This window comes from Musa acuminata, chromosome BXJ2-2, assembly GCF_036884655.1.
Source record: "Musa acuminata AAA Group cultivar baxijiao chromosome BXJ2-2, Cavendish_Baxijiao_AAA, whole genome shotgun sequence".
Taxonomy (NCBI): Eukaryota; Viridiplantae; Streptophyta; class Magnoliopsida; order Zingiberales; family Musaceae; genus Musa; species Musa acuminata.
Window position 1 is genome coordinate 2,312,515 of NC_088339.1, and position 72,089 is coordinate 2,384,603.

Consider the following 72,089-nt stretch of genomic DNA (forward strand, 5'->3'; position numbering starts at 1 on the left):
AGATATATCTAACCATGAATAATCCAAAGTTAAATGGGTACCTAAAGCAAACTCCTCTTTCTTGTAAGTATGTCTCTATATAAGAGCTAGGAGCAAAAGATAGTACCTTGATAGTGGATACTCAAGACATATAACCGGAGATCCAACACACTTTTCAAAGTTCACTAGCCAAGACAAATGATATATCACATTCACATTGAAAATATTGGTAATAAATCAAATATCTTAATTAAAGATATTCCTTTAGTAGATGGTTTGAAACATAGATTAATAAGTATTAGTCAACTTTACGATAAAAAATACAATGTTAAATTTGAATCTTATGCTTACATCATAAAAATACCAAATGAGAATAAATTTATGATTGCTTTAAGAAGTAACAATATTTATACTATTGATATTGATAATTTTCGTGATAAAACTTATTTTTTGATTTTCAATGATAATGCATGGCTTTGGCATAGAAGACTAGGGTATGTTAGTATAAAATAAATTTTATATATTAAAGAACTTGTAAAAGGATGTATTTTTTCTTTAATATTCCTTCATCTCTAAAGCTTCTCGAGTTTTCAATAAGAGATCACTAATAATTGATGAATCTATTTATGTTATTTTTAATAAATTTCTCAAACTAAGAAAAATATTTTTGATGATGATTTTGGATTTGATAAATTAAATTTAAATGAGAAATATTCTCCCTAAAGCAACTTTGGATACATCTATTCTAAACAAACCTTATCAAAGTATATAAATACATATTAATTATTGAGTATACATCAAAAAATATTTAAACTCGTCCTTCATTAAAAAATATTTGTGTAAATGTTACTTTTTTTATCTCAAATTGAGTCTAAATGCATTAATGATTCTAATCAAGATCTTTTACTATTTGTTCTCATATGATTATTTCTTCTTACTAAAGAAGAGATTTATCCAAATGAATCATGATCTTTCACTTAATTTCTTGGTGTTTATGACTTGAGATTTATTTTTTATGAATTAAAACTTTATACTATTCGATCTCCTATAATTCTTTTTTTTTGCTATTTACTAAAGAAAATATTTATCAAAATGAATCATAATCTTTCACCTGATTTCTCAATGTTTACTACTTAAGATTTATTTTATATGAATCAAGATTCGTTACTCTTTGATCTCCTATAAAAGGAGATTTATCTAAATAAATCATGATTTTTTCAGTATGTACAACTTAAGATTTATTTTATATGACTCTTTTATATTCATGACCTGTATACCCCATGATCAATTGATCTCTCAGAATTTATCTTTGATATTAATAACCTACTTGTGATATTAAAATAGTTTTACAATTGGCATATTGATATAAACCAAAAGAAGTAGCACTATTGATATCTCTCTCCTAATTTTTTATAATAACAAAAGGGGAGAGAGAAGTAGCAACTTACAACTTTTTTTTTTTTTTGTTGAGAGGAGTAATAGTAATTTTTTTGATGACATTTGTTTGAGATGTGTAACTATTTTAACATTCTAATTATGAAATAATTAACTTCTTATTTTTTTAACAAGACAAATCAGTATTTATTTACGTTGTTTTTACCGGATTCATGCTACAGTGAGCTTGAACCCTGACCTTCTATGCACTCGTTCGATGATCGACACGTCCACCGCTGGAACCATCCAACGGTTAAAACAAGTGCGGTGAACGTTCAAGACCCTAACCCTAGCTTACTTCGTGCGCCTGGATTCCTTCTTAAAGCTTCGATCCCTTGTCGGCGTAGCTGTCCAATTTCCCTTGGCCATGGAGACGACGACCACGTTCCTCCTCGCCGCTACCGTGGTCGAGGAGGAGTTCTTTGAGGTGCTGGGCGCCCGCCACCACCATGGTCTTTCGACAGATGTAGTTCCAGGATCTGCCGGCATTATCTTTTGACGAGAAGCGGAAATGATTGAAAGAGTGAAAGCAAGTCGTAAATATCAGAGTCGAGTACTTCTTTCAAAGGAAGGAGCAAGGTATTATGCTATCAATTTATGATTCGTTGTTATTGCTTAAAGATCGATGCTTTTGTGCTTCCGAAATCGGAACCACAACGAATTGATAGTTCTGCGTTTGGCTGTTCAACAAGTCTACTGTGGAGTTCGTAAGAAATTTTGATGCTGGTGGCCAATTAGCCAGTCACACCCCTGCAGCTGTGATGGCTGTAATCTTTGTGTGAATGGTCAGTAAGCACACCTATAGCAACTTGGTGTTTGCATCATTCGAGGAAACCTGCTTGTGGTTTCTTTTAAGATGCATTCACCAACATTGCAGCCCAACACCTCCGAGGGAAATTTGGAGAAATGCCTTTCTTAGTTTAAAGAGTTAAACAACGAAGTCAAAAGGGTGTTTGATGTTTCGGAAATATAGGATGGTGACTAGAGCTGTCATTTATGCAACATGACTATTCTAGTGACCTTTTGCTTGTTCTTTTGAAAATGATGTCATTTATCTTTTTTTAATTTGATATTCATGCTTGCTTAGGTCCTCTAGTGCCCTGAAACATAGATGTCAATTATCCAATGATGGCTTTCATAACTGTGTTAAAGATGTTTCCTTAGGATGGTTCTAACATTTGCAATTGGCTTAAGACAAGACTGGAGTTGGAAGATGATAGTTTGGTTGGGTTGGAGGGACCGGAAGAATTTGACACAAGGACTAGTTAGTAAAAGGTAGGCTGGTGACTAGTTTAGTCATTCACACTTGCAACCCAACTCTTCTGTGGGAAATTTGGAGAAATGCCTTTCTTAGTTTAAAGTATTATACTAACTTAAAAGAAGGGGGGGGTTGTGGTTTGTTGATGTTTAGGAAATATAGGATGGTGATCGCAGCTATCAATTATGCAACAAGACTCTTCTAGTGACTTTTTTCTTCTTTTGAGAATGTTGTCATTTACCTTTCTTATCTTCCAGTTTGCACCATTGCAATTGAAACATGGTAGTCAATTAGCCAATGATCGACTTTCTATAGCATTAAGGTGTTCCCGTAGGACGTTCTAATATTTGTAATTGACTTAGACTATGGAGTTTGAAGATGTTAGTTTCTCATCGTTGGAGAAACTGGAAGAATTTGACACAAGGACTCGGTATATAGGCAGTCTTGGTGACTAGTTAGGCATGCACACACTTCAACGATAATATGGCTATATCAATGGCTATATAAGTTAATGATCAGTTTATTTATTTATTTCTCTGATTTTATCATCAATATCAACTTCTAATCCTAATTTTTTTATAATAAATATTTAAATAGTCACTTAGATAATCTATTCTAGTAGGGGGATCAAAACCACAAGCAACAAACTAAATCGATGGAATATCGAGAAAATAATTTTTCAATTTTGATTTTATTGTCATAAAAGTCCAACGATTTCAATAGGCATTCGGACGCTCGCCTAGGCGCTCGGGTGAGGCGAGGCGAGGCTCGAGCGTCTCGCTTCATGTCCTGGCGCATCGCTTCAAAGAGGCTCCGTCTAAGCGCTCGCCCGAGCCTAGGCGTTGGGCGCTTCGGGCGAGCGCCCGGGTTAAACTAGGCGACCGAACCATTGTTTTACGTTTGGTTTGGTCTCCGGTGCTTCAGTTTGTTCGATTGAACCAACTAAAGCACCGATATCAGCCTCCCAACATCCCTCTTGCGACTTCCCCAACCCTAACCCTGCTCGTCACTACCGCTGCCATTATCGCCTTTCTCGTTGTCGCTTTTGTTGCTCGCTGTTACCGTCGTCGCTGCTCACTGCTACTACTACTGCTGCAGCTATTCGCTGCTACCGCTGCCACTTTCACCGCTCGTCGCTCCTGCTCCCGTTGTTCGTTGCTATCGTTATCGATGCCACTATCATTGTGCGCCGCTCCCGCTCCCGTTGTCGCTTCTCGTTGTTGCCGTTGCCGCTGCCACTATCGCCACTCGCCTCGCTTGCTTTTATTGCTCACTGCTACCTTTTCTCACATTGACTCAATAGTATATTATTAACAGTATATTAACAGTATATTGTTAATCGTATACTAGTAATAATATATTAATAATAGATTATTTTTATTTTAATATTATTAATTTTTATTTATTTAAAATTATTGTTATTATTTTAAATTTTGATTATTTTTTTATTAATGTGATATCATGATTTTGTAAGATTTTTTAATTTAATATCATATTTTTATTTAAATAATTATATTTATTAATTATATCATATATTTTTATATTTTAGTGTCTCGTTTCGCTCGGGCGAGCGTCTAGCGTCTCGAGCGTTTTTGGGCCTTGGTGCCTTTTGACGCCTAGCGCTTTTTAAATCACTGTAAAAAGCATATTTAAATGATGATCATGTTGAAATGTTTTTGAAGCACCAATAATATTAGTAAAAATAATTAAAAATATATGAGCAGTAGGATAATAAACACTGAATAAAGTATAGATAGCATCAATAATAAATTTTAAAATTTCTAAAGTTTTTCATAAACATTCCAATGTTGTGGATATAAACTAACCTATCTAACATTATTTGTTATAAAAGTGCATAATAACTTTTTATAATCAAAAGATTCAATATGCAATTCATAGGTAGAATTCCATCGGGTAGGAACGTTCCTAGAAAATCTTTTTAGTCTTTTGCCATTTAATATGTAAAATATAGCTCGTTTTTTTATTGCTTGTGGATGATAAAAAAAACAATTGCTTGCTTAATTGGAGAAAGAAAAGTTTCAAGACCTTCTTGTACATATAAATTTAAAACATGGTAAGAACATCTAATATGAAAAAAACATCACCAAAAGTCAGTTTATACACTTCTTGTAATTCAAGAATAGGAATGGTATTCGTGGATGCAGTGAAAATCAAATAAAAAAAAAATAAATCAAATAATACTCTACTAAAATAATTTCTATCATTCTATAAGTGTTATCGACAAAATGTCGTTCCTCGAAAACTTCTAAAGGTAATAAATTTTTTTTGTATGGTCCAATCATTGTCAATCCAATGACAAAGTGACCCACGTAGGAGTGCATTTGTCAGTGATAAGTAAATTCTTATTAGTAGGTTGTCACATTAGTAAGTAAATTCTTATTAGTAGGTTGTCACATTAGTAAATTCTTTTCACTAAAGTCATTCTTGGTATTTCGATAGGTAAAACTTGTGGATAGTTGGTGTGCTGCTGGTAATTAATACCAGTCAGTTTCATTTTCCACTTAAATGGTACAAGTGTGTGATAAATTATATGGCAAAAGAATAGTTGTGTCTGTTGATGAAATATGCTGAGAGGTTCATTATTTGGAAACCTAAATTTTAGTGTTAAGCTGCATAATTAAAATGCCATGACAAATGTTTGATGCGGCGCGTACAATGGTACATTGCTCATAATTAAAATGCCATGACAAATGACTGATTTGTCTCTTGAGAAGTAACTTATCATCATTCAATGCCATCGAGCAGTGTAGACACGGCAGACTTTTACCTCGCGGTGACATGGTCTTTGTTGATGGTAGGTTTTGACCATCGGACATTATATAACACAAGAAACACAAAGAAGATGGATCACCGGAACAAAAATGACTTCTTGAAGGCACAATTAATCATTGTTTTTTTTTTTATTTTTGGGCTATCAAGGATGATGATTGGATCATATTTGAATAAATAGCAAGAACACATCTTCACTTTGTGTACCATCCAATTTTTATTGGTGTCTGCGAAGGAAAATTATTATTTTTGTTATGAGCCTGACATTTTTGTTAAATCGTTGATTGGAAAAGGAAAAAACTTAGTATTTTGATTTTCATTCTGATCAATATCAAAATTTTTAATATTTTTTATTTCTATTTTGTAGGAACTTTTTTGTCATATTTATAAATAAGATAAAGATGCCTATAGTATAGAAAGAAGCTTATGACCGTTTATACTTCACTCATATTTATAAAAAAAGGATATCAGTTTGACCTTCAGATGTAGTTATGATGTGTTCCATGCATCAATTTTACCCACTCTGCATGAGCCCAAACATTTTTGCTATCATAAGATATTAAACCCTCGATCAAAACAAAAAAAAACAAAAAAATCATGCATTCCGATTTTCAATTCTGATAAATATCAAATTTTTTAATATTTCTAACTAAAAATTGAACCATTTCTGTTTTCATCTTTGTAGGAACCCTTTCATCATATTTAAAAAGATGCTTATAGAAAGAAGCTTATAACAGTTTTAAACTCCACTCGTTAGAGCTCGAAAGGCAAAGCAAAATGGATACCAGTTTGACCTCCAGATGTAGCCCTGATTCTGATTAATCACACACACCACGGGATTTATTAACCTTATACTTGTTAACCAATCAGTATAACGTTCAGCGTCTTGACAGATACACTCCATGATGATTTAAAGGACCGATAATAGATAGAAGAGAAGATGCAGAAGTGATCTTTTTAAAACCCACAACCCACCTGAAAGGACACGACGCACACAGAAAGGTCGATCCGAGATTTTTTGAGCTCTCTAGTCTTTTGAAACCTATCAAAGGCTCGACGAGTACACACCATCATCGCTCAGGAAGGGGCACACAAAAGACCTATCTTTCGGCCACCATCCATATACACCATCGCTCAGGAAGGGGGGATCACACCATCGTTACCATTCATGAACGATCTCGACACAGTATGACTACCCTCGTAGAGACCATTTTCTGTAGATACAATCAATCATAGTTGCTAGTATGTAATGAAGATGCTGTAATCCATTAAAACTTTGAAGACATATCTAGATTGCATGCGTACCACCAACCAACCCGTATGCTAATACTCTGCTCCAGACGTATACCACAAGCACATGAAAGCACAAGTACTAGAATGCATGCATGCAACATGGAACACAATCGCATTTTGATGGCTTGAGACTTTCGTTAAACAAAAGTAATGAGATTATTAGATTTACAGTTAAATAAATTGAAAGATGACTCTCCAATAGACAACAAAAACATACTCTTTTCCCTCGAGAATTAAATCTTGCATCCATCTATAGATTCTTTCTTACCAAATTTATATACCATCATAAGACCATAAAATCCTATGGTCCAATTTTAACAACATTGACATGCTCGACAAATTTCATTGCAAAATGTATACATTCAAAATATTTCTGCATTAGGCTTGCAATCCAAATTGGAAGTAACCATCCCCAAAACCTTAAAGAATAGAAAACTATCGTACGAAGCAAAAGGTTAAGTCTGTTCTCGGATTGACAGTAGAGTTTCACAAGGTTTACAAAATCCCAAACTGCATGGCAAAACTTTCCATTCGTCAGACAACATAATTATCAAAACGAAAACTCCCTAAAAAACACAAAATCCTGCAAGCTCACTTCAGTTTAAACACCATCCTGGCGATCTAATCCTCTTCATTCTCCCTTTCATCTTTCACAAGCTTAATCATATCATCAATCCGCAGAATTGTTATAGCTGCTTCGGTTGCAAACTGCAGTTAAAACAAGTCAACATCAATTAAGATCCTAACCCTAAAATATTACGTGAATGTAAGCCTTTTTTTTTTTGCAAGCACTCAACATTCAGACGTATAAAAACGATAATCAACAAAATGGCAGCTTATATGCTGGTCAATAGCTCTCTCTGCCGGTATACAGAAAGAGAGGTGAGAATTATGTCTCAATCCACATCAAAAATATGGATTCAACTGGAAAATTTGTTGACGAGTATAACCATAGCAACCCCATAACCATTGCATCGACAAGTCAAATATGTTGCTTACCTGTATAATCTTCACTTTGCTCATTGCAGGCTCAATAACTCCAGCTTCAAGATTGTTACGAACTATACCTTTTGAGAGGTCCAACCCCATACTGCAGTATAACAAATAACATATAAGATTATGTGACGACAGTCTGCATACCATATTACGACATAAGTAACCAATGCAGTTTTTTCGGGCATCTTAACATCAATAAACAATTTCATATATGAATACAAGCGGAAAATGCAATAAGAATCTTTCCAAATACTAATATGTTTCTAACTGTACTATGCACACACACACAGGTCGCTGAAAAAGTTGGTGACTGATGATGGTCAGGTAAATCATCATTTGAGGTGCTAACATAACTCAAGTAGCAACGACAAAGAAATTCTAGGCACCTGGGGACAAGTTGGCAGAAGCACAGGATTAAGTTTTTAATAGCAACATCATACAAATTGTTCTCCTTGTTATGGATGGAAAAGTACCTAGTCAATGTTTTTTAGTTCACAACACAGAATTGAGCAGTTTCCATTGTCTGAAAAGAGATTCAGTTATGTTGGAGATACATTTAATTGTTACAAACAGATAATGCTCCAACAATTTTCCCCGAGACCAAGTGAATTTTAAAGCAGACAGACAATACTAGCTGAAGACATTGTGATTTACTGATTGACAAACCTAGAAAAACCAACAAAGAGCAAGCAACATATGTTTAAATTATAGTGATGAATACGGTGACCGCAAATATGACCTTGAAAGGTGCTGCTTGTCTGCCTTGGTTTGGGCAGTGTGGTGATAAGCCTGAAGTTTTGCTACTAACTCGGTGGCATCCTTTGCCGCATTCACAGAAAGCACCTGTTGTACAAATTCTGTAAATCAAGAATTTTTTATGTAATCAAACGAGAAATGTTGCAACTTAATGTTATTTACGACCTTCGGTATGACGAGAAGAGATTCTGCAAATTCTGCAATTGCCAGCTGTTCCCTAGATCCCAAAGTTGTAGCAAGATACTCCAAGTACACAGACAATGCAGCCTCGACAGCACCACCACCAGCAACAACCTATATCACCAATTTAAGCAAAGACCAAATATTAAAACAGTTCTGAAACATATAAGAAAAATTAACACTCTATAGACCTTCAGGTTGTTATAAAGAATTTCAACTAAGCTCATGAAATATATCTTAATACTTGCAAAACACAAATAAGATGGATTTTATTCTCTGCTCTATTATATTCTAAAGCAAGTATATTTGTAGGAAGAATCAAATAGGAGTTTGCAAAAAGCAATGGTAGTGCCAATTGTTAATCACTACTAACAAAGTCTCATTTAAGCAGCAGAAAGAAAACCATATATCTCGTGTGGCAAGAAAATTTCTTTTTTCACTCTGACAGGTATAACACACGTTGGAAGAACCAAATGTAGGCCTTGGGATGAACTTCATGATATCAGACCTTATACATGTACTAAAACACTAATATGTAATACAACAGGAAACATGACCACTTTGTGACCATAATCTCCCAGCAAAATTCTAACTTCATAGCAGTAATTTAAAAAGCGCTAGGTGCCAAAAGACACTAAGGTCCCAAAACGCCCGAGGCGTTAAGCGCTCATCCGAGCGAAGCGAGATGCTCCGAAATATTAAAATATAAAAAATATATAATATAATTAAAATATAATTATTTAAATAAAAATATATAATTAAATCAGTGATTTAAATAGGTGCTCGCCTAAGCGCTCGGGCGGGGTGAGGCGAGGCCCAAGTGCCTCGTGTGTGCACCAAGCGACGTGCTTCAATGAGGCGCCTCTTGGGCGCTCGCCCGAACGCAAGCACCCGACTCTATTAGGCGAACCAAACCTATTTAAGGTTGGTTCGGTTTGAAGTTTCTTACCTTAAAACCACGCTTCACGCCTGCACAACCCCGAGGAACCCTAGCGCTCCTGCCTCCACCGCCAATGCTTTTTATCGCTGCCTTCGCTGCAAACGCATCGGACCGTGCCTTCCTCTATTGTCGACGGATGAGTCCGATGGCCCTCGTAGCTTCCTTCTGCTGTCACATCCTTCCACTATCGAGGGAGAGGACCGTAGGTTCCTCCGCCATTGATGGACGCCCTCTAGAGCTTTCATTGCTGCCACTATCGCCGTTGCTATCCGCAGCTTCCGTCGTTGCCGCTGCTGCTGTCCGCAGCTTTCGTCGCTATCACTGCTACTGTCCGCAACTTCCGTCGTTGTCGCTGCTATCGTTCGCAACGTGCTGCTATCTCTGTTACTGTTAACATTTTTTTTCTCCCCCCTCTAACTTCAAGTAATATACTATTAACAATATAATAAAACCTTTGCCGCTACTATTGTTCATAGCGTTGCTGCTATCTAATATACTACTAACAGTATATTTTTAATTTAAATAATTATATTTTTAATTATATTATTATTTTTATATTTTTAATATTTCAAATAATATTTTTTCTCCTCTTCTAGCTTAAGTAATATACTGTTAATAGTATATTTTTAATTTAATATTATATTTTTTATTTAAATAATTATATTTTTAATTATATTATATATTTTTATATTTTAATATTTTAGAGCACCTCGCTTCGCTCGGGTGAGCGCTAGTGTTTTAGGGCCTTGGGGCCTAGCGCTTTTTAAATCACTATATTAAATTAAAAATATACTATTAACTCTATATTACTTAAGTTAGAGAGGGAGAAAAAAATAACAGTAATAAAGGGAGATAGCAGTAGCAACGGAGGATTAGTTTAAGATAGTTGCAGCAGCGGTGCGAACGACAACAGCGGTAGCGGCAGAGCTGCGGACAATAGCTGTGGGGCAGCAACGAAAGCTGCAGACAGCAATGGCGTAATGTCACGGCCTTAGCTGGAATTGCCTAAGGCGTGAGGCACCCTTGCGGCCAAAACGCGAACTTAGCTTGTGTTGCCTAAGTCGCGAGGCTCCCTTACGGCAAAGACGCGAACTTAGCTTGCGTTGCCTCACGCCTTAGGCAATTCTAGCTAAGGCCGTGACATTGTGGTATCAGAGCAGGCAAGCACTTCGAGCGAGCAGCGAAGGAACTTCGCCATAACAAAGCATCGTGGCGAATCAAGCAAGGCGGGGCAAGCCGGACCCTTGCCCCAAGCAGCCGTAGGTGGGCTGCATGTGCACACTCGCTCTCATGCTGTTGGAGCCGCTCAAGAGGAGCGCGGCAGCGAACATGATGAGCGAGAAGTTGGCTACTCTCCGCGAGCGGAGGAGGCGCAATCTGGAGCGCCAATTGGGAAAAAGAGTCACAAGTAGATACTCACAATAGCGGAAACCCGCTTAGATGTTCTTGAAGCGAGCGTGAAGGAACTCTACCATGGCCAACAAAGGCTTGTTGGGGTAGAGAGCTCGCAAGAGGAAGTGGAGTCCAGGATCAACAAGGTGGAGGCCCTAGTCAATCGATTGTCAGATGACACCAAAGGCTCCGTACAACACTTGCAAGAAGTTGTGGCGGAACTCACTTCGAGAGTGATCATGCTCACAAGGGCGCTGAATGCGGGAGGAAGCAACACCCGCGTTGCGTCGCCACAAAACTTAAGGGCACCCGAGCCTCATGGTTATGGAGGGGCCAAAGATGCCAAAAAGCTTGAGAAATTTCTATTCGATATGGAACAATACTTTCGAGCTACGAGGCCCGATTCTGAAGATACCAAAGTTTCTATAGCAACAATATATCTGAACGGAGATGCAAAACTTTGGTGGAGAACCCGTTGGGAGAAGATCCAACAAGGTCGGTGTCGAGTTGACACATGGGAGGACTTGAAGCGGGAGTTGAGAACTCACTTCCTACCGGAGAACACCGAGTTCGTCGCAAGAAGGAAGTTGAGACAACTCCGCCAAAATACTTCCATCCGAGACTACGTGAAGTAATTTTCTGCGCTAATGCTGGACATCCAAGACATGTCCGAGAAGGATAAGTCGTTCAGCTTCCTTGATGGTTTGAAGCCATGGGCACAACAAGAACTACATCGAAGGAATGTCATCGATTTGGTCGGGGCAATTGCTGCTGCAGAAAGGCTCACCGACTTCGTTTCCTCCGAAGACCCAGGAAGAAGGAAACAATCTTCAAGCAATCGCCCTTCAAAATATTCTCGAGGGAAGGAGCTCGGGGGCGAACAAAAGAAGAAGAGTTCCCACAAAGAGCCAAGCCCGAAAGGCAAGGCCCCGAAACCTGGCGGATGCTTCTTGTGCGGAGGGCCACACATGGTGAGGGAGTGCCCACAAAAACAGGCACTCAATGCTTTAACAGCTTCCATCCACCCTCCCAAATCGGACAAGGGCAAGGCTGTCGCTCTTAGCTCGAGTAGTTTTGAAGCCAGCAGCAACAATGAGGAGTCGCAAGGACCCCGGATGGGAGCCATGCGTTTGTTGAACGCCATGCGAGGTCAAGTGGGGGAGAACCCGAAGACAAGGCAACAAAAAGCAGGAAGTGGCGAGCTGATGTATGTAGACATCAAGCTCAATTGCCAAACAACTCGTGCAATGGTGGACACGAGCGCTACCCACAACTTTATTGCCGATCGAGAAACAAAGCGACTTGGGTTGATCTTAGAGAAGAGCCCAAGTCGAATGAAGGCGGTGAACTCAGAGGCCAGGCGAATCTCCGGATTGGCAAAGGGAGTTCCCATCAAGATCGGAACATGGAGCGGGAACACCAACATGATGGCGGTGCCACTGGACGACTTCCAAGTAATTCTTGGAATGGAGTTCATGCATGCGGCGAAGTTGGTGCCTATGTCGTTCCTAAACTCCTTGTGTATGATGAGAGGTGACGACCCTTGCGTGGTTCCTGTCTCTCGGAGAGGAACCAAGGAGCCCCAACACATATCGGCATTACAACTGAAGAAAGGGGTGCAAAAAGGTGAATTAACATTCGTGGCTACTATGAAGCTAGAACCACTCGACGAGAAGGTCATTCAAAAACCTGTTGTGGTGGCGAACGTCCTGAAAGAGTTCAATGACGTTATGTCACCCGAGTTGCCGAAGACTCTTCCACCACGCAGAGGCATGGATCACAGCATCGAGCTGGAGCCAGGAGTGAAACCTCCAGCGAGACCACCCTACCGCATGTCCCCGCTAGAGTTAGCAGAACTCAAAAAGCAGTTAGGTGAACTGCTAAGCGGTGGTCTCATCCGTAGCTCTAAAGCACCTTTCGGAGCTCTAGTTCTCTTCCAGAAGAAACAAGATGGGAGCCTCCGACTATGCGTCGATTACCGAGCCCTAAACAAAGTGACAGTGAAGAACAAGTATCCCATCCCGCTCATCGCGGACTTATTCGACCAGTTGGGCAAAGCCAAATATTTCTCAAAACTCGACCTTCGATCGGGGTATTGACAAGTGCGCATTGCTGAAGGCGACGAAGCAAAGACTACCTGTGTGACCAGGTATGGAGCGTTTGAGTTCTTGGTGATGCCTTTCGGCCTAACCAACGCTCCGACCACGTTCTGCACTCTCATGAACCAACTATTCAAGGAGTATTTGGACAAGTTCGTGGTCGTCTACTTAGACGATATCGTCGTATACAGCCAAACGCTTGAGGAGCATGTTCGGCACCTTCGGATAATTTTCAAGATTCTCAGGGAAAACACTTTGTTCGTAAAAAGGGAGAAATGCTACTTCACCCAAACGGAGATCTTATTCTTAGGGCGTCGTATCGGTGATGGTTCCATTCGCATGGACAAATCAAAAGTGCAAGCGGTTGCGAAATGGCAAACTCCAAAGAAGGTGCCAGAGTTGAGATCATTCCTTGGTTTCGTTAACTACTATCGACGCTTCATAGCGGGGTACTCGAAGCGTGCAACTCCACTGACGGAGTTACTGAAGGAGCAGCCTTGGAAGTGGTCGGACAAATGTGAAATAGCATTCCAAGATCTGAAGGCTGCTGTTATGGAAGAACCAGTGCTCAAATTGCCAGACTATGGGGAGCCTTTTGAAGTCCATACAGATGCTTCGAACTTCGCTATTGGGGGAGTACTCATGCAGGAAGGTCATCCGGTGGCCTACGAGAGTCGCAAGCTCAACGAAACCGAACGACGGTATCCAGTGCACGAGAAGGAGATGACAGCGGTGATCCACTGTCTACGAGTTTGGTGACACTACCTTCTCGGATCGTGATTTGTGCTGAGGACAGACAACATCGCTCTGAGCTATTTCCAAACACAGAAGAAACTTTTCCCAAAACAAGTACGATGGCAGGACTTCTTGGCTGAATTTGATATGGCAATGGAGTATAAGCTTGGGAAGGCAAATGTCGTGGCCGATGCATTGAGTTGGAAACTGGAGCGCGTGGATGTCGTACAATTGGAGGGCTAAGGCCAAGCAAGTCAATTGCACTCCAACTTCCTTTCCAGGATCAGGGATGGACTGTATGGTGATCCCCAGGCAGTTCTCCTGATGCAGCTCATCAAAGAAGGCAAGGCACGACGATTTTGGGTCCAAGAGGAACTCATGTACACAAAAAGGAATCGGGTTTATGTTCCTCGAGTGGACAATTTGAGGCGTGAACTCTTAAGAGAGTGTCACGATTCCCTTTGGGCTGGACACCCAGGTATTCATCGAACATGCCTCACTTGCCAACAAGACAAGGCGGAGCAACGAAAGCCGGTGGGACTTTTGGAGTCGTTGCCCATACCAGAAAGGCCGTGGGAGAACATTTCCTTAGACTTCATATCGAGCTTGCCACTAGTAGGGAGACTCGGATCGATACTCGTGGTAGTCGATCGATTTTCAAAGTATGCAACTTTCATTGCTGCTCCCCTACACTGTTCAGCAGAGGAGGCGGCTAAGCTGATGATGAAGGATGTGGTGAAGTATTGGGGAGTCCCACACAATATCATCAGTGATCAGGATGCTCGGTTCCTGGGACGATTCTGGACCGAGTTATTTAAACTGTTGGGATCCAAGTTATACTTCTCCACAAGTCTCCACCCTAGACGGATAGCCAAACTGAGAGGATAAACTCGCTCCTGGAGCAATATCTCCGGCACTACGTGAGTGCCAACCAACGAGATTGGGTGAAGCTGTTGGACATTGCCCAATTCTCCTACAACTTGCAGCGGAGCTCTGCATCCAAAAAGAGCCCATTCGAGATCATTACCAGACAACAACCGTCAACTCCTGACACCATGGCAATTGGGTATACTAGGAGTTATCCGTCAGCCTACCACTTCGCAAAGGAGTGGCACCGAAATGCAGATATTCCGCGGGCTTACATAGAGAAGGTAGTAAAAAAGATGAAGAAGTGGGCAGACTTGGGAAGGCGACCGCAAGAGTTCAAGGTTGGCGATTTGGTATTGGTAAAGCTCCAACCAGCATCACTCCAATTCTTTAGGAACAAAGTCCACAAAGGATTGGTGCACAAGTATGAAGGGCCCTTCCCAATTATCAGCAAGGTAGGCAAAGTCTCTTACAAGCTGCAACCGTCGGCGTGGTTCAAAATTCACAACGTTCTTCACGCCAGCAACCTAAAAGCCTACCACTCGGATCCACAAGATGCTTCCCGAAGTGTTCCAACTCGGATACCGCCTATCACAGCCTCCTACGAGAAGCGAGTTGAAACCATTCTAGCGGACCTCAAGATAAAGCTACCCAATGGAGCTAAGCAAACAGAGTACTTGGTGAAGTGGCGAAAGCTTCCCCGAACTGAAGCCAGTTGGGAGCCTGAAAACGCCCTACGACATGAAGAAGCAATCATCAACAACTACAAACAAGCGTCGACGAGGGCGTCGACAGTTTAAGTGGGGGAGAATGTCACGAACGATCGTTGCGCACCCATAACAACTCCGTTCAACGAACCGTTCGTCGCTCTCATCTACATGTACAGCTACTTGGCAGCCTGTTTTGCCTTGGTTTTGAGTCATTTTGCTTGTAAAAATGTAAGTTCGAACAAGTTGCAGCACTACAAAGCAATCACTCACCGAACCGAGCAAAACAGCCCCAAAACAACCCAAAACAGCTCTGTTTTCGTATACCACGGGTTGTTTTCTGTATCCCGCCTCCGCTCACCAAAACGTCAGCCATCTCAGCCCCTTTGAACCCCTCGGGTGGCACAGGGCTGGATGGGGCTTCGATATAGTGTCGGGCGTTGAACAACCTTTCGTAAGTTCGCACGTTACCTTGACGAGAACTTGTTGTCGCGCCCGGCACCCGGTGAACAGCTGTTTGTGGACTTGCAACTATTCGTTCAAACCTCTAAAGTCCTTGTTTTTCCCCTCTCCCTCTTTTCTCTTGTGCACGCGAGGTGCTCGCTGAATTGCTTGTAAAGCTTCCCCTTTTCGTGAGACGTCGGGACTTGTCCGTCGCTCGTTCTTTCGAACTAATCAACTTTCTCTTTTACAGGTCCTTCGGGACCTGCGAGAGGTTGCAAGTGGGCTGATCTTTGCGGAGCAATATCACAAGGGCGAAGCACGACTTAGGCAACGCAAGCTAAGTTCGCGTCTTTGCCGCAAGGGAGCCTCGCGACTTAGGCAACGCCAGTTAAGTTCGCATCTTGGACGCAAGGGTGCCTCACGCCTTAGGCAATTCCAGCTAAGGCCGTGATAGTAAGTTGTAAGCAGCGACAGCGACGGAAGCTCCAGAGGGCGTCCGTTGATAGCAAAGGAACCTGTGGTCCTCTCCCTCGACAGTGGAAGGAAGCAACAACAAAAGGAGGCTATGGGGGTCGTTGGACTCGTCCGTCGACAATAGAGGAAGGCTCGGCCCATTGCGCCTGCGGCAAAAGCAACAACGCTAGGGTTCCTCAGGGTCGCGTTGGCGTGAAGCGTGGCTTTTGAGGTAACAAACTATGAACCGACCCAGCCTTAAATCGGTTTAGTTCGTGTAATTGAATTGGGCGCTCGCCCGAAGTGCCCAGCGCCTGCGTTCAGGTGAGCGCCCAAGCGGCGCCTCATTGAAGCGCACCGCCTGGTGCACACCCGAGGCACTCAGGCCTCGCCTTGCCTCGTCTCGCCTCGCTTGAGTGCTTAGGCGAGCACCTGAGCGCCTATTTAAATCACTGCTTCATAGGCAAATTTCATATGTATCCAACAAGATACCTTAATTCCACATTAACCCCTTCAAAAAGGAGAATACCACACATATCATCTAAATGAAAAAATGTCACAAGAAATATGTTTCTAAAAGCAACTGTTTTATGAAGACAGTGAAGACACCATGTCATGGAATCTGGACATGAAACATATGTAATTCAAATACAAAAATAATGCTCAATTAAGCTTAAATAAGATATAATGAAGACAAAATTATAAAAATGTAAACATGTGCTAAGTGCAAATTAGAAATTTAGGATGCTGATTGCCTTTTCAAGATTGCATTCGCAACACATACAGCTGCAAAAATTGCAATTCAGAATGCTGATTGCAGATATGCTTCTCAAGATTCGCAATGTCATAGATATCCCTCCAAAACGCAAAATTACAGGGATTGCCTTTTCAAGGGTATATATAAACATTTTGAGATGGCAGGGATAACCACACAGTTGTTCCAGCTTTGAAAAAGAATAACAAGATATAAAACAAACAAAATAAAAAATGAAAGGATCTTGCTACAAAATAAGGCCAAATGTCTCTCAATCTTAAAATGGTTTCCCTTTTTTTTCTTCTTGTAAATATGTACTAAACAAGAAAAAGCCAAGATCAGTTGACTTTGGGATCTCAAGTAACCAACCATACAAAAGTCATCTCCAAGATTTGAATGTTAGGGTTTACCATATTCGACTCAAGGGTCCTCTTCACAATGCACAATGCATCGTGTAAAGCCCGATCCATCTCATCAAGCATATAGTCGTTAGCACCTCTAAGAATCAATGAGACCTGATGGAGAAAACGTTAGGTGTTAATGCACAGAAACCAGTTAGTCCAAGGATTCAAGGGAGCACGCTTGAAGTTTTTAAAATTGGCAAGAAGAAACCACTGACCGCACTAGAATTCTTTGTGCCCTTGATCAAAATTACATCATCATCAGCAATGCGCTCCTCTATAACTTCATCAGCATGTCCAAGAAGTGACAAATCAAATGTTTCTTCTCCCTCCATGTCAGCAAACGTGGTCACCTTCAAGGAGCCAAAATCAGGACTATTTAACACAACCTTGAGTTTTCTACAAATCCAAGTGATAGATGAACATGTGATGATTTTGTACAAAAACAAACAATACATAAAGCATGCAGGGCCATGTGCATGCCTGAGTGAGATCCCAGAAATATTACTAAGCATTCTCTTGTTCAAGCATAGACATAAAACACAGACACATTAGCTCAGCTAGAAATTGCCTCAAACAAGTTCCACTAAGAGTCGGATATGCTCTGTTACTCACATGGTAAGGCACATCAAGCTACCTATTCGAGGACATCAACAAACATCATTGTAAGAATACCAAAATGGAGTGGCTTGAGGGTCCATAATATCTAGCAGAATTTTGTACAAACAAATATGACAAAGCAAGGAATACTAGAGCAATTAACTCATGACAGCTAGATTAGCTGTTTAATCATCCATGAACAAAATAAAATCGTACCTTGCATTTTTCTCATTCGCCATTTCTAAGATGAATAAAATTACTGAAAACACTTCAAAATTCAATTTCAGTAAAGTGTAACAAATTTTCAAAAAATATTTGCTCAATCACTCAGGTAAACATTTAGAAGCCACTCAATTCTGGGCTGTAAGAATTAGTTGAACCAGCACTACTGAAAAAATATTGGTGGTAAGATGTTTGGTGCTTGAAATGCTGGTGCTCAAAGTTCTGGTGAATAATGTTTCTTGTCTATTCTCCAAGATATCAAATACTAAATGATTGAAACGACAGCCAGAAAGCATTTGAATAGATATCATGAGAAAACCAGTTGTCTTCATTGATGTATCTCAAATGTGTGCCAAACAGGTTATGGGTCTCTAATGTAGTGCATTCTCATCTAAATTCTTAAACATGACAGTTTTGGACATGCAAAGCACAGAAATTTAGATATTAAAAAAATGCAAAGTACAGACAGGAAATGTTATGGTTTGGCAATGCACACATGACATGTCACACCATCCACTTTAATAATCTTTGATGGTATATTACACCCAGGTAACATGTCATTAAGAACATATTTGAGAAGAATAACAAAAATCACTTCCTTTTTCAAGGAAAAAAGATATGAACATAAAAATTGATTTGGATTTTGGGAACTAGATTGCCAGCAATAATAGATAAACAACTATATGTAAGGAATAAACCAGGTAGACCCAACAATTACAATCTAAAAACAGAAATAGATACAAAATCTAATGATGTAAATAGTGAACAGCATGTGCCCAGACCATTTGGAAGTGTAGAAGTAAGAAGGAACTAGTAAGGTAACGGATTTTATTATTAGGAATCGATATTAAAACAACAAAAAATTAATCATCATTTGGATACACGTGTTTGAAAATAACAAGTGCATATGCATTAGAGAACCTCAAGCTAAAAATATATATATAAGCATAAATAGTAAACATGCCCAGGAAGATCACAGCTGCAATAATCCAGGTCATACCACAGTTGCCCCAGTTGCTTTTGCAACATGTCGCAAGTCGTCCTTGCGAACACGCCTCACAGCAATAGCTCCAGACTCAACAAAGTACTGAAAATAGCATTAAAGCAAAATGGTTCAGAATTTAAACTGGAAATACCAGAGAGAACTAATGTCTCTGAATATGAATTTTCTTAAACAAACTGTCAAAAGCTTCGAAATATAAAGAATAGCATCATACATATGCAAGGAGAAAAGTGAATCACAGTTCAAGCACATCAAAAATCAGAATCCAGAGAGATGACATTGACTTAATTAAGCAGATCCATGGATACCAATTGTGAGTACAGGAAAGACAAACAAGAACTTCAGCGAATAAGCAGAAAAACTCATTAAATAGATTAGCCAGGAATGAGATAACCAAAGGCAGTTTTACGAAAAATGGGAAAATGGCCATAAATATTATATATAAGAAACTATGAATTCTTAATGACAACTCATTAAAGCTGGTGAAGAATATAAGCACATCAAAACAAAGCTACATATATCAATTGCTAGCAGTGATCCACCAACATAGGCATTATTGATCTTTTTTGAAACATTAGTCCAGTATGATATCATGAGACTTTAACTACATTAAATGGATTTTTACAACACCACCACAAACATCTTCAATGTTTATGCATAATTTACACAAAAAGAAGATATGGCTAATTCTAAAGAAAAATTGCAAGCATAAATGGTGAACACATTACAAGACAAACAAAAGATTAAACTTAACTAAACATGAGAAATGTAAGTTAAGAAGACATGCCTTTAGCGACATATCATCGATTCCCTTGGTTGTTAGTACAACATTAGCTCCAGCTTTTAGAAGCTTCTGGATGCGCTCCTTAGTTATGTCAGCTTCCCTGGAAAAAGTTCAAGATGAAACTTACGATGACCTCAAAAAAAGAGCAAAGTAGTGCACATACAGGATCCCCACTGTGGTGCCTACCAAATTATCTAAGATGTTATCCAAAATATTATGCATACTAGTAATTTGACGGATACAACCACTTGGAGAAACAAAATACAAGGCAGAAAACTTAAGCAGAAACAAGAGCATTGTCAGTAGAGGCTTGAAGTACTGGAAAAGAAATGGAAAAAGATTTACTTAGCCAGAATAACCTAAGTTTCCATAATTGCAACAACTTCTATACCCCATATATTGCAACTGAAAATTGATGCAACTCATGTAAGTATGATGTTCTATTCAGGCCAAGCAAAAGTCAAAATGAAAATAAAATTTGTCTAGAAGTTTAAGATTTGCATAGATCTACTTAGTAAAAGCTCCTTTATATAAGTTTGTCTTGATTAACACGTTGAACTTACTAAACATGTTCAATAAAAATCCACTAAAGAATTACCTTTCACGAATTTTTTCAAGTTCTCTTGGGTCTGTGACCAAGACTTGAACACCCATCTGCATTTTTGTCTTTTGAAGGTTAAAATCAAGACAAGCAATTCTTGCAGGTGCAACCCTGATAGGCATCCCTTGAGCTGCACGGCCTGTATTTAAAGCATATCCATTCAGCAAGTAGCTATCTTTGGCACTTTTTCCATGAGCTTTCAAAATGTTTATGCTCTACAAATGAAACAGACAAAAGTATAAAATATATGTGCAAAAATAAAATTATAAACTGAAGGAAACAAGCCAACATAGAAATAGATCAAAAACTTTGTGTATTGTCTAGAGTCTCACTGAAATGCAGCTACTTTTTCAAAATAAATCACTCAGGATAATATCAAAGTACAATTCAAGTTTAGTGAAACTTAAATCTCCTTCGAATTCATCCAAACTGAATCAGAGAGATCCAACAATGTACTCTTGACTGTATCAGTTAATCCTAGTCCAAATGGACAATGGGAATAAATTTGGAAATCACTTGTGCAACAAGGAAGGATCCAACTAGACACTAACCTTTACTGGGTACTTAACTTCTCCTCTTGCATTTGTAGTCTTCACTGCTTGAACTGCATCCACAACCTAAATAACAAAGTCAAACTCATATATCAAATAGTAGTGGAGTTACATATGAAAAAGTTGAAGGAGTCGATTTTGGTGTGATCAATTCCACAAGTATACTGATTTAGCACATATCATATGGATTCACAGCACTTTAAAAATGAGGATACTTTGATAGGTAAAAATTAGCAAGCCAGGAGAATAACAAAAGCTATTAGTATGAACATATATAATCTCATAATTATTTCTATGGTAAACTCTGTTATGTTTTTTAATTTCATGATAGAGCATCTTATGGCAATGGGCTATCACTGGCTCTATGCTGAAAACCACAACATTGATAGGAACTCGATACAATCTGAACCTACATGTTGATCAAGGTCTGCTTAATATGATACAATTAATGCAGTCCACTATTTAAATAAAAACTTCGAGAAAAATACTTATACACAAAAACAAGTAAAGATTTAGATTGCAATTAATGAACAATTCACAAATAACTTATTTTTATAGATGGAAAAAAAGTTCTTTAGTTACAAAGGAGCCACCGTTTTAATATCCTTTAATATCCAATCTTTTAATATCCTTCTACTCAAGGTTCTAAATTTCGAATGATACTACCCGTAACGGTGGTACGTACCGGTCCGCCAGCAGACCGATATACCAGCCACCCGCTACCAGACGGAACGCTTGGTATAGCCCCGTATCAGACGATACGAGGCTGTATTGGGCAATATCAACCTGGCTACAGTGAGGGAAGAAGAAGCGTCGAGGAAAAAGGAAGAAGAAAGTGATAGCATTCGAAGAAGTGGGAGAAGAAGAGGGAGAATTGGGAGAACCTCAAAGTTCTCAACGTGTCCCGATCCGACACCGCCCTCCCTCGGCGATCCTAATCCAAGAGGTAACGACGAGGCGACGACTAGAGCAACGGAAGAGGCGGTCTCTTTCGTCGCCTCGTTTGCGATTCTGCGGCTTCTTCTTCGCCGAAGGCCGAAGACGTCTACGACCTTCGAAGTCTTTATCGTCTTCTTCACCGAACGCCGCAGATGAGGAGATGAAGGAGACCACGTTCTTCTCCTCGTCCGAGGCGACGAGGAGAAGAGGAGGCAACGTCGCCGAGGTAGCGTACACCTCCTTTTTAGATTTTTTATATTTATTTTTTATATTTTTATATATTATATTATTTATTTATTTAGATATACCATTCGGTATGCCTTGGCATACCGCTCAGTACTCCCGAACCATACCGTACCGAGCAAAACTCGATACACTATGGAACGAAATTTCAATCCTCGCTTATATCTCTTCTCGCACCACCAATACTATTATTTCATCTCTTCTAATGATAATAACTATTAAGTCTAACTCCAGGTACATGTTCATAACATCCTGGACAATTCTCCTTTACTTTATCATAAATCAAACTTATGCCTAATTATTCACAAATAAAATGTTTTTCTCAACTTTAGTGGTAACTCTATGCATCTATCTCAGTATTTTCATTTCAACATCATAAACATTTTATACATATTAATTCTTAAGCGTCCAACACTCAGATCTATAAAGCATAGTCGAATGCTTTATAAACCTTATTTTAGTCTAATAGACATGCAGTGATCACACAAAACTCTTGATGTCACTTTGCACCTTAAACACATGTTTATTCTGTGAGCAATATCCTTATCAATTCTCTATTTTGTTGTATAATTGATCCAAGACATCGAACTCAAATACATGTTCAAATCTTCTTTTTATATTACTAAAATTGCATCTCATATTTTTAATCTTAATTCTACTTTAATTAAAATCTTTAGTATCTAAGGTTTGTGACAACTCAAGTTTAGAATTAAGTCCATTTACCCTCAATGATTTAAATAATATCAACAAACAAAAGATAAGATGTAGGTCTATCTTATATATAAATAATAAGCCAGAACTATCAGATCCTTATCCAAATAGGCTAATTCTAATCTGGATTAGTCAATTCTGTGAACTATGATATAAAGAAGAGAAGAAATACTTGCATATCACCTTTACTGATTAGAAACAGCATGACATGGAGTTTAAACAAGGGCACTTGATGGATAAACATTTTCTAATTGTTGTGATGATCATAGGAAAGAACGAAATTTTCTGATTGTTGTGACTAAGGGCACTTGATGGAATAACATTAGTGTTAGAACAAGGGCAAAACCAAGGATTATCATTGATCTTCACCTTTTTCCACTCGTTATGAATGTACTTGCTTGGCATATTTAAGTTGAACTCCATGTGGTTATTCTTATGATGTTATTGTTTCTTGATGACAATTAATTTTGAGGTAAAATCTAACAATGAGCCATACGAATTTTAGAAATTAAGGATTTCAAAACATAAACATAAGTAACCAATATAGGCATATTAAAATCACGTCAAGCTTACCAAGTTAGAGAAGAAATCACTATCAGTTGCAATTAATTTTGACGACATGCTTGTCTTTGCACAGTTTACAAGTGAATCTTTTCCAAGTTTTTCAACCTGAGGAAACAAATAGTTTTGCAGGTAAAGGAAATTGATAATTGAAACAATCGGGTTATTGGTAATATCAATAAATGGATTTTAGTGCGTACTTTTGTAGCAAGTTTTTCTTCGACATATTTGCAAGCTTCTCTCATTGCAAGCTGCCAGCAGATAGTAAGAAATATAAATAGTTACGAACTACTTGAATTGAAATGAAAGCTAAAAATTACTCCAGACAAGCTGAATATGGATAACTGTTCATGTTACCCTGTAGCCACTAATTATAGAAGTTGGATGAATCTTGTTTCTCACAAGATCATTTGCTCTCTGCAACAAAAGAATATAATAGAGTTACTAATAGATGGCACCTCCTGATTCACAACACAACATAAATGCATGATGAACTCAACAATCACAGTTTACATGACACCTTAAGTAACTCAGCAGCCAGGATAACCACTGATGTTGTTCCATCTCCAACTTCTCGATCTTGAAGTTCAGCAAGTTCAACAAGAACCTTAAATCATCAAAACAGGAATTATAACAAGAATGTAAATCAGCAAAACTTAAAGATCTAGGAGATACAACCAAGTTCATGTATGCTACCTTGGCAGCTGGATGCTCAACTTCTAACATCTTTAGTATTGTTGCACCATCATTGGTAATTGTGACATCACCAATGTCATCAACCAGCATCTAGTAATTCACCATCCAATGCAAATTTTAATATTAAATCAACCTCTAAAATGCAGATCATGCTAATTGCATACTAGACCAGATAAGAAGCATTCATTAAAACAAAGCAAAATATATATGCCTAATTAGACTTGATGAACCTGAACCACTGCCCAAAATGTTTAATCCAATCTAATTGTAGTAGACTAATCTAGTCCTCATAAACTGATTCAAATGTCCACCCACATAGGATGTAGAACTAAACCAAGGGTTACAATCTCCCTACTTAGGCATGGGATCCTTGTCAAGGATGAACATAATTCAGACTCTAGCATAACGAAAGGCCTAGCCTAGTGATAAATCCACACCTTGATGTGCCTCTCACCGCATCCATAGGTATCCTTTCAGTTGGGCCAATCACCACAAATTTTGTCATGACCCGAACCAGGATAATTAACTCATTAACTTGATGAGCCCAAACCAATGCCCAAAATACTAAGGGTCAAATTAATAGTAGTAAAAGCATCTAGTCTTTAGAAATCAACTCAAATCTCCTCCCACATCCAATGTGAGGCTTTAGTATAGGTGTTACAGTGCAAATATATCTTTTATTCATTGCTAACTTCAGGTGCTTGAATTTATGCGAAATAACATCAATAATAATTAATTAATGTTCTCAAGATCTGTATATTAAATTCAAAGAGAATCACACCTTGTTAGGAAAGTACTTGGATGAGATAAATATGATAATCAACTTGGAGACACTTAAGTTCTATGTACAGTCGTCACCTTATATATTCTCACTCATATCATATTGGTTAATCAAAACTCAAGTAAAAAATGTCAATAACTATATTAAACCATGTGGCATTTGATTATAACAATAGCTTCTCCACTAGCTTTATTCCTAGTCTTTTTGAGATGTTCTCATTCATTAATTTTACCTTTCCATGATGATGAAGGCACTTATGTCTTAATTCATATGTCTTAATGCAATGTTTCTATTGCAATGTCCTTTAAGTTCTTCATTTGGTTGCCCAAGGAGCAGTAGTTCATAAGTTATCTTCTCTGTTCCTCATCATAAGCTTAAAAAAAAAACAGTAAACATATATAAATGAAAAGACAACTTCAAGTCATATTATAGTCTCTCAGATTCAGCAGATGTGCCTCAACAATTTATCCAAGAGAAAAAAGGGAAAAAAAAACAATAATTGAGGATGCATAGAGAAGGAAAAGAGAGAGAGAAAACCGCAATCCAACTTTGAGTGCTTGTATAGGTGTACAGTCTGCAACATGATTGATCTTAACCATTTAATTACTGATCCAAATTGCAACTTGGACCATAAAGTAAGATCGAAGATGTTCCATACTGTTATTTGTTATGGCAAAATTGCTTAGAACACAAAGGTTATTATTTTTATAAAAGTCTCTATAAATCACATACTTTAATATACACTCGAGCCAATGTTCCTCTGTTGATTTTGTGTTACATGATGATCCTTTTAGACAGAAAGGTTGATCGTAAACTCAAAACCATCCTCAGCAAGCTTTAGGAGCCGTAAGCATCATGCCAGTAAAACAGCAGAATATGCTAACTACCAACCAAGAAGAACAGGAAAACGATGACAGTAAGATCCGAAATTGCATTCACCTTATCGAGACCAACTGGTCCGAGGGACGATTTCACAATGTTAGCAACCGCTTGGCACGCCACCACTGCCCACAACAACGCAAGGCAGCAGGAAACCGGGTTAACTTTAGCATATCCGAGAGATCAGATATGGATGGAGAGGGAGAAGGAACGAACCATTCTGGGTGCGGACGTCTTGGCCAGACTGCCGTTCTCCCAAGATGTCGGGCGTCTGAGCAACGATCGCCATTGCGAACCTCGGGAGGGAGCGGAGGGGAGGCGACGGTTAAACCCTAGATCCTGCTATCAACGAGCGGAGAGAGATCGAGCGAAGGAGAAGAGCGCGAATCCGGAGAGTTCGATAGGCAGCAGCTCACTGGTGCTTACGTTCGCCGTAGGTGGGTTCGGCCTCTTAAATCCTAGGGTTGGACTCAAAATAAAAAAACCGAAGAAAAAAAGGCCTCTTAGAGAAATTAAAGATCCGTTATATACTTCATTTGTAACGCCAAACGAAATATAAAAATCCCGTTAAGGAACAAAACGTTTTGGCATCCACTCCCGTTACTAACGGTCGCATATAGCGTTATTTAGTAAAGAAGAAATCCCGTTACGAAGAGCCCTTTGTGACGATTTTGCAGTGAAAAATCATTAGAATTACAGAGAAATTTAGTCAGGTCAAATTGCATCCAATAAAATTTGGGTTGAGTTATTATTGAGATAAAATAAATATATGTCCGTCTGGACTATATACGCAAGGCCAATTGATGGATGGAATCAATAATGTGGTGAAGTGCAACGGGATAATATAGTATGATGGGATATAAAGAGAAATAAATAAATACTAACAGATCATAACACATAACGAAATTAAATAGAATCAACGTAAATAATAAAAATCATGGGATAAATTAGAGATAATTCACTATAATAATAATGAATATACAAATCTCAATCTTTTGTCCAAAACCCTAGCAACAATCACAAGAGAATAACTAGGATACAAGGATCACGTAACTGTATTCAATATTCTAAATCCTTCCTAATTCTTCTCAAGTAAACATAGTAAGAATTTACTGTATGTTTAATCTAACTTGGTATGAGAAAACTATTGGATAATTGAGAACAGTCTCTCTGTGTTATCCTTGTTTTCTTTTCTTTCTTTCTTCTTAGATTTCTATCTTTTTCTCCTCCTTTTTGTTGTTCTAAGGATCTCCCTGCCCTCATTGCTGCCCTATTTATATCTCTTTCTGTTTTTAAAATGTAGTGACCCACACCTCTCCTAATATGATTAGGATTAGATTAAATGATAAGATAAATTATGGACTATTCAAATCCTATAGGCTGAATATGTGAGCTGCCAGCCCAACATAGCAGAATAACTTTTTAACTCTTCTTTGAGCTGTAATATCTCTCATTTCTGAATTTTCGTATAAGTTTCTAGTTGTAATGTAAGTATCAATTTTAAATTTGATAAAAGAGTCAAAGTATGAATCTAAAAACTTATTCATAAGATTTGAAAGATTTGTTCAAAAAAAAAAATCTGAGGACCTATATGTAAACCCTGAGGACCTAATCGTAAATATAATCATACAAGGACTAAACTGTAAAATACACAAAATTACAAATCCATCCACAGAGAAAAAAAGAAAGAAGAAGAGAAGAAAAAGGGGGAAGAAGAAGAAGAAAAAAATTTGGGGATTTGAGGTTTCTTGCTCAAATCTTCTCATTTATGGTCAAAATTCTTAAAGATAAGTGTTCTAATCCCATCCTACAGAATTATTAGTCTTTTTTCTCATATTTATTCTGAATTATTCGAAAGATTTAACCTGATATTTCTCTTGTTAGATACAAAAATCATGGATCTGAAATTTTTTGGTAAACTGACCCCTATACATTGTTTCAGCCATAATTTTTAGCACCAAATGTGGATTTAGATAGGACTTTATTTATTTGAAAGTAGACTCTTATATCTTTCTTTTGACACTGATTTTGAAAATTTTGGACACCGAATACTCACCCAAACGTCTATTTCAAATGAGCCTATGGATGCTGCAAAACAGAGATCAAAATTTCTGACATTTTGATACTAAAATCCCTATAAGTCCCTGTTGGAAACTCTGATTTGTACCAAACTAATTTCATTTGAAACTATACTTGTAAATCTTTCTTTTGATATATAGATTAAAAAATTTAGAATTTAAATGCCTATTCTGCTATCTGTTGATTCCGCTCTATGGATTCTGTAAAACAGTGATTTAGTTTTGGACCTTTGGTCACTAAATCAATAGTAACTCCTTGTTGGAAACCTTGATTCGTATGAAACTTATTTCATCAAAAAATAGATTGATATATCTTTTGATAGTAGCTTTCTTAAGGGTATTGGAGCATAATTGATAATATGAAGTATTTGTTCAATGTGCCTCTTGAATTCTGTCAGAAATCGAGCTTTGGTCGATTTCGCGTATTCTGTTTCATTTGTTTGGAAATAGATTCCATTTAGTCCCCTTCACTCAATTGAGGCTTATGTTGGTGCTTGAATTCTGGTTTGATCTTGTCTGTAAATTATTTACATTCTTGAATCCTTTTGTGTAACGTTTATGCTATATCGCATTGACACATATAGGCACATGTATATCTCATTGATCCGTATTTGCTTTCGATATGTGCATATTCTAGTTTCATTCCTTTGGATATTGAATTCATCTAACCTTCTTATTTGAATTGAGCTACATATGATTTCTTGGAATCTTGGTATACTCTTGCTTTCATTTCATTCCAAATTTGAATACATTTGTGAGAGATTGTTGCTTGCATCGTATTGACTCGTAAAGGCATATGTACGTTTTGTTATTCCGCGTGTGCTTCCGATATATGATATTCATTGTTCATACTGCCCTTTTGTACTCTGGTGTTGTGGGATAATGTGAACCTTTGCCAGAAATGGTAAAGGGAGTTATGCATAGAGCCGACGATGCTCTGCCGGCCCCCTCTGACTTCACCTAGACGTGGGTGGATAGAGCTCCCAAACGTGGGAGACTTCTGTCTGGTGGTCATTCAGAAATGGATGAATCACATTCTGTCTGTGGTCCCACTACACCTTCTGTATGTTTGATATGATATCCAGAGCTTTGGTTATGTGTTTCTGTAAATGCTTTGGATAAGAATGATATGAATGCAACGTCAAAGACGACGTTTGAGCTTCTGTTTGGTATTTGTTATTGATATGCTCCGAAATGTTCCATACACCGTTGATATGCTCCGGAACATTTCATACGCCATTGATAAGCTCCGAAATGTTTCATTCATTGTTGATATGCTTCGAAATGTTCCATATGCCGTTGATATGCTCCAGAACATTTCATACGCCATTGATAAGCTCCGAAATGTTTCATTCATTGTTGATATGCTTCGAAATGTTCCATATGCCGTTGATATACTCCGAAACATTTCATACGCCATTAATAAGCTTCGAAATATTTCATTCATTGTTGATATGCTTCGAAATGTTCCATACGTCGTTGATATGCTCCGGAACATTTCATATGTCATTGATAAGCTCCGAAATGTTTCATTTGTTATTGATATGCTCCAAAACGTTTCATTCGTTGTTGATATGCTCCAATTACTCTATGCCCCATCTGTTATGAACCAAATATGTTTGATTGACGTGATAATTGTGATTCTGCACCTAATGATATTACGTCTATGAATTCTTATATTCTGCCTTGCATTTTGAAACTTTATCTCTTTGGAAACAGTCCTCTTTTGACATAGATATGTTAGTCACTTGCTGAGCTTTATATGCTCACCCCGTTGTTGTATACATTTTTCAGGATAGTTTGTCGCTTGCTTAAATGTTAAGTTTGGGCTGAGACAGTGGAAAGCTAAAAGATTTTAGGCAAATCTTTATTAGTATATATGTTTTTGTTGTATAAGCACACGCTGTATCTGATGAAATGTTGACGATGAATCTAAACTTGTGGATTTTGTATAAGTTTAAAGGATCTCTCATGTTTAGGATTCTGGAATGTTAAGTTTAATTTGTGTAATGATATGAACTTATGGTAAACATTGGTTTTGTGACTGCGTAGACTTCCCCACTTGTGAATTTATGTTGTGGTTGTTATTTTGATGATGTATTCAGACTTTATGAATTATCGAGCGATGTATTGTATGTTTATAAACTACATAGGGTTTATGAATTTGAGGATTATAGAGTGAAATTTTGATCTGAATGTTTTCTTAGTGACCTCAAATGTTAGTTTGGATCCTGAATTGATTTGTTTTCTTGAATTTTTAAATATCATGGATATTTTTGAGGGGTGTGACAGAGGTGGTATCAGAGCATGATTTGAGAATCACTAAGAATATTTTTTTATGTACTTGATGAAAAAGAAAAATTGAGGTTTATTGACTTTCATTTAGAGATTGATACCACCTCTAAAAAGCATGAACTATGTATTACTATGAGTAATTCGGTCAACGTGACCTACATCCACTTTCGGCTTCCTCCTCCGACGAGGTCACTAGCATCCACTAGAGGCCTTCCTTCAATAAGCGAAGGCCAACCACCTTTTACAGCTTTTCTCCTTTTGCTGGGTTTAGGAGACAACCCTTACATGTTTCACTCCTCTCTTGAATGATCTCAACACTTAGAAAGGAAGGAGGAGAACTCTAGCACTTTTACAACTCTTTAACATTTCAAAGACTCAAGAATATATCAAGATTTTGTTGCCCTTTCATGTAGAAAAGGGTGGGGTATTTATAGACCCCAATGACTTTCAAAAATAGAGCCAAGAAGTGTCTCATCCCGGATTTCTGGGGTACTGACGGTACCACTGCCATTACTAGGCATTACTACCACCTGACACATGACACTGGGCGGTACTACCACTCAGATTGGGCAGTATCACCTCCTGACAGAGCTCGGAGACCGAGCTCTAGCGATACCATTGCTTGACAAGGGTGGTACCACCACTGGCAGCAATAACTGCTGGCAATGCCATCGCCTGATAGGGGTGGTACCACTGCCTAGAATTCCTAGGAGACCGAGTTTCCCAGGTGGTGCCACCGACGGCCAAGAATTCAGGGGCTGAATAGGCTGCTCCATTTTGCCCAATTCAGCCATGTCAAGAGCCTATTTGGCCCCTAATTAAGTTAGTAAGATTACCTCCCAATCCTAACTTAATTTACACTCTAACTATGACAATTAAGACATGTTTACTACACTTCTTATTCCAGAGCGTCAATTGTTCTTCTAGCAAGCTTCCGGCGTACTTCCGACGAACATTCGATGACCTCTCGGCAATGCTCCGGCGGACTCCCGGCAAGCTCCTGGACTTTGTGACGATCTTCTTGGCGAGTTTTGACGAGCTTTTATGGTAAGATTCTGGACTACTCAGTTGGTTCCCGTAGAACTTCCGACGAACGTTCGAACTTCCGATGAACTCTCAAACTCCCAATGTGATTCCGATCTTGACTCCGACACAACACCTGCTTTATGTCTTACTACCATCGTAGTTAATCCTGTACACTTTTCTCAATATATAGATTTGATCAAACAAATTACAATTGACTTCATCATCAAAATCTGAGATTCAACAAAGATCAACCTCCTTCTTACACCCCTCTTCTCCTTTAGGAGACAACCCTTACAAGCACTCACTCCTCTCTTACAGGATTCTAAACTTAGAGTAGAGAAGAGATTTTCTAAAGAGATTGCAGCAGCATTTTCTCACTTTTGAATTCTCTGTGCTTGTGTCTTTTAACCAAGGATGAGAGGGGTATTTATAGGCTTCAAGTTGATTCAAACTTGAGCCTAAAAACATCTCATCCCGGGTTTTCCGAGCACAGGTGGTATCATCACCTGCGCTGGGTGGTACCACCGCCAGTGTCAGTCGGACATTGACACTGCGCTGGGCGGTACCATTGCCCAGTCTGGCGGTACCATCGCTTGGGGGGCTGTGTTGCTCGGTATCACTACCCAGACTGGCTGTACCACCGCCTGACATAGTCTCGAAGACTGTGCCATGACGGTGCCACTTCTTGAGGCATTGTTTGGGCCTCTCATTAGGCCCAATATAGTCCTTACATGGGCCCAATTAGCCCCTAATTGGATTGGCCCAAATTCAAACCCAATTACGTGCTAACTACGATTCCTAAGACATATTCTAAGCTAAACATGTCCATAAGTCTAGTTTCTTCCGGCGAGCTTTCGACGATCTCTTGGCAATGTTCCAGCGGACTCCCGGCAAGCTCCTGGACTTCACGACGATGTTCTTGGCAAGTTCCAATGAGCTTCTTTGGCAAGCTCCGGGACTTCTCGGTAGAACTTCCGACGAACGTCCGGACTTCCGACGAACTCTCGAACTCTCAATGAAAACGTGTCCTTGACTTCGGGACTTCATTTTGCTTCATGTCTTACTATCGTAGTTAATTCTACATATGTAAAAACTCATTTCGATCTAGACAATTGATACTAAGTATTAATCATGTTGTCCGGCATGTCATTGGTCCCTCGATGCTTCGTTCAATTCTTCGGCACATCGTCCTCTCTTGCGGCCTATTGCCCAATCGGCCAGTTGACTCTACAACTTCGATATCCTTGGCGCAATATTCTCTCTTCTTGGCCCGATGCCCAAATCTATGGCCCGAAGCCTTCTGTCGATATGTCGACCGGTCCTCCGGCCAGATGTCCAATCTTCTAACATGTTTTCCTCTAGCACAACATGATTCTTCCTGCTTTAATTGTCTAGTCCTGATCGAAGCATCCCGTGTCACTCAAAATGCAGATTAAAAACATAAACACTTATCAATTGGTTTCATCATCAAAATTCGAGATTCAATAGCCCCCGTGCTCAAATCCTTGACAAAAAAAGAGCCAGGAAAGAATTCAATAGAGGTATTATTTTGTTTACAGAATTGAGAAATGGAAATGAGGTTTCGTTTAATGTTAAGTGCACATAAAACATCATCAAGTGTAAATGTTGTGGTAAGTGAACTAAGTGTGGAGGAACCATAATGAGTAAAAGGAATTCTTTTACTGTCACTAATGATGATATCTTCATTTCCACCATGGTTATTATACATGGACAAGTTTTGAAGATCAGAGGTGATGTGATGAGAAACACTAGAGTCCACATTCTAATTAGGTTGGCTAGTAGTTGGAGTAGCCATGAAATTTGCCTGAGGTCACTGTGATGGAGCAGGGAGTCTAGGGTGAGACCGATAGACTTTTGTGGAGTGTCCGACTTTATCACATTGTTGGCAAACGATTCTTTGGTAGCTTGTGACGTTAGGACACCACAGCTGATGATTATGAAATTTGCCACCTTGATAAAGATTAGGGGAGTTTGGTTTGGGACCCATAGGATCCAGAGGCAGCATAGCCAGGCCTTTGTTAACATGCTTATTGTACCGGTTGCTCTTCATCTTGGATTTTTGACTGACATGAGCTGTAATAGGTGGTCCGGCCAATCTGTCATCACGCTTCAAGTACATCTCATAGTCTGTCAACTTGTCATAGAGTTCTTCAAATGATATTGGTGAGTAGTATACCCAAAGTGCTACTACCAGTTCTTTGTACTCACCTCTTAGGCCATTGAGGGTATGGATTATGACTTCTTCATCACTATGAGAATGATCTATCAAAGCCAAGTCACCAATGATAACTTTGATATTTTGTAGATAATCAACAATAGTACTTCCCTCTTGTTTCATTGTCATCATATTGGAGAGAAGTCCGAGCATACGAGTACGCGAGCAATTTGGTTTGCAACTTGTACCATGCTTCTGCAGTAGTCGTACATGAAGATATCAGTGGAGCAATAGATCCAAGGCAATAGCTTGGAGGATGAGACGATCTTGACGTAACCACAGGTTGTGGGCTGGATTTGACACTGGATTTGATTCTCCTGGGATGTTGACCATTGCAGATAGACATTGGAGAGAGCTATCAACGTAGCCTAGGAGATCATATCCAAATAGAAGATTAGAAAGTTGTGTTTGTCAAGATGCCTAGTTGCCATCTTTAGATAATTTGAAAGGAATGAGTGCACTAGCATTGATGGTGATAAGACCTATAGATTGAGAAGTGCTATAGTTCCCTGTAGAGATAATAAATAAGATATCTGAGGTAGACGATGAAGATATACGAGGGAGTCGTCAGCTGTGATATGCTGGAAGATGGCAAAACTGTTTGCAATGCTGCACTACTTCTTCTAGAGGTACGGTTGCACCAATGTGTGAGAGAGTTGCAGCAGTGTTAGCAGCGTTGGAGAGAGCTGCAGCTATGCTAGAGACGGCTGCAGCGATGCTGCAGAGAGTTGCAGCGATTTCTGTAATGATGCAGGACAGATTTCTGCAGCGATGCTGGGGAGAGTTGCAGCGATTTCTGCAGTGATGCAGGAGAGATTTTTGCAGCGATGCTGGAGAAATCTGCAGTGTTGGAGATAGTTGCAGTAATGCTTGTGGCAGCAATTCGCAATAGGCGACGACGGCTGTGATTGGTGCAGATCACAGCTTGCAGCCGAGTTTGGTGGCCGGAAGGGCGGTGGAGTTTTCAGCGGAAGACTTCGGTTGGCAAGGGAGCAGCAGTCAGACGGTAGAAACAGAGGCTGCGACTGTGTTTCCTTTAGGAGCGTTGCCCACGGAAGAAGTGTCGATGCAGTGGGCGTAGCGACTTAGAGGGGTTGCAGGAAGAGCAGTTCTATTCTGCTGCGAGAAGGCCTCCTTCAGGAATCTTGTATTTGTCATATGATGGTTTCTCCTTGACAAGTCTTCACTTGTGGCAATTGACTGCAGCAGCAGCGGCACCACCGTCGTTTCAATCTCTGCTACTGCGGCGGGTACGATCTGGTATTGTTTGAGATGAAGCTGTTGTGGTGCGGCTGAGGGGTGAAGACGTCACCGTAAGGAGGGATGGTCGAGCGGCCGCGGCTGCGACCCAAGGGGAGGTGGTGGACTCCGACCGGGAAGCGGTCGTGGGGCTGCAGCGGGAGGTGACCGCTAGAGTGAAGATGACCATGAAGAAGTGGTTATCGCTTTGTCGGTTTGCGGGAACCAGCATAGAGAGGAAGAAGCAGATGCGTTGCAGAGAGGAAGAAGCACCTTTGTTGCTTTAGATTAATGTTGCCGCAGGTGCGCCGAGGCAGAGGAAATGACAGGCGGTCGCCGGCTCAGGCAGGAGAACACTGGTAGCGGGGAATGAAGCTGCAATTTGGTTGACAACGAAGAGAACAGGCCACCGAGCAGACCAGCGAAACAGGGTAAGTCCGGCGTGAACAAGGGCTACGATAGAGAGATCTACTAGTAGTGATTCGGTGGTCAACGTTAGAGTCTCAGTGGAATCAGATCTGGAGATCGGATCAGCAGCGATTGCAGGGAGGTGGTTTGCTGTTGCTAGCGAGGATGATGGCGAGGATGGAGCAGCAGCGTCGGTGAGGGAAGAAGCACAGCAGCATTGGTGAGGGAAGAAGCACAGCAACGTCGGTGAGGGAAGAAGCATCAGTGTCTGCAGCGCTAGAGGCTGAGCACCTCAGCTGACGAGGTTGTGTGAGGAGTCGGATAGCGTGAAGAGAGCTTGCTCTAGGCAAGCGCTCTGATACCATGATAAAATATGAGATGTAATTACAGAGTTTATTTAGATAGTAAACTTTGATAGCTATTTATACACATTTAGCAGAGAGGATTTTTCTCAACTGCTAGAGCAAGCTCTGAACCCAATGCAAGGAACAAGGTTTACCACAGGAGGTAGCAGCAATGGCAAGGGGAAGTGTAACTGCCACCGCACTGAGGAAAGGGCCATGGATGGGCGAGGAGGACGATATCCTCCTGAGTACGTCCGCCAAAACGGCCCTTGCGACTGGACCTCTATCTGCTCCAAAGGCCTCCTCCCCCTCACCGGCAAGTCCTGGTGCCTCCGATGGGTCAACAATCTCAAGCCCGACCTCCAAACGTAATCACTCTGCATGCGCCCAATTCGAGGAAGATTCCTCCTCCTCCTCCGAGGATCAATATCAATGCAGCAGTAAGACATCCATCGTACATGGACAACGTGAGTTGGCCATGCTTGATCAACTCCCCTAACCCTTCTTGAGCTAGCCAGCCATGGTCGTGCAGTCTACCTTGCTGCACAACCCAATGCCGCCTCCGCTGCCTCTCGACCACCTCCCCCGGCCACTGCTCGGCCTCCGGCCACTCGAGCCCACCAGTTTCCCGATCGAATTCGCCGGGGAGCTACCGGTGCTCTTGGGGTTGGGAAACGAATTGCATAGCGTCGTCAAGAGAGTGGATGTGAGGCCAGGAACGCCCGACAGCTTCGTCGACGAGCTCCCCTCGGACATGTTCGACTACCCGCCGCCACCCGCGTCATGGACATCGCAATTGCTTGCAAGGATTTGAAGTGGCGGTTGGATCATGGCGTCCGTTAAGTGTTCATCATATCATGAGACTTACCACTCATCAAGTTTCTGTTGCCTCACATCAAGAATATAAGAACTGCACAAAAAGCCATTTTAATCGATCCATCGAGGGAAAGCTGTTCGACACATCATATGACAACCTACAATTGGTGAAGGTGGTCAAAAGCAATACAAAACTACGTGTGCATAATGAAAGAGTATTGCTGAAGGGTGGACAAAATCAAAGGAATTAAAACGTTAATTCTATATATAATATGAGACTTTACCTTACGAGTTTCTATCTAGCAGCATACATCCCTAAGATAGAACAAGTGTTCTCTTATTCTTTAAGGATTATTACATGATTTTATAGGGTTTAAATTATTCTCTTATCATTATTCTTTAATGATTATTGCATGGTTTATAGGGTTTAAATATAAATCTACACAAATTTGACTTTAAAAACCCTTAAAATTATTTTAAAATAGAAATTTTATTTTAATGAAGTCATTATTTATATCTTATTTGTCTACTGTAATGAATGATTGAGATAGATTAGACAAATTTCATGGTATTACACTTAAAAATCAACTACATTAGACTCTATTATATAATCAACTTGAAAAATGTAGCAATCCGACTTTAAAAATATCTAAAATCATCTAAAATACAAAAACAAATGGAATCACTATATTTATCATATTTGCTTGCTCCGATGAAAGATTGAGATGAGTTGTTATGCTCGATTACAAAATCAAAATATAAATGAACTATGTTACATTTGATTTTACAAACTGAGTGTAACACAATTGACGTATGAATGTGACACCATAAAATAACTCATGTCGGAATTCAACAATCGAAGTAAAATATGATATATAATAATAATAATAATAATAATAATAATAATAATAATAATAATAATAATAATAATAATAATAATAATAATTACTTTATTAGTTTTTTCTAATTCTTGTTGATTTTAGAGACTTTTACCATCCAATTTGATATTTTTTTATCTTAATTATATAATCAAAATGTAACAAGATTGTAACAATATACAATTTGTTCTCTTTAAAAAAAATACATATATAGTTTGTTCAACTCACTTCAACTTTCCAAAATCAAAGAAAAATATTATAAAAATAATTACACCGATGATTTTTTATTTTAGGAACTTTTTAAAAAGAATGTGGTTCATTGTATTAATTCCAAGTGGATCATTGTATTAGAAATCTATAAAATGATGTTTTTAAGATAAATCCAAAAAAATATATGCCAGAGGAAGAGAGAGAACATGTGCAATTAAAACATCAGAAAATTTATTATTATTATTATTATTATATAATATTTAGATTGAAGACTTTCATTTAATTGATTGGCCCATAAAGAAAAATATTTAATAGAGGATTTTTTTTGTTTTTTTGACAAACGATAAGTTTATCAAACCATAACTATCAATCAAGATCTTTATCTGCCAAGCTAACACCTTCTTGATGAAGTTGGAGATAATAGATAATAAGAAAATATAAAGATTTGCTAAGATAAAAAAATTATATGAGAAAGAGAGAAAATTCACGTGAGATATATTATGAAGGGAGTAAATCTCATATACTATTTATTATAGAGATGTCTGATTACCTTATCCATACCCCTTTACTGTTGCATTTTTTTATCAACAAGATTTAGAAACGACTCTTGACATGTCATAAAAGGAATATAATTTAATAGGGTTAAACGGGGGAACATAATCTGATTAGGTAGGAGGAAAGAATATAGAAAGGATTAATTAGCAGATAAAATAAATCTCGAGTCTTTTAATTGTCGACTTTATTATACGGAAAGAATCAGCAGATAAGACTTGATTGCAAAATGAATCCAGACCGTTCATAATACCAAGTGTACGATCGATGCCGTCTCCAGTACGGATCCTCTCGTCAATTTTGTGTATCTATTTATCCGCGCCGAATCCCAACCCGATCTGCTGCTTTAGGGATCGAGACCGGTGGCGGAGGACGAGGCAGAGGCCGCGGACCTTCGACCGAGCGAGAGATGACCAGAAGGTGCTCCCACTGCAGCCACGATGGGCACAACTCGAGGACGTGTCCCGACCGGGGACTGATGTTGTTTGGGGTCCGGCTCACCGGTGGGACGATCCGGAAGAGCGCCAGCATGGGGAATCTCCCTCTCGCCTCTGGATCCATCCGGAAGAGTGCCAGCATGGGGAATCTCCTCCTCGCCTCTGGATCCGGTGGCGGCGCGTCGCCCTCCGACGGGCATGAGCCGGCCGCTGCAGCCGATGGATACGCTTCGGAGGATTTGGGCCAGGGGCCGTCATCGAGCGCCCGCGAGCGCAAGAAAGGTGTGTCCTTTTCTTCTCTACGGTCCCTCTTTCTCGTGAATGGTTCGTGTTGTAGTTTTAGTCAAGATTCATTTGTTGTTGTTGAATTTGAGTCTCCAATTTCCACTGTTGTCGAAGTTAATTGTCCTTTGTACTTGTAAAAGATTGGATTTTGTAAGAATTTTACGGATGTGAATTGGAGTCACATACTTAATCTAGCGACGATACTTTTGCGGCGTTTTATCAAGGTTGAGTTTTGCAGTTCTGGACCAAGTTAAATATTAGAAAATAAACCCTGTCCAAACTAACGAATTCAGTGATTATTTTGCTGCATATTTTTTGATAGAAACATCATGGCGGCATCTACTTGTTATACTTGTGATACCCATAGTTTGTTGTTGGTGTCCAATTGTATTTATAAATCAGATAACATGATTAAATTTGTGGTTACTTGATGTTCATGCCGTTGGTTCACATATGTTTTGTGTTCACGTGGTTGGAAGCCATTAGAAAGCATGATTAATGGCTGAGAACAAGAATAGTTATCTGGAAATGTACATCAGCATCAAAATCCTGAATAAGATAAATACTGTAATATAATGATAAAACATTGGAACGATGGACACAGCGATATATGGGAACATTGGCACTGTTAGAACATGACGTATTTAATCTAGATCTTAAACAAACTCATGGTCCTGAAAGCTACTATCAGCACTGGTGATTTTCTTGAGATGTGTTTTCAGAACATGAAGTGAGTTGTTGCTGGGGAGTTAGTCATCGCTGGTGACATCTGCACTGCTAGACTGATGGTGGAGGAATGAGGTCAAGGTTGTTGTGATTTGGCTTTCTGATGACTTAGTGGTTCAGCAGCAAGATTTGGTAAATGTTAAAATAGAGAACTAGGATGGGTGCTGACGCCTTTAAATTATTTGGATTTTATATTACCACTATTAATGAAGAGAATTTTCATATATGCAAACAATTTTTAAGTTCGAGTTCCTATTCTTTTGTACTAATCAGGATAACCAACCAAAACCAATAGGGTGGTTGAAGTATTTATGTATGGGATTAGTTACATTGTTGATAGTATTGGCAAGTTCTGATGTGAAATGTCTAGTCTGAAATGGTACAATCTATAATTGATTTGATTTTGGCTGATTTGTCATCCTTAGAGTTGAAAAAAAAAAAAAGTTAGTCAGAAATAGTTTGAGGCATTTAAACTTAACTGGAATTGATAATGATGGCCAATTTGATTTCTAAAAGGAGAAGAAAATAGGACAGTAAGAAATATGGGAAGCTAAATTGTAGAAAGATAAAAAGAAACATTTAATTATGACCATGAAACAAATGAGGAAACATTGTTGCTGTTGTGTTTGTTATAAATTACAATCATCATATTTGTTTTCTGCCACTATTGTTGAAATATCCATCATCAACTGCTCTATAAGACAGGAAAGAGTATTGAGAGTAGAAATGAGAGAATAGTATTCTTAGCTTATTTTTAAAAAATAAGATCTTATCTTGTAGAGATGAGGTATCATGTAGTTTCACATGTTTTAAGTTTTACATGTTTAATTAATTATAAAATTAAAGATATTTTAGCATACAACAAATTTTTTGACATATTTTGTTATATATTTTTACTTTTCTTATATTTTTTATATTTTATCTTTTAAGATAAAATTTAACACAATCTTTTGTCAATCTTACTAATTTTGTTGATCCTGATCGTATCATCCCTAGTCGATATGATACTATCATCTTTAGTTGGTTTTGATCTTGATATCAATTTTGTGAAACATGGTCAATAGAGCTTCAAAGATACACTTTGGGCAGGGTAATAAATAAAAAGAGAAATGTTGAATATATTATATTGCACTTGTGGGTGGTTTGTGTGAAAAATAATTCAAAATATTCTACATGATATGGAGCAACAGTTACTGATAAATGTATGCCTGAAAAAAGGTGAAAATATGAGAAGGTTACTATGCTTAGATTTTTATTTTATAGGGAAGTCAAATAATTCACATGTATGTTATTTCAAGTCACCATAATTATGTCATTGGAAGTTTAGCAGAACAAGTTCTAGTTTATAGGGTAAAAAGAAAGAACAGAAACCATTATTTTATCCAATAATATCTTTGTTTATGTATTTGAGAGAGTAGTTCCTTTTTTTCCTTAGCATGGAAAAGAGCCGGCAATATTAGTGTGTAATTGGTGGTGGTCAATTCAAATTATGTTTAGATACATTGGTGTTTCGGACTTGCGAATTAAGTTCTTGAAGTTCTGAAATGTCTAATTTCTAATGTTAAAATGAGTGAAATTGACAAAAGTTTAAGTAATTTTGAGCTTGAGATTCTAAAATTTCTAAATTGGCAGTCTAAAGGATTACAAATCATGTTAGTAAGAGCCCAATGATTGCAACAAAGAACAATATTCAATGTTTATTTATGGAGTTATCAAGGGATTCAACTTAGAAGAGGGAGCAAGGAAGCGAGGAGGGAGAAAGATAGGGGAGAGATCAAATGGTGCAAAGAAATGTGTGGTTGATGTGATGTGGTGTTAAATGGTCTATATTCCCTGTAGTTGCAAGATATAGAAAAGTTTCATGATAATATTTTAAATGGACTAGAATAAGTAGGATAACTAAATCTAGATGTGATATGAATCAGACTTGGATCTTTTTTTTTTATTGAACATAACCCAAATCTGGATTCATTTGTAGGCATTCATGAACCATGATCACTGGCGAACCATTGCTGATGCAATTACAAGCTTTCTTATGCATTCGATGTCCAATATAATTCATGTATACATGAAAATTCCTGCATGTAAATTATATGTGAATTGCATAGCTTTAGGTATTACGGAGTTCAAAATAGGAGACAAGGTATAATTTCATTCCATTATTTTGAGTTCTTGTAACTCTTTGGTTTCTTATTTACTTTTTGAAATATAGGAGCCGACTTGATGTTACTTATTTGTCATAGGATCTATATTTTGAATTTTGCAAATATACCTAAAGTACTCTGAAACTTTCTTGTTTATTTGAGATGGCATCCATATTATAAGTGCACGGTTGTAGATGTCAGCTGTTTTGGATTGGTGATTGAGATTGGTGATGATGATCTGTTATTTCACTGAATGATGATTAGCCTATTTAGTTACTGTGACACCCATTTTGTAAATGTTCTTTGGAAAGGTCTTGTACTTCATATTCATCCATTATGATGCAATGTGTTCTGACTGAATTGTTTGCAGGTACTCCATGGACAGAAGAAGAGCATAGGAGGTTTCTGCTTGGCTTGAAAAAGCTTGGCAAAGGTGATTGGCGTGGGATATCCCGCAACTATGTGATATCAAGAACACCTACTCAAGTGGCTAGCCATGCTCAAAAGTACTTTATTCGCCAAACCAATATGAATAGAAGAAAGAGAAGATCAAGTCTATTTGATATGGTGCCTGATGAGGTATTTATTCTATCTCTACATGCATAATTCTTTCAGATGTGTATCCTACGCTTGCCTACTTTTTACATGAAATTATTGATTGATTATCATCTTCAAGTATCGCATGAAGTATAGACTGATAGGAATAAGCTTATGGCACCCAAATGTTTATTTTGGCTCTCTTGAAAAGGGAAAGTGAGTTTTGGCACCATGGCAGAACTGGGAACTTCCTGAGTGGTTGACTCGTCTCTCACCTCTTTTAGCTCCACATCCTTGATTATCACTGACCGTAGCCTTGGAGAGAGACTCTGAATTGGTAAAACTGGTTTTCCTCAATATTATCTTCTAAGGGGTGAAAAGGTGAATGAATTTTTGTAGGGAGGGCCAGATGGCAACTAACTTTACTAGCTTCACAGCTAGTAACTTTACACATGAATTCGATATATTAGCAAACCAAAATTTCCCCTTTTTCAAAGAGGAACTAACTTTACTAGCTTCACAGCTTTCACTGAGTGTGTTCCAAAACTAAAATATTGAAATCATTCTGGAACCAGAATGAGGAACTTTGTATCAGCTGTATAAGATCTTCTTTGTAGCATTTTAGTGCAAAGCTAGGAAGTATAATTCTCTTTTTAATTAGAACCATAGTGTATATTGAGTGGGCATAATGATAATTATCTTAATAAAGCCTGTGCAAGGCTTAGCCCTAGCATCGTTACATATCTGACCATGCATTCATACATCCTCTCTTTGCTATTAAGGAATTTGAAGTTGTGATGATAGTATTCATTAACAAAATGGCTTTTATCTTTGTCAGCCTGTTGAACCTCAATCCATTCCAGTGAATTGCCAAGAAACAGAGACTCAGAACAAAAATTTACACCAAGTAGCTCCAGTGTTGGATGAAGAGTGCAAACCGGTGGAGGACGCTAACAACAAAGTTGCTGGAGGGGCGAAAGAGCAACAACCAGAAATTGCACAATGCAGTTACCCACTGCCGCTTCCTGCTTATTTTCCACCGTTTGTGCCATTTTCATTCTGCGTATGGCCAGGTTATGCAGCAGATACTTCAGAGCGGCAAGCTTACGAGATCATTAGGCCAACTGCAATACACACAAAGAATCCCATAAAGGTCGATGATGTCGTGGGCATGTCAAAACTGAGCTTAAAAGAGCAACTGGGAGAAACAGCATCTGCGCCATTGACATTGGACTTATTGGGAGGGTCAAACAGGCAATCTGCTTTTCATTCTAATCCACCCACCAGGGCTCACTCATGATAAACTTTATGATATGATAAGCCTCGACCTTTTTCTTGTTAATAGAAAGGTGAAACTGACTGAGTCATGGACAACTCTTACAGTTCAGTTAGGTTTATGAATATGCCTCATTTTCAGTGGTAGCTTTCTCAGGAATTAAATCATCATACAATCTTTTGAAAAGCAACTCCTAATTGTCTTGCTGATTCCTTCATCCACATACCATCTCACCTTGCTGGAGTATGACATATAGCATCTGCATGTTTATTCCTGAGCCGATGTGCCTGTTCGTTGTGCCACTTCCTGCCAAAGCTTTCAGGGCAGGTAAAACGAGGCCTGCCATGAGTACTCTTTATTATTTTACCTTTTCTTTTCAACTTCCTTATCCTCCCACCCCCCCACCGCACCCCTCTTTTATCTTTTGTGGTGTCACTTGGGGCATCATTCTCTATTTGGGACGAGAGAATTGCCACTTCAAATTTAGAACTTTAAATTCTGTGACATGATGCTACTCTTTTAACTTCTGTAGAATGAAGTAATCTATGAGAGCCTTGTAAGTAATGAAGGCTCTCATATACCAGAGGTAACATTGAAGACGAGAGTTAGAAAGATGACCTAATCCAAGTGTACTGGGATTCTGTGTTTAAAAACAGAGTGCAGTTGGAATATATGATGGAAGGCAAAAACTAAAGGATTCTCTAATATCATCTGTTGGGAAGCGTTTAAACCAGAGGGAACATTGAAGATGAAAGTTAGAAAGATGACCTAATCTAACCGCTCTGTGTTTGAAAACAGAGTGCAGTCGAAATATATGATGGAAGGGCAAATACTAAAGCATTCTCTAATTCACATGATTCGCCTCTACGGATTAACCAACGCCCATTAACACTCAACCCACAATCAGATTTGGCGTCTAATGGTTGCAAGTGAATCACCATAACCAAATTCAACATAAAACAGTTATGTAACCCAAATATGTTATCCAGTAACCAAATTCAACATAAAACAGTTATTTCTAGGCTACACTCTTTTCGGTCATCATAAACCAGACTAGTAGAAAAACCTGCACATGAAATCTTGTCTCCTAGCAAAATGTTGCCGTCAGTTCTGAATGCTGCCACATAGAAATGCATACTTTGACGTAAGCAGCAATCTTGATTCCTAGCAAAATGGAGAGTGAAATCATCCTCGCCAATGATGTTTACATGTGGTCAGGAGGTCCCAGAGTTCATTTTGCAAACACTTGTTCCATTTTTATGCTTAACAATGTATTCCAGCTAACAAAATATAGAGAATTTTCCTAGATCCATCTCTATATCCTTAAAAATGTTAAAACATTGATAAAATTGCAACCGCGATAAAAAGATTGGCAATAAAAGCACCCCCAATGTTGTAATAGCGGCAACAATAACAATATGGTCTGGAGCCATAACGATCTGGGGGAAAAAAGGGGACTGTTGAAATGAGACCCAAAGTTAGATTGAAAGCTTGCAATATGCTTCAGACTTGCGTCAAGAGAACTCGGGAGTTATACTATAAGATACACCTGTTTGGCCACTCTCTGTGAGCACCCTGAAATTTTCAGTGCTGAAGGCCTGTGAAGAGTTTGATAATATGTTTCTTTGCAAATGGCAACATGCACAATATTCCACCTCAAAAACCATAGCGTCCTCTAGAAATGAAGCAACAGTAGCACCTATAGCCTCACCTGCACATGAGAAAGAAGGATGGATAAGTGCTCACACAACCAAATCTAGAAGATAGCATAGACATGAATTTGTGGTTATGTGCCACCTGCCTGCCCAGAAACACCATAACAAAAATCAATTATCTTTTATACAGTGATAACATGAAGCAAGGCAACAAAGGCAATTAAATAGGTGTTTTCAAAACCTAAGAAATTGCAGAAAGATGGAAGCAGCTTTCATTTCATCCACATGCTGCCACATCACATAATAATGCAAACACCCTACAGCAAATTTATTCATGCATTGGCAACAAAAAATAATTTCAGGAGTAAATTTGCCGACTAGACTCAAGATATGTGGATAATTTATGTTACTATATATTTAAGGATTGTATAACAGATATAAAAATGGGTTTATAATCAAGTGAAGAAGAATATGCATATTATATTTTTTTTTCGGGAAAAACACACTAACCATGTGAGACTAGCAGCAAGTTTTCATTGGGATATTTGTCACTGAGAGCCTGAATAACACTTATATATCTCTTTCTTGCTTCAAGCAGAGATTCCTCCCATTGTGGCAACTGCAGAAAAGGCAAAATTTTGCAGCTATAAGTTTCTGGAAATTCAATAGGCAAATGCATGAACAAAATATTTCTGATGAGCAATTAAAATTGTATAGGAATAAACCTCTTTGTAAATACTCTCCGCAGAATGATCCAATGTTCCAGCTGGCAACAAAGCTTCAAGCTCCGAGATATGAGGAAACCATTTATTATCTTTAGGAGCTACACTACTACGTATTGCTTGTGAGTTTAGCATCTCACATAATCCAAACTCAATAGAGACCTGCAGAATGGACAATCAAAGTTCAAGATAAAACAAGAAAATGAACAAGGCAAGAACTTACAGCAGGTAAAATTTTATATGATTTCAGACATAAGAGACGTATATTCTGCTCAATAGGATCAAATGAGACCAGATTTTCATGTAGAAAGATCAGGATGTTGGAATTGGACAGGCTGAAATATCTCGGGCAATCGGAGCTGAAACATCTTCCACTTCCCCCCATTTTTTTTCAATTTATTCATCTTCTCTTCTATTCTCTGTCTCGATTTAGTTTCTTTGTCAATGTTTCCCTTTATGTGCTGTTCTTTCCATACCATCTATATTGCTTTTGTGATTAAAGCAGAAATTAGACCATTAGAATTTGCATCAAATCATATTCAGATTTCTTTAGATCTGAAGTCATGCCTACCCAATAGTACATGATGTTACATTGATATAAGTCTGACTGAAAGTTCTATCATAACAAACAGAATATGTCTATCTGCAAGTGGAATTTATAACAACCTTTATGAATGCTCTCTTTGTGCAAGTTAATTCGACTGGTCTCTCCTTTCTGAAAGGCTTCTATGTTCTTAATGATGGCTCAAGCATCCACTGAATCATGGGCAAACCAAATAAAGTTTACAAATAACTTGGTGATGAGGAACAAATAAATTTGAAGAACTTCAAATGCATTCCTAATTTTTTTCTAACAAGATAAGATGAGGACCCCAAAATATTGGACCAATTATCTCATGAATATCACAACAAAAACCCTAAATCAGTTATTAGGGAAAATTATTTTTTGAAAATTTAAAACTAATAACTTATTATTGTTGAATCCCTGATTTTAATGATAAAATCAATTGATAAGTTTGTGGTCTAATCAACGTTTTGAGAAAAGTGATTCAAGACTAACTTCGATCATGGAAAGGCAAAACGATTGAAGAAGAAGAATCAGATGTTGGGCTGGAATCAGAGATTAGGGATCGGGCCTGAAGAATCGGACATTGCACCAAGATCGGATGTTGTGAGAGTCAACATGCCGATGGATCGGGTAATACGCCGAAGGTTCGGACGATGCGCTAGAAGTTCGGATAAACCAATGACATGCCGAACAACATAGAATTCTTGTCTTGTAGTCGTTTACATCTTGATCATCGTAGTTTAGGTCAAATTTGAGTTAGTTTTGGGTGTAACCATGCTAACTCAATTAGGGGACCCATTAGCCCTGAATCGAGGCTGATTTGGGCCCATTAGAAGGCCCATTTAGTAACCCAAAGTTAGGTCAGGCGGTGCCGGTGGAACCACCTATGAGCAGGAATATACGAAGTGTACGTTTTCCGAAAGACCCGGTGGTGGTACCGCCCAGACTGGCGATAGTACTGTCAGTACACGGTCTCCAATGTTGTCAAGCAGTAGTACCGTCAGATTGGGCGGTGGTACCGCTAGTAGTTAATGCTGTAGGTGGTGGTACCGCCTAGCACTGGCGGTAGTACCGCCAGGACCTCGAAATCTCGAGGATAAGACTTTTTGGCTCTATTTTCGAAGTCATTTGGGGCTTATAAATACCCCACTCATTCTTGCTTAAGCAAGAAAAGTGAACAAAACGGCTTGTGATTCTGAGTTGTAAGTCTCGAAAAGTATTAAGTGTCCCCCTCCTCTTTAAAGTTTTGAGCTCATTCTAAGAGAAGTGTGAGACTTGTAAAAATTCTCTCCTAAACTTGTGAAAAGGAGAAAGAGTTGTAAAGAGGGTAGTTGATTTTCGCCCATTGAAAGAATATTGTTAGTGAACGCCGATGGCCTCGACGGAAGAGGAATCGAGAGTGAACGTAGGTCACGACAATCAAATCACTATAAATTTGATGTGCATTTCCTTCATGCTTTTCATTGCCAGTACTTATTTATTTAATTATCTACTACTCTCACTTGCTCTCTAAGTTTATACGCATTTCCAATATGGTTTTATCATTCGAAATTTTCAAAATCGCAACTTTACGAAAGCATTAATTCACTCCCCCTCTTAGTGTTGTTACGGTCTTAACAGTTGGTATCAGAGCTAAGTTTCTCTCGGTTGGTTTAACACCCAAGAGAGATCAAATGGCTTTTGTCAGCAATCAAGAGAGTCACTCTATCACTCGTCCTCTCATATTCAATGGGACGGACTACACATATTAAAAAACACGAATGAGGATTTTTCTGATTTCTATAGACTTTAATTTATGGAATATTGTCGAATATGGTTTTCAAAAATCCTCTAGACCAATGAATGAATGGAATGTTCTAGAGAAAAAATCATTTTCCTTAAATGCTAAAGCTATGAATGCTTTATTTTGTGCTTTAGACAAAAATGAGTTTAATCATGTTTTTATATGCAAAACTACACATGATATTTGGCTCACACTCGAAGTTACATATGAAGGCACAAGTAGAGTTAAAGAGTCTAAGATTAACCTTTTGGTGCATAATTATAAATTATTTCGAATGAACCCAAATAAAACAATTGGTAACATGTACACTCATTTTACGGATATTGTTAATGGTTTGAAAGCACTTGGTAAAAATTTTACTAATCTTGAACTTGTTAATAAAATTTTACAATCTCTTCCAAAAAATTGGAATCCAAAAGTAACTGCTATTCAAGAAGCAAAAGATTTGAACTATTTTTCGCTTGAAGAACTCATATGGTCATTAATGACCTATGATGAACATGAGAACAACCTTCCAAGGAACATGAAGGATATGACACTTAGAATCAAAGAAAACCACTAAAGCGAAAGCTCAAGTGATGATGATGACTTGGCACTCCTTACAAGAAAATTTAAAAATTTATAAAAAGAAACAAAACAAATCTTGTAAAACAAGATACTAAGAACAAAAACGAACTAAAAAAAGATACAATAATCTTCTATGAATACAAGAAGTCGGGGCACTTCAAAAGTGAATGCCCACAACTGAAGAAGAAAATGCTAGCACAAAAGAAGAAGAAAGCACTCAAGGCAACTTGGGACGAATCAAGTGCATCAGAAGATGAGGAGCAAACCAATGAAGATGAGGTGACAAACTATGTTTTAATGGCTCTCAATGATGTGGTATGTGACTCAACCGAAACCTATTTGTCTTATGATGAATTACTTAATATTTTTTATGATTTATATGATGATTTTAAATTAGTTGGTAAAAAATATAAATTGCTAAAAAAGGATCATGCTTCTCTCTCTAGTAAATTTGAAAAATTAAAAAATGAGCATGATAATTGCATGTTAACCTCTTGTACTAAATGTGAAGAGTTAGACTTAGTCAAAAAGGAAAATGTGATATTATAACAAACTTTAGAAAATTTAAAATTGAAAACAAATCATTAAACATAATCCTTTTTAACAAAGGTCATGTACATAGAAAAGAAGGAATCGACTTTATGAGTAATAACACTCAACAAAAGCCAACTATATTTGTTAAAGGACCCACATTGCATGTTTCCCCCAAAATTAAATATAATTTTTATGGTAGATATGGTCATTATGCCTATAAATGTTCATTTAAAAAATATAACTTACATAAATTAGTTTGGATTCCTAAAGGAACCATAAATAACTTAATGCCAATAGTTAAGATAAGTAGATCTTTTCATGAGGGACCCAAAGTCAAATGGGTACCTAAAGCAAATCCCCTTTCTTGTAAATATATCTACAATCAAAAGCTAAGAGCAAGAGATGATATCTTGATAGTGAATGCTCAAAGCACATGACCGAAGATCTAATATATTTCTCTAAGCTCACTACCTAAGACGAAGGATATGTCACCTTCGGAGACAACAATAAAGAAAAAAATATTGGCAAAGGAAATATAGGTAATAAATCAAACTTCTTGATTGAAGACGTTTTATTAGTAGATGGTTTAAAATGCAACTTACTAAGCATTAGTCAATTTTGTAATAAGGGTTATAATATCAAATTTGAATCTAATGCTTATATTATAGAGATACTATATAAAAATAGATCTATGATTGTCTTAAGGACTAATAATGTGTATACTATTGATCTTGATGATTTTTGTGATAAAACTTATTTTTCGATTTTAAACGATGATACATGACTTTGGCATAGAAGATTAGGTCATGCAAGTATGAAACTAATTTCACAAATTACAACTAAAGAACTTATAAGAGATATACTTAGAATTAAATTTGTCAAAGATAAAATTTGTGATGCATGCGAACTAATAACAAATAAAGAATAACTTTAAGTCTAAAAATAAAGTACCTCTAGACCACTACAATTAATCTATATAGATTTATTTGAACCAATTGATATCACGAGTCTAGGAGGCAGTAAATATGCTTTTGTAATTGTTGATGATTATAGTAGATATACTTGGACATACTTCTTAGTATATAAAAGCGATTGCTTTAAATTTTTTTAAAGTTTTACAAACTAGTTCAAAATGAAAAGGGTTTTATGATTTCCACTATTCGAAGTGATCATGGTAGTAAATTTAAAAATCATGATTTTTAAGATTTTTATGATTTATATGGGTATGACCACAATTTCTCTACTACAAGAAATCCACAAGAGAATAAAGTTGTTGAGAGAAAAAATAGGAGTTTACAAGAGAGGGTAAGAATCATGCTAAATGAACCTACCCAAATATTTTTGGGTCAAAACCATTAACACGATATGCTATGTCATGAACAGAGTTCTCGTAAGACCATTACTATCTAAAACTCCTTATGAATTATGGAACAATAAAAAACCCATTTCTTATGTTAAAGTTTTTGGTTATAAATATTTTATTTTAAATGAAAAGGATACCTTAGGAAAATTTGATACAAAATACGATGAAGACATTTTTCTTGGATATTCCTCTATTTCTAAAGCTTATTGTGTCTTTAATAAAAGAACCTTGGTTATTGAGGAATCTATTCATGTTTTTTTAATGAGTTTTTCGAATTTAAGAAAAATGATCTTGATGATGATTTTGATTTTGATTTTGAATTTGATATTTTGAATTTAAATGAAAATTCTCCTCTCCCAAGCAACTTGGATGCATTTACTTCCAAAGAATCCTTACCCAAGGAATGGAAGTATGTAGATGCTTATCCTAAGGAGCTAATCATTGGAGATACATCAAAAAGTGTTCAAACTTGTTCTTCATTTAAAATTTGTTATGCTGATGCTGTCCTTTTATCTTAAATTAAACCTAAATGCATTGACGATGCTCTAAAAGATGATTCATGGGTTTTTATAATGCATGAAGAGTTAAATCAATTTTAAGAGAAATACGGTGTGGACGCTTGTTCCTAGACCTAGTGACCATCTTGTAATTGGCACTAAATGGATCTTTAGGAATGAACTTGGTATCGTGGTTCGAAACAAGACTAGATTAGTGGCCAAAGGTTTCAACCAAGAAGAAAGTATCGACTATGAAGAAACCTTCACTCCGGTGGCAAGACTTGAAGCCATAAGGATAATCCTTGCCTATGCATGTTGTAATAATTTTAAGTTATTTCAAATGGATGTTAAAAGTGTTTTCCTTAATGGCTTTATTTCCAAAGAAGTTTATGTTGAACAACCACCTGAATCTGAGAATGTTCTTTTTTCTAAGAATGACTTTTGAAAGGCAAGATCGATACCACATTATTTATTAAATATTTTAAAAAAAATTTTATTGTTCAAATTTATGTTGATGATATTATTTTTTATTCTATATATGAGTCTTTGTGTGAATCTTTTGCCAAAAGTATGAGTTAAGAATTCGAAATGAGTTTAATGGGTGAATTGACATTTTCTTAGGATTGCAAATTAAACAACTAAGTGATGGAACTTTTGTTAGTTAAACTAAGTATGCTTTAGATCTATTAAAACGATTTCATATGGATAGTGCTAAGACTATTAACACACGAGCATCTCTACAAAATTAAATATAGACAATGAAGGAGAATGTTTTGATCAAAAGACTTGTAGAGGTATGATAGGTAGTTTACTATACCTCACAGCAACTAGACCTGATATTATGTTTAGTGTTGGACTTTATGCTAGATTTCAATCTAATCCTAAACAATCTCATTACAAAGCAATTAAAAGGATATTTAGATACTTAAAAGGAACTCCTAATCTAGGATTATGGTATCAAAAATCTAAAAATCTTGAATTAATTGCCTATGTTGATGTTGATTTTGCTGGATATATAATAGATAAAAAAAGCACATCTGGAATATGTCAACTCTTAAGTCATGCCCTTGTTTTTTGGTCTTCTAAGAAACAAAATTCTATTACATTATCTACAACCGAGGCTAAATATATAACAATAGGTGCATGTTGTGCATAAGTTATTTAGATGAAAAACACTTTAGAAGACTATGAACTTTACTTGAAAAACATTCCTATAAAATGTGATAATACTAATACAATATGTTTAATAAAGAATCTTATTCAACACTCTAGAACTAAACACATTGATATTAGACATCATTTTCTTAGAGATCATGTAAATAATCATGATATATCTTTAGATTTTATTGACACAAAACATCAATTAGTAGATATTTTTATGAAACCATTGAATGAGGAACAATTCGATTTTATTATAAGAGAATTAGGCATGTTAAATCTTCCAAATGCATGAATTCTTCTTATATATTTTTCGGATCATTATCTTGATTTATCAGTTTTCATGACTTGAGTTTTCTTTTTGAATCAAGATCGTTTCCTATTATTCATTCTTCTTGCTATTTACAAACGAAGAGATTTGTCAAAAATGACTCATTGTATTCATGACTTAATCTTTCACTTTTTTTTAATGATTGAAATATATGCACTATTGAATCCTTCCCTTCTCCTTTCTTTTTTTTATACTGACAAGGAGGAGAAAGAGAATTACTAGCATGCCCATCTCAAGAGAAACAAAAAGTGCTAGCTTGCACATCTTAAGAGAATTAAAAGTGCTAGCTTACACATCTTAAGAGAGGCAAAAAGTGCTAGCTTGCACATCTTAATAGAGGCAAAAGTGCTAGCTTGGACATCTTAAAAACTTGCTAGCTTGCATGTTCTAAAATGAAGTAAAACTTGCTAACTTACTAGCTTGCATGTTTCAAAAAATTACTAATTGCATTTTTCTCCTTTTTGTTGATGACAAAGGGGGAGAAGTAATGATGAATGATTTAAAATTTTAAATGTTTTGGTATCATGCATGTTATGCCCAAAGTGATAATGATTTTATGCTTTATGCATGATGCATGCAATACTTTAACTTATGATGTATGCAATGATATGCACGTATTGCATATGATCACTATGATTCATGATTAAAATTGTTTCGACTCGGATTAAAAGGTTATCATTTTTCTGAATTCAAGTTTATGTCGATATGGCATATAGATAGGGGGAGTTTAGCCAAAACTCCGTAATCAATTAGTTATCATCATAAAAAAGAGGGAGATTATTGAATTCCAGATTTTGATGATAAAACCAATTGGTAAGTTTGTGATATAATCAATGTTTTGAGAAAAGTGATGCAAGACTAACTTCGATCATGAAAAGACAAAACGATTGAAGCAGAAGAATTAGACGTTGGGCCGGAATCAAAGATCGGGCATTGGGCCGGAAGAATCTGACATTGCACCAAGATTGAATGTTGCGAGATTCAACATGCCGATGGATCGGGCAATACGCCGAAGGTTTGGACGATGCACCGAAAGTTCGGACGAAGTTCGGATGAACCAATGACATGCCAGACAACATAAAATTCTTGTCTTGTAGTCGTTTATGCCTTGATCATCATAGTTTAGGCCTACTTTGAGTTAGTTTTGGGTGTAACCATGCTAAGTAAATTAGGAGGCCCATTGGGCTTGAATCAGGGCTGATTTGGCCCCATTAGGAGGCTCATTCAATGACCCACAGTTAGGTCAGGCGGTGGCATTGCCAAACCAGGCGATGGAACTGCTTATGAGCTAGAACATACGAAGTGTATGTTTTTCGAAAGACTCGGCGGTGGTACCGCCTAGACTAGCGATAGTACCGCCAGTACACGGTCTCCCATGTTGTCAAGCAGTAGTACCGCCTAGACTGGACGGTGGTACTGCCAGTAGTTAATGCTGCAAGCGGTGGTATTGCCCAACATTGGCGGTAATACCGCTAGGACCCCGAAATCCCGGGTATGAGATTTTTTTTGTTTCATTTTTGAAGTCATTTGGGGCCTATAAATACCCCACTCATTCTTGCTTGAGAAAGCAAGAAAAGTGAATAAAAATGTTTATGATTCTGAGTTGTAAAGTCTTGAAAAGTGTTAAGTGTCCCTCTCCTCTTTAAAATTTTGAATTCATTCTAAGAGAGGTGTGAAACTTCTAATGGTTCTCTCCTAAACCTATGAAAAGGAGAAAGAGTTGTAAAGAGAGTAGTTGATCTTCGCTCATTGAAAGAATATTGTTAGTGAATGCCGATGGCCTCGACGAAAGAGGAATCAGGAGTGGACGTAGTGTCACGGACAAACTTCTAAACAAGGTGTTTGAGGTAATGCTTATGTATGTCCGTGTCGTTTGGCATGTTCATGCCTTGTACAAAATGTAAAGGGGCGGCCGAAGGCTTAATAGTCCCATTTTAGTTGGGTTGGTGGCCTCTTTAGGCTTGTAAATAAAGGTTGTGTCATGTGGACACGCTCGAGAGCTTTTCGGTCTGTAATGGACCATTTTACCCTTTGTTGTGCCACTGTTCAGAGCTTGTAAAGTCTGTTTGTAATTTGCATTGTCTATGAAGTGTTTTTCGGAGATGTTTGCTTGTGGATCCCGTTGGAGGCGTTCTCTCTAACCCGTTCTCTCTTTTAGTGGTCCTAAGGGACAATGGGAGGCTTCGGGGAGGCTGACCTTTGCGGACGGACGCGCGAGGGTGCCGCACGACTTAGGCAAATCCAGCTAAGTCCGTGTCATATGGTATCAGAGCGGGACAAGCACTCATAGAAACACTTGACATGCAAACGTGGGGGACCTAGCGGGGCTGCGTTGAGGGCAGTCAGCAACGCGCGACCGTTTGAGGGAAAACGGGCATGGAGATGTAGGGAAAAGAGTCGCTCAGAGGAGCGGGCATCTGAAATTGGCATTCAGAGGAATGGCCAACCCTTCGCGCAGGAGGCACCACGAGAACAGGCAAGCTTGGAAGAATTTGGAGCGCACAAAGGTTGGGATGGCTGAGTTTGAGCTACAGCTCAACGTTGACAACTTTACTTGATGGTGCTCAAGGCAAGCGAGGCGCTTGGCAAAGGACGAGACCATGCAAAGTGGAATGAGTTGCTCAGCGACCGAAAGAGTTGTGTAAAGCTCACAGAGGTGAGGGGAATTGCTAACTCGAAGAATTCGGTACTCATGCATGGGCTTGTATGCGGACGATGGATTGTTCGTGGCCATCCCAAGGCAGTCGAGACTCGGCGCCATGGAGCATTGAAACTTTCTCTTCGGCATGCGAAGGATACGTCCGGAGGAGGCTGAAGTGTGCAACGAGTTCAGCATGTTGCTAGGCCTTGAGGGGTGCAGCGGTGGCTGTATTGACGTGGAGGCGCAATCTAGCAAGTGCGTTTGCAAGAGGCAGAACAATGCACAGTTTGTTCAGCAGATCGGAGTAGTCCAAGGGGATGGTGGTCTCCGAAACGAAGAGAGATGTTGCTCAAATGGGATAGTTATCCAGGAGGGATAAGTCCCGGCTCTCCAGAGAGAGAATCATGTGCGACGGACTGCACATGTTGAGGAGGAGTACCTCAACAAAACAACAACTCCACGAAGCTCGATGGACTGAGCAAGCGGCGAGGAGTCGTCGCATGATCTCGCTTGAGAGAATGCATTGGTGGATGCATTGCGAGATCAAGTGGGGGAGCAATCCAAAGCAACTCAAATGGAGGCACACTTGGAGTCGATATGGAGATCGGACTCAAGGGAGGGCTGACCCGTGGAATGGTGGGCACGAGGGCCACCATCGACTCAATGCAAAAAACGAGGAGCGGAGCAACTTGGGTGTAACTTGGCGAAGTACCCAAGCCGCATGAAGGGAGCCAGCATAGAAGTTGGAACATGGAGCAGAGGCACAGTGCTTTCCCTAGACAGAGGTCAAGGACATGAACTCTTGCAGAGACAGGAGTAGAATCATGCTGTTCCATGGGTCCTTCATTCTGACAGAGCGGACTCATCTTGCATGGTGCCAAAGACGAAGGGAGCTTCGGGGCACATGCACCTTATCTCGGAGGAGCATTTGATGGAGGAACTAAGGCGACTCAATTTGCGAAGGCGAAGTTGGGTTCAGAAGGCCTTAGCACGGGGCAAGAGGACGCGGAGGCGGGTACTCTTGAAGAATATGCCACAGTGTTGCCATTCAAGTTGCCATGAGGGAAGCGGTGCGCAGCGGAGATTGTGCTGGTTGGGGCAGAGGCCCAGGATCCAGACAATGGTGCACTAATTGCAGCGAAGTCGGGGGACTTCGGGAGCTACTAGGCGACGGACTGTCCTAGAGTGGTGTTTCATCTAGGTGTGACCCAAGAGTGGGTGGATGAAGGTCGATTGCCAAAGGAGCGAACAAAATCGAAGGTGGAGGAGACCCTGCGATGTATTGGCAGAGGCCACACATGGAGGGTTCACAATTCGAGTTTATTCCACAAGGATCAGAATGCAATGGAGATGTCACCAGGAGGCGACATGGTGCAGCGGATCGTGGTGGAACAGTTCGTGGCAATGCGACACACACGACACAGTCCCGGGAGGGACTAGATCATATGGAGGTATGATCGGGAGCTACTGGGAGCTCCACTTCGGTGAACAACACGACGGTAAGAAGGGCTATGGATTCAAGGAGTGAAGGCCATGGTACCGCAGAGGCGGGTCTTCCGTGCGTGCATCGAATTTTGCATCGGACGAAAACCTTGGTCATCAGCATATGGGGGCTGTGTTCCACTAAGGGAAAAGTTCGAATGCAAGTACCAGTGAGTTCCATGGGAGGGACTTGATCATGCAGAGGTATGATCGAAGCAGCTGGAGAGTTGGACTGCTCCAGAGCTCATATTCGCTTAAGGGAGCCCGACAAGTCAGAGGACAAGGTCGAGTAAGCGAACGTTGCTACCAAGGAAGCTAAGGAGAACAGAATCGGTGCAAACTCTACAACGTGATGGCAGAGGCCATGCATGGGAGTTGCAGTCTGTCTTTCCATCGACAAAACGGACTGCTTGGAAAACACAGAGGTGTTGAAGCAGGGGGTCGAAAGGGGCGAGGAAGCGACGACGAGTCCAGAGGGACTTGGCTACCCAAAATCAAGCATCAGTTAGAATGGAGGTGGACTCAAAGGAGTGTCACAGAGACATATCTACTGATTGTGAAGAAAAGGGATTCAGAGGCGAGGCGACGGATAGTAGCACCATGGGCATGGCAGCGCCATGGTACCGCAGAGGCGGGACTTTCGTGAAAGTCATTGATCCCTTGCTCTCACGGAGGGAGAGCGCTTGGTCGTGAAAGGGGCCGAGGAGGTGGAGCATGCAGAGGCAATCTCCAAGTACCGAGACAAGGCTGAAGGGCAGAGGCCAAGAAACTTCGTAAGACCGGTGTCAACAAGTTTCTCATCAAGATGGCTGTAAGTGAAGGACTTCGGGTCATGCAAGAGTGCACGACCAAGGAACGAAGCAAGCAGTACGCGGTGCTGTACCTTTGCTACTCAGTGTAGTAGGCGGCAGGGTTGATGGAGAAGACGGTACAATCCCAGAGGCGACCTCATCTATCAGAGAATTACTCCAAGTTGGGGTGAAAACTTCTTGCATTCCAGAAGTTCAATGGCATTGAGAAGGTGAATCACAGTAGCTAACTCAACGCAAGGAGTGCAAACACTTCAAGTGCTTCAGAAGTGTGAGCAAAGAGCAGGCGAAGACCAGTAACCAGCTCGATGCATGAAGTACAACCTCGAGGAGGCGGGCGAAGTCAAGTAACCTTTGCCTTCTCAACTCTTAAGAGAATGGGCGAAACCGAGTACCCCAGTTCTCTTATCTATCTAGCAGAGGAGCTATGCACAAGTTCAAAGACCCTTCGAAGATAATGGAAGACAATAGTTGTCAAATCCTCACCAACGGTGATCAGTGCTACTGAGAGTAGATTGTCCGCCTCATTTCCCAACGAAATGCCAATCGAAAGCGGAAGTGATGCGAACCTACTTGGATGTGACAACTAACTGAAAGAAGAGTCAATGAGCAGATTTTGTGGAGGAAGGACCCAAAACTTCAGAAGTTTGCGAGGCGATGCTCGTTAAAGCTCCAACAAGCATCCACCCAGTTCAAGCAGCATGTGGAAATTTTGAGAGACTGGCGCAATAAGGATGGTCTTTTTCCTTCATTTGGGGGATCCGTAAGAATCAACAATGATCAACACAACTCAGCCAACCCCACACCAGAGTCAAGAGTCATTGGTGAGTTGAAGCAGCATGGCGGATCAAAGGTTCGACTACTCAAAAAAAAAAAACAGCAGCGGAGAGCAGCTGGGAGCCAGGAGGCGCATTGCAGCTGGAGCAGAAGATTGAAGACTCAGCAAAGGCGAAGAGTTGCAGTGTTCACAAAGGCTTCGACGAGGACGTCGAAGGGATAAGTGGGGGAGAATGTCACGGACAAACTTCTAAACAAGGTGTTTGAGGTAATGCTTATGTATGTCCGTGTCGTTTGGCATGTTCATGCCTTGTACAGAATGTAAAGGGGCGGCCGAAGGCTTAATAGTCCCATTTTAGTTGGGTTGGTGGCCTCTTTAGGCTTGTAAATAAAGGTTGTGTCATGTGGACACGCTCGAGAGCTTTTCGGTCTGTAATGGACCATTTTACCCTTTGTTGTGCCACTGTTCAGAGCTTGTAAAGTCTGTTTGTAATTTGCATTGTCTATGAAGTGTTTTTCGGAGATGTTTGCTTGTGGATCCCGTTGGAGGCGTTCTCTCTAACCCGTTCTCTCTTTTGGTGGTCCTAAGGGACAATGGGAGGCTTCGGGGAGGCTGACCTTTGCGGACGGACGCGCGAGGGTGCCGCACGACTTAGGCAAATCCAGCTAAGTCCGTGTCAGTAGGTCGTGACGACCGAACCACTATATATTCAATATACATTTCCTTCATGCTTTTCATTGTCATTACTTATTAACTTAATTGTCTACTACCTCACTTGCTCTCTAAGTTTAAACGCATTTTCGATACTGTTTCATCATTCGAAATTTTCAAAATTGTAATTTTATGAAAGCACTAATTCACCCCCTCTTTTAGTGCTAGTATGGTCCTAACAATTATAATCTAAAAGATATAAAGAATTATAAAAATTTAAAAAATGAGAAAATTTAAAAGATACAAAGAATCTAAAAAAGAAGCTAAAAATGCGGCTAATATGATAAAGATATCAAGCTTATAATAATTTTTATAAGGTACTAAAGATAGTGAAAAAGATATATATCAAATTGCTAAAGCTGTCAAGACAAAGATCAAAGAATACTTGTTAATAATAACGAGACTAAGGAAAGATGAAAAAAATATTTTTATAAATTATTTAATAAATATTCCATAGGACTTAGATTTAATGATAAAAAATAATGGTAGATTTAATAATCATATATTTGTTTGTAAAATTAGAGCTAATGAAGTAAAAGACGCATTAAAAAAGATAAAAACAACTTAAAAGTGTACGGCCTGATGATATCCATATTAAGGTCTGAAAAAGTTTAAAGGATAAATGAGTAGTTTGGTTAACTAGCTTAGTTAACAAAATCATGAGATTCGAAATGATGTCTGATGAATGGAGGAGTTTTTTAGTGCCAATTTACAAAAATAAATGTGACATACATAATTATTCAAATTATAGAGGAACTAAAATCATGAACCATACTATAAAACTTTAGGAAAGAGTTATCGAAGGTAGGATAAGGCTTGAAACAAATATCTTTGAAAATTAATTTGATTTTATGCTTGGAAGATCAACCATAAAAATTATTTATTTATTAAGATAATTAATGAAAAAGTATATGAAGAAAAGAAAAGATTTGCATATGGTTTTTATTAACTTATAGAAAATCTATGATAAGGTTCCTAAAGATTTATTATGATAGGTTTTAGAAAAGAAAGGTTTATCCATTAATTATATTGATGTTATTAAAGATATGTATAATAATGTAGTTGTTAGTGTTAGAACTATAGAGAAAATATCTAGTGAGTTTCCTATTAGCATAAGATTACATGATGGATTCGTATTAAGCCCTTTTTTTTATATTAATGATAGATGAATTTACTAGTCATTTGATAGAACTCTCTAGTGTATGTTATTTACTAATAATATTATCTTAGTTGATGAGAACCTAAATAAAATTAATTATAAATTTGAGATATGGAGATAAGTCTTGGAAACTAAAGGTTGTGGATTAAGTAGCACTAAAATTGAATATATAAAATACAATTTTAGTAATTCTAGAAATAGACAGGAGAATATAATTAAGCTGGACAAGAAGTCATTTTAAGTAAAAGCCTTAGGTATCTTATATAAATTATTTAACAAGGGGGAAAGATTAATGAAGATATTATTCATAGAGTAAAAATAAGATGGTTAAAATGGTAAGGAGTGTCAAAAGTCTTATGTGATCATCGGATAACTTTGAAATTAATAGAAAAATTTTATAAGACAACTGTGAGACCAACAATACTTTATGGGTCTGAGTATTGAACACTTAAAGAAACAACATATACAAAAAGTTTACGTTGTCGAGATAAAAATGTTAAGATAGGTGTGTAGAGTTATTAGGAAAGATAGAAAAAAAATATTTTTATTCATGAATAACAAAGTATCGCTTTAGTAGAGGATAAGATGAGAGAAAATTGTTTAAGCCAGGCATATGCTTAGAGACTCCTGGATGCAGTAGTCAGAAGAGGTGAAATAATTAATGTTAGTGGTATGAGAAAAGGTAAAGAAAGACATAGAAAAGATTTAATAGAAAATATAAATAAAAATATAAATATTTTTAATTTAACTAAACATATAATTTTTTACAGATCTCAATGATGACAAAAGATTTATGTAGCCGATCTTAAATAATTGAAACTTACAACATTGTTGTTGTATGACTTATTATAACCTATAATTGATTTTGAGAAGGAATTTAGGGCAGCCAATTTGCTAAAGAAATTGTTACATGAGTTCACTTAGGTATCTAAAAGGTCAGCATGTAAACCAAATTGTTTTTAAGAGAGATCTAAAAAAATAGGGACTTACTGAACAAATAATGGTTTTCAATGTTTACCGGTAATTGTGATTTTTTTTAACAAGTAATGTGATCTTGCAATGAGCATTCTTCATTTGGTTGACATATAAGAACTAAGGATAATTGACGCAAGTATTTTTAATCGTCCCAAAATATTAAAAGAACCCTCCAACATCTAAGCATAAAGGTTTTTAACTCGATAAATATGGACTGTTATAATCCAGTTAAATCGCGTAAACTTCTAGGGCTCCTCTCTACTCTATGAGAAACCAACCCAAGGAAGGGATAGAAGGAAATGACTTGATGGCGAACCTTGACGCGAGAGGGATCGAGCACGGCGTCCTGGCTGGTCCCCATGGCGAGGAGGCGGGTGTCGTCGTCGACGACGCAGCAGAGGGCGCGGATGACCTCGGTGGCGGTCTCAAGGCATCGGAGGAAGGGGGAGACGAGGACGCGATGGATGGGGAAGCCGACGCCGCGCAGCCGCTTCCCGGTTGTCCACGCCCGGATCAGCCCCCCCTCGGCGAGCGGCGGGTCCCACGGCCGGCTAGCGTGCGCCACCCACAGAGGCTCCAGGTGGTCGATCCGGTCCCCGTGCCTCATTACCAACACGTTCTGAACGCTCCCTTCTCCTTCTCCTCCTCCCATTGCTCTGTTCTTTCTTCCGAGCAATGAAAGCCTTGTTTATCGAGGAGAGAGGAGGGTCTTCTTCCGATGGGCGCAGTGGACCCGGTTCGGCCCTGACCGTTGACCAAAATGACCGATCGGGTCTACTTGGACCGTTCGAAGCCAACAGAATCGACATTTAATATCGAATCGAACCGTCCTCGATCGGATCCATTCGGTTTGTCGAGTTCTATCATCGACACCCACTGGATTTTGCTACTTCATTTTAACACTTATAATGTGGAAATAGGAGACAGTGAAAAGAGACAGAATATGCAAACGGGGAGGAGACCGATAAAATTACGTCATTTTCTTTGATTGCCAGCCTTTTCAAATGTTCTTAAAAATATTTTTTTTTTCCTTTTATATGGAAGAAAGAGAAAGAGGAAAATAACCGCTCATTCGGTTCAATTGGTTTAACACGACAAGCCAAAATTTAGACCGGTTCGATTTGATTGAAGAGCTTTACAGTTTCCTTTTAGGAATTGGACACGAGACTTCGTTTTTTTTTTTTTTTCTCTCCCAGCGGACACATCGGATAAATATGTAAAACCTCTCGAAAGATAAGTTTAATTAATTTTAACTCGGACATATCTCATAAATTTCAAAAAGAGACATTAAAATTGATTGAAACTAAACATGAACGCAGTAACAATATCGACCACACCACATAAGATCATCCACGTAAAATCAACGCGAGAAGGTACTCGTAACTTACAGTACAGTACAGTACAGTACAGTGGCATCTAATCAAAGACGTGTACACCAAATAGAGATTGTTCTAGATTGCATTCTTTGTATGCTAACAATACCTTCGAGTGTAATACGAGAAGAAAAACAAAGAAAAAGAAATGTAACTTGACATGAAATGAAGTGTTGGAAACCGGATCTGTTTGTTTGACTGTCCAAGATTCCTAAACTTCATGATCTCTTCATTGATGGAGTGTGTATGGTTCTTGCTGTTCCAAGTTCTCCGGTAAGGCCACAACGGGAGAGTTGGAGGCGGTTACCCCTATAACATCGATCCTTTCCCTCAAGGATCTACTGTACCAAGATCTTGTACTTCTCTTTGATCTCTTACAAAATTCATCTTTTATTTCCTGTTTATCCTACTTTTATTCATGAAGTAATATTCAGAAAGTTTACGTTAGCACAATGGAACAAACAAGCAATGACAACATTGTGCGAAAAAGCTCCTTAACGCACAACGTTTTGGTAGCGGTGGCGAGGCCAACAAGCGGAGCAAGGACGGTAAACACCCTGCATAATCGAGAACGAGGGGTTGAGTACGTGCATGGGGTAAATGGGCATCGGAGATCCGCGAGTCAAGGAAGAAGACGAGGGCCTGTCTCAGGACGTTCCAGAACCTCTCCCCAAAACCCCACCCCCCACCCCCCCCCGCCCCCCCGCCAAAAGATAGTCGCTCGAGCTCACGATGTGGTGGTGCTGGCGATCAAGCCCAGTTGGCGTGCCTCAACTTCTCCGAGCTGGCCACCATGTTCCCGCGATCGGTCTCCATCCAGCTGGATACCGGCCGCCGCCACGTTCGGCAATCCGAGCTGCCAATCTCGCACTCTCCAACCCCTCTTAACTCTACCGAGTGACGACGGCGATGTGCTCTGCGACCTGCTTGATCATCTCTTGCTTGATCCAAATGAAGGTTTCTGTTGTTCTTCGTCATGGTTACCTTCGACAGTGGAGAATTGCATCGAGTCGAGACGTGAAGAGCCATTGTAGGGAAAATGATAAAGAATATTGGATTTGTTTTGACTAATATGTTATGTTTGATTTATAAGAGGAAATAATGGAGGCACACAATCATACAGTCATTCTTATTCAATCTAAAATTAGAACCTTTTAATTATTTTCTTTTGTAATCCCACTACTTTAAAACCTTAATTGATACTTAGTTTATTTTCTAAACTGTCCCTAATATTTCTTAAAATATCAACACATTAATATCAACATTCTTTTCCCTTAATGTGTTGTTCAATGACAACCCATAATTTTTCTAAAATACTCAAACTTATCTCTTGGTAATCATTGGAGTTGCAATACTTTAATTGAATTTCACATTCTCCAAATGTTTCTCTAATTGAAATGATGCTCGAGTATAATGTGTCTGGTATGACTATGATAGACCAGGTTCTTAGCCATTGCTATTGCTGATTTATTGTCACAAAAGATTTTTGTTTCTTTAATTTGCTTTTCTCCAAGATCTTCGAGAATTCTTCTTAACGAAATTGCTTAAGAAGTAACCATAGATGTTGAAACATATTCAACTTCTACAGAGAATTGTGCCATTGATTGCTATTTCTTTGAGCCCCAAGAAATATACACCAAAAGAAAAAATATAACAAGAAGTATTCTTCATATCATCTATACATCAACCTCAATTACTATCATAAAATTCAATCAGCTTCGTATCTTCTTATTTGTCAAACTTGATTCCAAATTCTTTAGTAGTATATAAATATTTGAGAATTATTTTTGCACTCCAAAATTGTGACTACGACTATTCATGAATCTAGAAAATATACTTGCAGCAAACAAGTATACAAGTATACTTGCAGCAAACGTTGTAGTTACGAGGTATAATAAATTACCAATCAAGCTTCTAACATCAATCGTTTTTTTTAGTTTTTCACCAATTAGTCATAGATGTCTTACAAGTCAATCATTCATATGAGTAATGACACATGTTATATGATACATACTCTCTTTTTCTTATTACTTATTTGATATTTTTTTATTTTATATTACTTGTTATTTATATTGTGATGTTCACGGATCTATATAATAGGAATCTGATGCGATTATGATAATGAGATCGATTTATTTTTAAATATAAACTCTAAATAATCCCAATCATAGGTTACTCGAGAGGGACATCAAGATAATCAGACAGATTCGTATGTTGGTCTCATAGTTGCTCATGTGGGGACACTAGAGATATAGTGCAGGTGCATTGATCGATATGCTCACGGAATGCTGGATGATTAATGATACCTTATTGTTAGATAATGATTCTATCATCCTAGTGGTGTATCTGATTCTTAGGTTTAGACACCAAGGATATCCTGTATAAGTATTTCACTCTTTGGTGCCTGACTTGCCTGAAAGTTTCAGATCTAGCACAACCATAAATCAAAAGTGGCAACCACCTTACGAGGGCTATTGTATTGATAGAGGATCATCCGCTCTCGGTGTCATGAGAGAAATATCTTGTATATTATTGTTCAGCCAAATCCCTGGCTAGGGTCATTTGGATTAAGAGAAAGAGTTCTTCAAGAGAATCCGATTAAAGCGAGACTCGAGCAGATTTTGTATAGACATGACAGCACCATATCTAGTATACGGTCTCTGAGATATTAGATGGATGATGAACTATAAATACACGGTAACTGAGGATAGATAGATCCAATAAATTAGATTTCATGTATCATTTGGGAATTGTGGCATAGTGGCCTAATATGTCCATAGTCGATGAGTCGAGTGAATCATTATAAAGATAATAATTCACTAGTCCAGAAGGAGTTCTGATAGGTATGACTCATAGCCAACTCAATATTAGCTCAATATTACAATGAGTAGAGGTTCAAATATAAGATATTCGCTATAGCCCTTCTCTTATTGGATATCTAATAAGCCCCTTAATTATTGGATCTTATGGATAAAATCTAATAAGAGTTAATGAGAGATTATTAGGTAGAGATCCACTAATCCAAGAGGCTTAGATAGTTACACAGAGATCCAGTACCCAATATGGTAAGATCCATTATGGTTAAGTTGATAGGGGGCCTCTATAAATTGGAGGGAACAAAAGGGCCAAAGGCTAGACCTCTTTTAGCTGTCACCTCCTATACTCCTCTCTCTCTCTCTCTCTCTCTCTCTCCTCCTCAACTGATAGCCCATCTTTGGGGTGTGTAGATAGTAAGAAGGGTCGGCCCCTTCTTGATTACATAGTACGCGTGGAAAAGAGGATTGTGCAGCGATTTGAGAAGCATCTTCACAACCCCTGCCATATAGATCACTATTAGAGAGGAGGACGATTGACCTCTTTTATCCTCTCCCACAAATATATAGGAATTCAGGGATATACAGTCTCCCTAAGTAACACATCTTTCATATACGTGTAGTTTTTCGGTTTTACGATTTTTGCACACCAATCTTCGCACGACAATGAAAACTTTTCTATGAAAAATCTATGATTTTGTTTTCTATTCTTCTATTGCACATATAATGCTACCCCTATGATTTTCCAATAGTGGTATTGTTAGGATCAAGAGCGGCACTAAGAAGGGGGGTGAATTAGTGCAACGGAAAACTTTTGCGATTTCAAAAGACTTATGTTTCGATTAAAACTGATTCAGACAAAAATGGTTTCGATTCAATCCGCTTTGGAGAAATCATGAGCTTGAAAGCTTTTGTAAAAGTGCAAGAGAGAATTAAGGAGATTTGTAGTAATATAAAATGCTCAAATGAAAAGCAAACTAGGATTTAGAGTAGTTCAGTCAATGTGACCTACATCCACTTTCGGATTCCTTCTCCGACGAGATCTCCGACGTCCACTAAAGGCCTTCCTACCAACCACCTCTTTTACAGTGTTTTCTCCTTTTCAAAGGTTTAGGAGAGAACCCTTACAAGTCTCACACCTCTCTTGAATAATCTCAAAACTTAGAAAAGGAAGAGAAGGACTCTAGCACTTGTTTACAATATTTTTACACCCCAATATCTTGGTATTATCTCAATGCTTTCGTGCCCTTTCATGTAGAAAAGGGTGGAGTTTTTATAGGCCCCAGTGGCTTTAAAATTGGAGCCAAAAAGTATCACATCCCCGGAATCCGGGGTATTGGGGGTACCATCGTCGTTACTAGGCGGTACTACCACCGTTGATTTGACACTGGGTGATACCATTGCTGAACAGGGGTGGTACCACCACTGACAGCACTATTGCACATGGTACCACTACCCAGTTTGGGTGGTACCACCACCTAGATATCCTAGGGCACTGTCTTCCAAGTAGTGCTATTACCGGCCAAGAATTCAGGGGCTGAATTGGGTGGTCAATTCGACCCAATTCAGCCTTGTTAAGGGCCCAATTGGCCCATAATTAAGTTAGTGGGCGTACTTTATAGCGTATCTTGTTCCGGTATGTCAATTGCTCTACCGGCGTACTTTCGGTGAACATCCAACGGACTCCCAGCAAGCTCCTGGACTTTATGACGATCTTCTTGGCGAGTTCCGACGAGCTTCTATGGCAAGCTCCTGGACTTCTCGGTTGAGACTTCCATCAAACTCTCAAACTCCAAATGAGATCTCGATCTTGACTCCGGCACAACACCTGCTTTATGTCTTACTGCCATCGTAGTTAATCCTGCACACTTTTCTCAGCATATAGATTAAATCAAACAACTTACAATTGATTTCATCATCAAAATTCGAGATTCAACAATCTCCCCTTTTTTGATGATGATAATCAATTGATGATGGAGTTAACCTCAACTCCCCTTATCTATATGTCATACTTTAGAAAAGGTATTCTTGAATTCAAGACCTTTGAATTCAAGAAACAAATTGATAAGTTAAGTTCATTTAAACTTATCAATACACACATTATGATTCCTATCATAGTCTAACATTCTCAAAATGATATCAAGGCATGACATCCATTTTCAAGTATGATTTTTCAAATATGAAAGATAACAAAGATAGCAATTTATCATTCTATGGCAAGATATCAATTGTAAAATAGCAAGTTAAGCTCTAGATATCTTATCAAATTTTATCAAGCAAACATTTTAAGTATATATGATGAAGATATTGCATACATTTATCATCAATTTACTATATTTTGATATTATTTCTCCCCATTTGTCGTCAACAAAAAGGAGAACGATTCAATAATGCAAGTATGGTAAAAATTCATGCCACATTTCAATTTATATACCAATTATATTTCAAGCATTTATGACATGGTATCATTCAAAAGTTCTCACATTAAAAGTTATAAATATTAAAGAGATAGCTTTCTTCAACTTCTCTCCTTTCAGTTTTCATTAAAACTTTGTATGAAGAAGAAAGGTAAGGAAGAAATCTATTAAGAACCAACTTTGTGATGATTTGAATCAAATCAAAAATGATAAAAGAGTTTCATTAAATCATGCTTCAATTTTCACAAGAATCAAAATATTTATGTGAAATCAAATCTTCATTCTTGCAAGTGTTTATCTCATACAAAAAAAATCATAAAATTCTTCCTTTATTAAGAAAGAATTCATATGAAAGAATCTGAAAGATAAAAGAAATTCTATGAATAAACCTTCATAATGAGAGGAACATCACATCAAATTCATTTCTCATTAAAAATTCACAAGAGATAAATCCGTGAGAGATGCATTTGTCAATTAATTCTATGTATAAAAAATCATTAAGTGATGAAGCAAAAGTAAACTTTATATCGCATAAACTCATGAAAGCTCCATTCAAGAAATACATTAAGTGAAAGATAGTTCGGAAAACATAAATATCAAATTCATGCATTCGGACAAATTAACATTCCTAACTCCACAAATGATCATAATACATCAAGTCATAGATACCAATAATTAAATATATCAAGAAATTTATCCATTCAAAAGATATATCAAGTCTAATTCTTAGAGTGATATATTCATTAAAGTAAGCTCAGAATTTAACTATCAAAGTAGTTAGTGCAGAATTTTACTATCAAAGTAAGTAGCATTTTAGGCATCAAAGCACAGCATTGCGATAATCAAAGTAAGTAGCATTTTAAGTTTACAACATTAAGGTAAACAACATATAATTATAACATAACAAAGAGGAATTGTGTCCACTTTTCCTCAAATACATACATAGCTTATTCAAGTGGTAGAAAGTTTAAATGTCTAAACAAAGTATTAAACTGCTAATGAATTTGCTGCAACTCAGTTAAGATTTGATCTTGGTGTTATTCAAGTCAATCTTATTGTTGTTCAAAACGATCCATCCGAATTCCTATGTCGTCGATAGATGAGGGAGGTGCTTGCTCTACTAGAGATGATTCCTCAAAGGGACCAGTTGGAGGAGATTGATTACCCCTAAAAATTGGTGTTTCAGGTTCTAGTTCAGGTTGGTGGGGATCAGTTCTTCTAGGCAGTCTAGTCCATATTCCATTTCTAAATGTACATCTCATCCATCGAAGTAGATTTCTATTTATGATACTAAATCTATCTAGTTTGATAACTTCTTCTTCGGGTGGAATAGCAATATTATAAGCATGAAGTAGTCTTGTGATTAAGCCATCATATGGAAGCATCATGTCTCTTTTTGATAGTTTAATTATGTTCTATTGGATTAGATAACTAAAATAATTGTTATGTCCCTTCATAATCCAATACATGATACCTAATTTTATTTGGCTTACTTCATCATAATAATATTGCTTTGGGAGAATGATACTTATCAAGATGTGATGAAGTATTTTGGTGCTTAAAGTTAGTAAGTGTTCACAACTTTTTGGAAGAATGGTTAAGTTAGGATTACCAAAAATTGTTCCTAAGGCATCAATGTAAGTAGTCCTAACCGATTCTTCATCTCATTGTCCTCTAAAATAACACCCTCTTTCTTTTACCGGAATTCCTATGATGTTGCAAATTGATCTATCTGTAATGGGTATATGATGTCCTAATAGATAGGTAGATACCCTTTCATCTTCATCTACATATAAATTGTTGTAAAATAGCCTAACAAGTCTAGGGTAGATGGGTTCAATCATTTGAAGAATTGAGAGAATGTCTAGATTTGCAAACTATTAAATTGGTTTCAAATCACTTAATTCGTCTAAATCAACATATTTTCCCTTATGAACATGTCTAGACTCTATGGATGAAAATTTTAGGGCATGTTGATTAGAATCGAAAAGTATAGAGTTATAATTTTTATATAATCTCCTCTTTCCTTTGTCCCTAGAAGATCTTTTAGAGGCCATGAGACTAAACACATAAATGACGAGAGAACTACACATAAGAGACAAGATCTGTTAATAAATTGAAAGAAGAGGTTTGAGAATTACCCTTGCAGTAATCTTCTTGAAAGGTAGAGATTGATCCTTGAATTTGAAGAAGAGGAGGGTTTCCTTGAGTTTCTAGAGGAGGATCAAGAAGAATGAGGGGTGGAGAGGTGTTTAGAGGTGTGAGAAAGGAGTGTAGGAGGGCTTGGGGTCGATTCTACCGCCGGCCCTAAGTGCCTTTTTATAGGGCAAAGGTTACGGATGATGGCACTACTAGCTGGGCGGTGCTACCGCCTGCCACCCAAGATAATTAGCGGTGCTACCGCTAGCTGGGCAGTGCTACCGCTTGCCACCCGAGACAACTGACGGTGCTATCGCTAGCTGGGAGATGCCACCGCCTACGGGCAGTGAACACTGCTCACATTGGTGTGTGGTGCTATCATAGGTGATTCTAATTTTGTAAGATTTTTATTGTTGTGAAGCACACAACCTTATTTACTTCATCATATAAAATTCATATCATAAGAGGAGAAGTTTCGTATTGAAGATTGTTCATTCATGATTCATCATATAAAATTTGTACGCAAGCATCGTAACAAATTCATGAATTCATAACAAGCTCATATGGAAAAATACATATGGCTCAATGCGCACACTATAAGATCATGATTCAGGTGAGTGATCAAGAAAGTCTGAAGAAAAAAAATTAACAAATTCATAATCTTGTTAGATAAAATTCGATTCGAAAAAAAAAATTTTGGGAGGGAATGTATCCTAGAAATTTAGAACTCCGAAAGAAGTTAGAAAGGGAACTTATGCATAAGAATTTTCAGGTTTGAGAGATCAAGATCAAGTTGATAAGACCCTAAAGTCTTATTGTAGGCTCTGATACCAAATGATAAGACCCTAAAGTCTTATCATCGAAGAAAGGGGAGAAATGGGGATGATAATTATCGCTTCGAGGGGATCGACCCTCCTTGATCACTTCGAGGGGATTGACCCTCCTTGATCACTTCAAGGGGATCGGCCTCCTAGGGTTTGTCAAACGACAGAATAATATTTTTCATAGATTACCGAAAAGAAGTAGTTACATCCCTATTTATAGAGTTTCACCCAAAGTCCATCAGAACTTGAACTCTAATAATAAATAAATATTAAATAAACCTCTACTTGACTCTAACTGAACCAAACCGACTCAATAAACAACTGGACTAAACAGACTCAATAAACATTATTCAAAAGCTCAAAAAAAGGGTCCTAACAGTTCCTCCCTCTTCAAATCAGCCTTGTCCTCAAGGCTGAGCAGCATCAATTTCGGGGAGCTTGTCTTTTAGCACTTTAGTCATAGGCTATCTGCAACGCATCACAACCCATTGATCAAGTAAGTATGGTCTCCACTTTTTGACAGTGTAAGCAATAGGTCGATCTTTCAGTGTAGTAATCGTTGTAAGAAATTCCTGGCCTTTGCTATCATAAGTTAAAATTTGTCCATCAGCTTCGAATATATCACATCCTTCAATGTGGTGGGCTAATTGGGCTGCAACTTTCCTGTCCATAAAATTATTAGTGCTATCTGTATCAATCAAAATAGTGACAGGTTGATGTTTCAAAGTTCCTCCGATTTTCATTGTTTGTGGGTTAGTGTAGCCAGCCAATGCATGCACTGTATGTGTGATGACTTCAATATCTTCATCAGTTTTCATACCTTTATGATCAGAGTTCAACTCTTTTACTTTCGGTTCCTCTCTAATTGGCTCAATCATCAGAAGTTGCCCTTGTTTACATCGGTGCTCCATACTCTACTTTTCATCATAGTACAAACCCTTTGCTGATCTTTCCTTAAGTTCTTCTTGGGTTAGTCTTCAGGTGTCAAGGCTTTGATTGAGAATAGATAGGGCTGGTGGCTTACTGATCATCTGGTTATTGTCACTTCTGTTTCCATGATTTTCCCTGTTGATTTTTTTCTCATGTAGATGTGCGAATGAGATCGCAGCTATCATAGTGCGAGGTTGACGAGCCTTAACTTCACACCAGATCTCTGGAATAAGACCTTCAATAAATGTATCCAGAAGTTGTCGTTCTGACCAATCTCTAGCTTGATTTGATAATCTTTCAAACCTACTCTGAAATTCTAACACT

General features: G+C 38.4%; 3 protein-coding genes and 1 long non-coding RNA gene across 5 annotated transcripts; 2 read left to right on the plus strand and 2 right to left on the minus strand.

Annotated features, from left to right (window-relative positions):
* The first annotated feature begins 1,727 nt into the window (after positions 1-1,727).
* LOC135605121 (uncharacterized) lies at positions 1,728-5,661 on the plus strand. Its single transcript, XR_010484320.1, has 2 exons — positions 1,728-1,992; positions 5,491-5,661. It is a non-coding gene; the product is annotated as an uncharacterized LOC135605121 (long non-coding RNA).
* Positions 5,662-7,111: 1,450 nt separating this feature from the next.
* LOC103968869 (T-complex protein 1 subunit alpha) lies at positions 7,112-26,526 on the minus strand. 2 transcript variants are annotated; one of them, XM_065094840.1, is made up of 18 exons: positions 26,266-26,526; positions 26,110-26,174; positions 24,390-24,479; positions 24,214-24,300; positions 24,051-24,110; positions 23,894-23,944; positions 23,706-23,801; positions 21,240-21,305; positions 20,686-20,903; positions 20,091-20,187; positions 19,301-19,387; positions 17,697-17,831; positions 17,488-17,592; positions 8,672-8,800; positions 8,490-8,593; positions 7,754-7,844; positions 7,350-7,462; positions 7,112-7,264 (listed from the first exon to the last, which is right to left on the minus strand). In XM_065094840.1, exons 1-17 carry the CDS (start codon positions 26,336-26,338, stop codon positions 7,376-7,378), a joined length of 1,641 nt encoding a protein of 546 aa, XP_064950912.1. In that variant the 5' UTR covers positions 26,339-26,526; the 3' UTR covers positions 7,112-7,264; positions 7,350-7,375. The 2 variants fall into 2 exon arrangements, with proteins under 2 accessions (XP_064950912.1, XP_009380486.2); XM_009382211.3 differs by having other exon boundaries at positions 7,112-7,462.
* An 11,942-nt stretch (positions 26,527-38,468) lies between these two features.
* Positions 38,469-43,682, plus strand: LOC103968877 (transcription factor MYBS3). Its single transcript, XM_009382224.3, has 3 exons — positions 38,469-38,850; positions 42,094-42,302; positions 43,099-43,682. The coding sequence occupies exons 1-3, from the start codon at positions 38,541-38,543 to the stop codon at positions 43,558-43,560; spliced, it is 981 nt and encodes a 326-aa protein (XP_009380499.2). The 5' UTR covers positions 38,469-38,540; the 3' UTR covers positions 43,561-43,682.
* Positions 43,683-44,661: 979 nt separating this feature from the next.
* LOC135605122 (uncharacterized) lies at positions 44,662-61,957 on the minus strand. The gene is made up of 4 exons (XM_065094841.1): positions 61,586-61,957; positions 45,917-46,075; positions 45,702-45,810; positions 44,662-45,247 (listed from the first exon to the last, which is right to left on the minus strand). The coding sequence occupies exons 1-4, from the start codon at positions 61,919-61,921 to the stop codon at positions 45,051-45,053; spliced, it is 801 nt and encodes a 266-aa protein (XP_064950913.1). The 5' UTR covers positions 61,922-61,957; the 3' UTR covers positions 44,662-45,050.
* Positions 61,958-72,089: the final 10,132 nt, after the last annotated feature.

Excerpts from the sequence above, each read along its gene's own strand:
- LOC103968869 (XM_065094840.1), bottom strand. The coding sequence starts at position 26,338 with ATGGCGATCGTTGCTCAGACGCCCGACATCTTGGGAGAACGGCAGTCT. Across the intron at positions 26,175-26,265 it reads AGACGTCCGCACCCAGAATG|TGGTGGCGTGCCAAGCGGTT; the intron begins GTTCGTTCCTTC and ends TGTTGTGGGCAG. Across the intron at positions 7,463-7,753 it reads GCAAAGTGAAGATTATACAG|TTTGCAACCGAAGCAGCTAT; the intron begins GTAAGCAACATA and ends TTTTAACTGCAG.
- LOC135605122 (XM_065094841.1), bottom strand. The coding sequence starts at position 61,921 with ATGGGAGGAGGAGAAGGAGAAGGGAGCGTTCAGAACGTGTTGGTAATG. Across the intron at positions 46,076-61,585 it reads TCGATCCCTCTCGCGTCAAG|GTCTCTATTGAGTTTGGATT; the intron begins GTTCGCCATCAA and ends TCCATTCTGCAG. Across the intron at positions 45,248-45,701 it reads CTTGCTGCTAGTCTCACATG|GTGAGGCTATAGGTGCTACT; the intron begins GTTAGTGTGTTT and ends TCTCATGTGCAG.
- LOC103968877 (XM_009382224.3), top strand. The coding sequence starts at position 38,541 with ATGACCAGAAGGTGCTCCCACTGCAGCCACGATGGGCACAACTCGAGG. Across the intron at positions 38,851-42,093 it reads CGCCCGCGAGCGCAAGAAAG|GTACTCCATGGACAGAAGAA; the intron begins GTGTGTCCTTTT and ends AATTGTTTGCAG. Across the intron at positions 42,303-43,098 it reads TTGATATGGTGCCTGATGAG|CCTGTTGAACCTCAATCCAT; the intron begins GTATTTATTCTA and ends TATCTTTGTCAG.